General features: G+C 39.4%; 1 protein-coding gene across 1 annotated transcript; it reads right to left on the minus strand.

Moving 5' to 3' along the window:
- Positions 1 to 13,235: 13,235 nt before the first annotated feature.
- On the minus strand, positions 13,236 to 44,921 carry TNFAIP2 (TNF alpha induced protein 2). Its single transcript, XM_074291196.1, has 12 exons — positions 44,813 to 44,921; positions 34,134 to 34,467; positions 31,784 to 32,438; positions 25,400 to 25,514; positions 23,117 to 23,239; positions 21,862 to 21,962; positions 21,541 to 21,636; positions 20,017 to 20,128; positions 18,618 to 18,740; positions 17,682 to 17,837; positions 17,374 to 17,495; positions 13,236 to 14,551 (listed from the first exon to the last, which is right to left on the minus strand). Exons 2-12 carry the CDS (start codon positions 34,453 to 34,455, stop codon positions 14,410 to 14,412), a joined length of 2,067 nt encoding a protein of 688 aa, XP_074147297.1. The 5' UTR covers positions 34,456 to 34,467; positions 44,813 to 44,921; the 3' UTR covers positions 13,236 to 14,409.
- Between the last annotated feature and the right edge of the window lie 27,168 nt (positions 44,922 to 72,089).

Here is a 72,089-nt window from a genome sequence, read left to right on the forward strand (position 1 = left end):
GAGCCAAACCTGCCATTAATCTCATCATCTAACTCCCTGACCACCTGGAACCCTAAGCTCATCATTTGGTAGTCCTAACCCTAATCTCATCATCTTGAAGAAGATGTCTAGTCTAGGAGTTTTAAAAATGCTATACATAGAAGAATTATACATATTTAACATATATTGGATTACTTACTGTCTAGGGGAAGCGGTGGGGGGAGGGCAGGGAGAAAAATTGAGGACAAAGTTTTGCAAGGGTGAATGTTGAAAACTATCTATATATTTTGAAAATAAAAACTATTATTTTAAAAAATGCTATACATACACTCTAGAGATGAATTCCTATTTATGACAGTTTACATTTCTATATCTTTCCCCCCCCATTCTTCTAGCCTATTTGGATTTGATGTTAGGGTTGGACTTTGTGGTACTTTAGGACAGAAAGTCTGGTTTAGTCCTCTTGCTGTTTTCTTGAGACACCGAGTCTTATGTTACCCTAGTATTTTAGGGACAGTCAGTATTCCCAGAGAATTTGAGAGTCCAGCACACATCTCTGTGCCCCTATGTTGAGCTGACCTGGACTTGCTCTGACTTTTTCTGGATTTTCCCATCAAAATTCAATCTAGTACATTTTCCAGATCTGTTTGGAGGAGTTTGGTAGAGAGGAGCTCAGCTCTACTGCTTCTTCGGGCATCTTGGCTCCACCATTTCTGTCCTCCATGACTTTTTAAAAGATTTACTCTTCTGGGGGCAGCTAGGTGGCGCAGTGGATAGAGCACCAGCCTTGAATTCAGGAGGACCCGAGTTCAAATCTGGTCTCAGACACTTAACACTTCCTAGCTGTGTGACCCTGGGCAAGTCACTTAACCCCAATCTCAGGGGGGAAAAAAAAAAGATTTACTCTTCTCATATCACCTTTGATATAGGTAGGACAAGTATTATTTCAGTTTTATAGATGAAAAAACTGAAGTCTTGAAAGCTTAAATGACTTTCTCAATCACATGAATAGTAAGATTGAACTGGACCTCAGAACATAGGGATTATTCAGGTCTTCAGTGTCTCCTTCTTTGGCTATTAGCCATCTACTAGAGGAATATAGGAGGAATCCAGAGTAAGCCTCTGATTCCTGAGCCTTAGTTTCTATATAGGTAAAATGGGGATAATAACTTTCCTCTCAGGAAGGAGAGACAGGACCAGAAAATCCTAAGGAAGGGTGATTGCCATCATTACTCCTGTTGATCTTGCCTGGATCCTGAGCAGGAGAAGTTTTTTTTTTCCTTGATAATAGTTTTTTATTTTCAAAATATATGCAAAGATAGTTTTTAACATTTATCCTTGCAACACTTTGTGTTCCAAATTTTTCTCCGTCCTTTCCCTTCACCCTCTACCCTAGAAAACTAGTAATCTATTGTTAAACATGTGTGATTCTCTTTATATTTCCACATTTATCATTCTGCACAAGAAAAATCAGATCAAAAAGGAAAAAAAAGTGAGAAAGAAAAAAGAGCACCTCGTTGTTGAAAAGAGTCATGTCCATCAAAATGGATCATCACATAATCTTCTTGTTGCTGTGTACAATGTTCTCTTGGTTCTTTTAACTTCACTTAGCATTAGTTCATGTAAGTATCTCCAGGCCTCTCTGAAATCATCCTGCTGATCATTTCTTATAGGACAATAATATTCTCACATTCATATACCATAATTTATTCAGCCATTCCCCAACTGATTGGCATCCACTCAGTTTCCATCCTATAGCCAGGACTGCTACAAACATTTTTGCACATGTGAGTCCCTTTCCCTTTTTAATGATCTCTTTGGGATACAGACCCAGTAGAGACACAGCTGGATCAAAGAGTATGCATAGTTTGATAGTCCTTTGGGCATAATTCCAAATTGTTCTCCAGAATGTTCTTCAGTTCACAATTTCATTAACACATTCCCTTCAACATTTGTCATTATCTTTTTGAGAAAATGTTTTCATAGTAGGAGCCCCTCCAGGCACTGCCTTGGTTTGCATCATATTCCTTTTGAGGGCTCACTCTTAACCTTTTCCATCAAAGCCTAGAGACAGCCTTTCCTTCAATCTCCACAGATTCTAGTTTAATAGTCCTGGTAGGGCTTGGATTGGCTGCCTTGAAATGGGTCATTTCTGATGGCTTCTTAGGTTATTTTCAGCTCTGAGATTCTATGAATCTTTGAAAACCCAATAGCATTTCTCATATATATTTTGACTAGATGACTATAATAACTATGATTTATTTACTGGTCAATATTCCTATCTGGCTGGCTTTTCCCTCAGGGAAATCATCAGTTCAGTTTTGGCCACAAATAACCGAGGAGGAAAATAGGCTGTTGTTGTCACAAAAATATTTGAATAGCATGGAGTAAAATAGGAATCCAGAAAAAAAGAAAAAGAAGTTAATCTTATGTTGTTCAATATCCTGGAAGTTGTATTTCTTCCCATCTTGGGCTTTTTCTTCAGTCCCAGTTTTACATTAGCTTCCTTTCTTTCTAAGTTAGGGAAAAATACAATTCCTAGTATTTTTAGTGCCTTGGTCCATCTTTCAAGGACTATTAGACCAGTTCTCTTAGCTTTTGAAGATTCAGTCCCAGACTTGCCTTCAATGATTGCTTCCCAGAAGGGACAATGTCCCTGTTCTCAGCATTTCCCATATATTTGGGTTTATCTATTTTTATAACTTTTAACAAATTAGTTGTACATCTTTATATCTGTGTTCCATCAAAAGTAATGTACAGGGGCAGCTAGGTGGGGCAGTGGATAGAGCACCAGCCCTGAAGTCAGGACGACCTGAGTTCAAATCCAGCCTCAAACACTTAACACTTCCTAGCGGTGTGATCCTGAGCAAGTCACTTAACCCCAATTGCCTCAGCAAAAAAAAAAAAAAAAAAAAAAAAAAAAAAAAAAAAGGTAATGTACAATCTTTTAATGATTAAGTTAATCCTATCCTAAACTATCAGCACTTGAACTAGATTTTATCCCCAAGAATAATGAGAGAAACTCAGAATTGAAAATGACTCCAAAGGGTTTTCAATTCAATCTATACCTAAATAGGACTGGAAGTTTTTCTTTACAGTGATCCAAAAGCTCCCTGTAATTTACTTTGAATTACCTGGAGACTAAGATAAATCCTTCTTCAGGTATTTTCTCTTCAAGGCTACATATCCTTTAAATGATATTCACATGGCATGGTTACCAAGTCCTTCATCAGAGCATCCTTCCTTGGTCCAGTGTTTCAGTGTCCTTAAAATTTAAAAATGTAAAACTGGACACAGAATTCTAATTGTGTTTTGATTGTCTTAAGTTCTTTTCTTTTCTCTTAATAAAATCTGTTGATAACCACATCAACTCTTATCAGCTCCATATATAGATAAATTAAAGGGAAAATACTGTTCAAAAACAGGGAAGAAAATAGACTGCAAACTAGGCCAGAAGCTTTACTTTCATTCTTGGGAAAATCAGAGAATGAAAGAAAAGGTTTGGCAAACATGTGTATAATTAATCAGAGAAAATAAAGAACTGGAATAATTTCTTCAGAAGCAGGTCATACCAGACTAACTTCATTTCCTTTTTTGACAGAATAAACTTATAGAGAAAGAGAATGCTATGTATCTAGTTCAACTAGATTTTAGCAAAGCATTTGATAAATTACCTTATGCTATTTTTCTGAAGAAAGTAGAGAGATGAGGACTAGATATATTATAAGTAGATCCAGTGGTGATGGCCTCCTGGCTGTTCCATGAACAAGAGACCCATCTCTTGATTCTGGGCTTTTCTCTATCTACCATGCCTAAAATGCGCCTCCCTCCTCATCCCTGCCAACTGTCTCCTTTCAAGCCCCATCTGAAATCCTACTTTCTACAGGAAGGCTTTTTAATCCCTCTTATTTCTAATGACTTCCCTTTTTTACTTATTTCTTATTTATCCTGTATATAACTTCCATGTTTGCTTCTTGTCTTCCCCTAATAGATTGTGAGCACTTTGAGGGAAAGCATTGTCTTTTGCCTCTTTTTTTTTTAAATCTCCAGTTTTTAACATAGTAGACACTTTTATTTATTCACTGAAATCCATTTAAAACTGATTCAGTGTCAATGGATTCAGGGGGTCTCTAACGGAGTCTAGGATTTGTTGGTTTTGCCTGTGTTTACTTTTTTTTTTTTCTGAGGCACTTGGGGTTAAGTGACTTACCCAGGGTCACAGAGTTAGAAAGTTTTAAGTGTCTTGAGACCAGATTTGAACTCAGATCCTCCTGACTTCAGGGCTGGTGCTCTGTCCACTGTGCCTCCTAGCTGCCCCTGTTTAACATTTTTATCAATGATTTGTATGAAGACTTAGTGTGCTCATCCAATTTTGTAGCTCATAGAAAACTGGGCAAGATAGCCAACTTTACAAAAATGATTCCAAGGATCTTGATAGGCTAGGGAATTGGACTGACTCTAATGAGGAAATTAAGACGTGGTTAGATATTAGTTGTTCTGAAGAAGATAGAGGGTTTAATGGGCTGAGATAAGCAGTATGTTAAAGCAGCAAAAAGAGCCATTATGATCTTGGGTTGCTTTAAGAGGACATAGCTTCCAGGAATAGGGAGGCAATAATCCTACTGTACTCTGCCCTCCTCAGACCTAGCCCTAACCCTAGCCACCATAGATTAAGAAAGATATTGGTAAGCTAGAGACTCGTTGGGAGGACCAGATTGATGAAAAGCCTTAAACCCACGGACTATGAGGAGTGGATGAAATAACTAATTGTGTTTAGCTCAAAGAAGAGAAGATGCAGGGCAAACCTTATTGTGTCCTGCTTTCTAGAGCCCCCAGGCTGGGGTGATTAAAATATACCTTCCTAGTGGAGAAGTGATGAGGTGAGACTCAAGAGGACGATGGAAAAATGGAGTTCCTTTATTTCAAGGGCTTTCCCTTTTACATATTGTAACAAAAACAACACTGTGCACATGGGACCACATAAACAACTTGCTATTGTATGTAATTTGCCACCTGCTATCACTCTGCTTCAATCACAATACACATGGTCACTGCCCCCTGACTTCTCTGGAAGGCTGAGAGCCCTTAGGGCAGATGGGGAGCTGAACCAGACGTTGTCAGCAGGTTCCCTCTGGGCTGATGGGTCTTATTCTTCACCCAGAGTTTCCCCACTCACTGTGACCCTCTACAAAACCTAATAGGTATTTTCAAGCATTTGACAGGCTGTCAGGTAGAAGTATTTTCTTTGGACCCAGAAGACTGAACCAGAAACGATGAGTGAGAGTTGTAAAGATTTAGCCTTGATATCAGAGAAAACTTTCCAGCAATTAGAGCTGTCCAAAAGTGAGATTGAAATGATAGGGTTCCTGCTTTGCATGCCTTCAATCAGAGTCTGGATGACTATTTGTTATACGTGGAATCCCTTTTATGTATGGGTTGAACTAGGGACCAATTCCAATGTTGAACTTTGGTGATTCAACAATTCCTTTATCAATAGATGTCAATTATGTCACTCACTTTAATTCTAGTCCAATATCAATTTTTTTCCTGAGTTCCAATCCAATATATATTCTTATTGGATATTTCCAACTGGATGTTCTTTAGCTATCTCAGATTTAACATGTCAAAAAATAGAACCCAGTATCTTTTTCCTCCCTGTTTCTGAAATTTCCTATTTCCGTAGATGTAATGTTCTTTTCTAAATTGTAATGTTCTCTGGGAGCAAGTTTCTTGGGGGCTTCTGGAGGCAGCCTTCCTTTCAGTTCAGTTCAATAATCACCCCAAATGCAGCCAGGAGCTAAAAGTTCAGATCCTTTATTTTCTCCTTCAAAATAGCCTGGTTAGCTTTCTTAGACGCCTAGCTCTCTCCTTGGTTCCAAGAGTTCTTGCCGCTAGTCCTTTGTCTCTTCCAGCTTCTGCCTCCAGCTCCCTCCGAATCCAAAGTCTCAGCCAGCACAAAGGTGGAAGATGGAATGAATCTGACTCCGCCTCCGAGAGTGGGCTTGTGCGTCTGGCCCTGAGAGCTTCTCCCTTACATGCCCCACACTGAGAATGTTATACCAGTCATTTCATCCCTAGGAAACCATTATTTGTTGTAGGATTAAATTAATGCTAAATTAGATCTAACCACTGTTTCCTCAATTCTACTCAGTACCTTGTTTCAAGTTCTGGCCCATAGCATCTCCTTGTAGGATCAGATCAATCATACTGAACCATGCTAAATTAGATAACTGTTGTCCCTATCAATTCCACTCACTGTCTTAGTACCTTGTAAGCATCATAACTCATGGATGGCACCACTGAACTTCCAGTCACTCAGGTTGAGAAAACTTGCTCACAGTCAGAGACAATTAGTAGTAGAATTGAGATTAGAATCAAAGTCCTTGAAATTTTATCGTCATGGAGACTGATTCAACTTTGATACTTAATATTTCCTCAGAAACTACTCCTCTGTGCCTGGAGGGTCCAAAGGGAGAGCAATAAATTCCTCCCAGCTCTTTTTTTATAGAGGGCTCAGAATTCTCCGGCTCCTCTTTCCCATAAGCAGTGATACTTGGTTTTGACTCTACAATATCATTTCCCTACACCTCCTTTTTCAGTCTCCTTTTGTGTGTTGTCTCAGATTGTGTGAGCTCCTTGAGGGCAGGAACTCTTTTTTTCTTATTTGTCTCCCCAGCACTTAGCACGGAGTCTGGTACACAGTAGGTGCTTAATAAATGTTTATTGACTATTGTTCTTTCTATTCCACTCCAGTGTTTCAGTATCTGTTCTTTCTGTGTGTTTTCCTATCAAAATAGATATGGCCCAAGCTGATGAAGCAGTGGCAGCTGTCATATTTTCCTTCTGGTTCCATTGTTGTCGTGTCCAACTCTTCATGACCCTCTGGACCACACTATCCATGGGGTTTTCTTGGCAAAGATAATGGAGTGGTTTCTCATTTCCTCCCACAGTGGATTAAGGCAAACCAAGGTTAAATGATACTACTAAGTGTTCAAGGCTGGGTTTGACCTCAGGTCTTTCTGACTCAGGTCCACTACTCTATCCATTGAACCATTTAGCTGCAATTGGTCAGCCCTGTTATGACAGCAAAGGATACTCAGTAGCCGGCCCAAGGTGGGAGCCTGGCACCACACCTGAGTCTCTTTTCCTTTTCCTGTGGCAGAGACAAATGGTCTTCCTTTCCCTCTGCCCCCTTGCCTTACTCTGCAGCCCAACAGTGTACAATGGCTTGTTGGTTGAAACTTTCCATTAATTACTTCATTCCGGTGGATTTTCTTCCTGCTGTGACTTGGTAGTAGAAGCTCTTCTGTATATGGCCCTGGATTCCCAACCCCAGTAATGGGAAAGAATCCTTACAGGTTATCTCTATAGGTCGGGTATTGAACCAGGCCCTGAAGTAGACTATTGAGGAAATAGGTGAGGTTTGTCTTCATCTCCTTTCTAGTTCCCCTTCATGATCTATGTTATAAAAGAGTCTCAAGGTTAATGCAAATAGGGACATGTTAGATATAGGCAGTGGTGATGCTGGTAAAGATCTAATAACTAAAAAAGATCTACCTCCCCCCCAAAAAAATAAGTATATAGGACTCTTAAGTTTAATCTTTATCACTAACATTTTATTCATCACTTTCTAAATCAACAAAACAAAATCTTGAATCCTGATTTGTAGCTTTTGTTGATTTCTGAAATGTAAATGATCACTATGACAAACATGCTTGGATATAAGTGACAGACAGGTGGAGGAGTCCATTGAATGTCAGAACTGAAAGGGACTTTTTCAATCATCTGTTTCAATCCTGTTTTACAGATGGAGAAACTATAAGGCGGTAATTTGTTCCAGGTCACACAGAAGATCAATGGTAGAGCCTAGATAACTGAGTAAATGGTGGCAGAATAGAATGAAAAGCCTGAAAAATGAATAGCCTGAAAAGCAGCAGGGGCTTGGGGATTTGGAGGTTTGGATCACTATATGATCTTGGGTAAATGTTTCTCTTCTCAGATCTCCCATTTTGTTCTCTGTAAAAACCATTAGGGTGGACTTGGTGATCTTACAGCTGCTGTCCAAGTCTGACAATCACTCTAAGTGGTCTAGGGAGGGATGGAATAGGAGAAGTATCAGACAATTATAGTTCTACAGGCTGGAGTAGTTAAGTCTGGAAGATGGTACCTGAGTTCAGATAGCTGACATCCTACAACTTTTAAGACTTTTCCTTAGGAAAAGTTTCTTCATTCCTTCTCTCTTTCATTTCTTGGGGACTCCATTTGCTGTGCTATTCAGGGCTTCTGGACACAAGCTATCCTGGATGCTTTGGAGAAATGGCTCTTTTCTCTCTCCCCAAAACCTTCCTTTGGCTGAGGGGGACTGTTTCCTTGGCATATTTCACACCTCACAGAAGAGCCAGGACTTAAACCTCATCCTGAGACTCGATTCCAGGTAGGACCTATCTGGGTTCTAGTTGGAGCCTCCAAAATGTTACCCAAGTGAAGACTGACCACTGAACACAGTTATAGAGGAATTCTGATCTTGACCCTGGTGCTAATTTCAGTTCTGGACTGAACCAAGCCAAGACTGATATGACTTAGCTAGACTAGGCCTAGGATAGAAGTTAAAACTGAATTTGCACATTAATCCCCAAATGAACTCTGACTTTAATCTGAGATGTCAAGGTAACCGGTTGGAGCAGCGAATAGAATTCTGGGCCTGGAGTCAGGAAGACGAAGTTTTAAGTTTGGCCACAGACAAGTATTATCTGTGTAACCTTAGACAAATCACTCTGCCTTAGTTTCCCCACTTGTAAATGAGGATAATAACAATACTATCTCTTAGGGTTATTGTGAAGATAAAATAATATTTGTAAAACAGCAAGTGCCTAGCACATAATAGTTGTTTAGTAAATGTTATGGGCCAGAACTCTGAAACAAGGATTCTTACAAGGTGCTAAATCAGTGGAATTGATGAGACAATGGTTATCTAGTTTAGCATGGTGATTAATAGTTCTCTAGTTCAGCACATGTACTTAGTGCTTAATATAGTTCGACAAGATTCACACCTATAATAATGTAATTATAATAGAGTATATAACAGCCAGCACAGACTCAGAGACAGACAGATTCATCCCATCTCACACCACCTTGGTGGCAGGCTTTCCTCCTTCACTTCTCCCCAGGACTCCGGAAGGCCTCCAGAAAACTAACTGACCCCCAAGTGAAGGAGATAGAACTTTGAACAAGACAATAAAGGATTTGGACTTTAACACTCGGCTGTACTCGTGGTGATTACTGAACTGAAACAAAGGCTGGTCCAGAGACCTTTAGAAAACCAACCAGAACACTACACATAAATGATTGTTTCTTCCAAAACTGAGCCTTGACCCTGATTTAGACTGACATGTAATCTGTAACTGATCTGTCACAGAGGAGCCCAAGGTCATAGGCCTGCAGGAAAACACCAAAAACTAACCTTAAACAGACTGTTAACAAAGAAAGAGCCTTGAATGCAACTCTAGTCTGAGACCTCATCCTGACAACTGACAGAATCTTGACCCCAGGCCCTAATCAAAGCTCCAGATTTTACTCCCCCCATCCCAGCTTTACAAAGATTCCTTTTTTTTTTTTTTTTTTTGGCTGAGGCAACTGGGGTTAAGTGTCTTGCCCAGGGTCACACAGCTAGGAAGTGTTAAGTGTCTGAGACCAGATTTGAACTCGGGTCCTCCTGACTTCAGGGCTGGTGCTCTAACCATTGCACCACCTAGCTACCCCAAAGATTCCTCTTTTAATGTATTGCTTTATTATATCTTTTTTTTTTTTTTTGGGTCAATGATAATGCTTATCTTTTTCTCTTTTCTGCTTTAAAAAAAATGGAAGAAAAACAAAACCTTTGCATCAAAAATGGAGGATCAAGCAAAATAAATTTCCACATTGACCATGACTAACAAGGTATGTCTCAGGCTATCACTTCTCTGTCAGAAGGAGGGTATCACACTTCCTCATTTGTCCTCTAGAATCATGGCTGATTATTACATTACAGAGTTCTTAGGTTTTTCAAAGTTGTATATCTTTACACTGTTGTTATTATGTGAATTATTCCCCTGGTTCTGCTCACTTCACTTAGCAAAAGATTGTATAGTGTTCCTAGGTTTCTCTGAAACACACTCTCATCATTTCTTATATCATCCTAATCACTTGTTATATTAAAATACAATGATTATTCAGCTAATATCCAATGTATGAGTACCCCATAGTTTCCAGTTCTTTGCAACTACAAAAAGACCTGCTACAAATATTTTTGTATATATGGGTTCTTTTTCCTTTTTCTTTGCTCTCTTTAGGGTATGAGTGCATTAGTGTTATCTCCACTTCTCACTTAGAACTCTGATACTCTTAAAATTATCGAAGACCCCAAAGAACTTTTTTATGTCAATTATCAATTGATTTTTATTGTTTTTGTTTATGTGGGTTATCAATTAATGTGTTTGAAATTAAAACTGTTGGAGCAGCTAGGTGGTGCAGTGGGCCCTGAAGTCAGGAGGACCCAAGTTCAAATCTGGTTTCAGACACTTAACACTTCTTAGCTGTGTGACCCCGGGCAAGTCACTTAACTCCATTTACCTTGGCAAAAAAAAAAAAAAAAAAGAAAGAAAGAAAGAAAGAAATTAAAGCTGTTAAAATTTTTAAAATATTAATTCATTAAAATAACAATAATAAATCATATGCTAACATAAATAAAATATTTTAATGAAAACAACTGTTTTCCCTCAAAGCTTAGTCAGTGATATTGTTTTATATATTTTGGAAAATCTTTTAGTGCTTAGATTAATAAAAGACAGCTGGATCCTCATCTCTACTGCATTCCATCTGTTTTTGTTTTGTTTGAAGAACATGAAAAAAATTTGGCCTTACATAGTTAGTTTAAAAAGGGAAGAATATTTTAATAGAAGAATAATGACTTAGTATTATTATGAAAGTAGTTTTGATCTTACAAACTCCTCAATAAATTCTTGGGGAACTCCAGGGGTCCAAGGACCACACTTGTTGCTCTAGGACAAAAAGGATATACACAATTTGGTGGCTTTTGGAGCATACTTTCAAATTACTTTCCAGAATAACTAGATCAATTCCTAATTCTATCAACAATGCATTAATATGCTTATTTTCTTACAGCCCCTCTAATATTTTTCATTTTCCCTCTTATCTTTGCCAGTCTGAGAGGTATGAGATAGACTCTCAGAGCTGCATTTCTATAATTGTGATTTGGATTTTTTTTTTTTTTTTGCTGAGGCAATTGGATCACACCGCTAGAAGTGTTAAGTGTTAAGTTAAGACCAGATTTGAACTCAGGGTCCTGCTTGTGCTCTGTCCACTGCACCATCTAGCTGCCCCCTGGAGTATTTTTTTTTTAACAAGGATGTTGACATAACAAGTATTTCCTCCTTTAAAAACTATCTATTCATATGCTTTGACAAGTTATCAGATGAGAAATTAGGGAATGGATTTTTATTCTTATAAATTTCAATCAGCTCCTTATATATATCTTTATCAGAGAAACTTAATACAAACATTTCCTTCTATTTTCCTTCTAATTTTAGCTGTAATCATTCTATTTCTATGAAAACTTTAATTTTATGTCTATAATCAATTTTTATTTTATCTTTTTGATCCTCTCTTCATTTGCTCCACCATGAACTCTTCCTCCTATTCTTAGACCTAATAGAAAATTTTTTACTTGTTTACTGGCTAATTTTTTAGTGATATGATCTTTTATATCTAAATTATTTACCTATGTGGAGTTTATTTTGGAAGATGGTACAAGATGTTTGTCTAAACCTAATTTCTGCCAGCCTGCTTTCCAGTTTTCTAAGCAGTTTTTTGTTGAATAGTTAGTTTTTATTAATCCCAGTAGCTGGTGTAGATACATTCCTGATTCCAGCCATGGCTAAGAGTCCTAGCTCAGGCCCGGATGATGATCCAGTCTTGATTGTAGCTTGAACTCCGAACCCTAATCTCCTTCATTGTTTGAATCCTGACTTCTGGACTGAGACCAGTTCCTGAGCCCAATCACCAACAGAACTTAGACCCAGACTGAGTTCAGACCCACATTCCAGATCAAGCCCCTGTCCTGAGCCCACTTTCTCACCAACATATATGTGCTACAATTTTAGGGAGAGTGTACGTGTTCATGACTCAGTCCCAAGGTCTGGATCTGATTTATGATTCCATTTCCTCACATTGGAAAGGAAAACAAGAAAATTCTGGGGAACTCTTGAGAGAGACTGTTGGCAAGGACAGGGAGTGAGTTGTACTGCTATTTATACAAATCTCAGGGGATAAAACAAGGCTTTCCAGCTACAGGCACAGAGACTGCTTGATGATGTTCCTTATGCTTTTGTATAACTGCCTGGGGGTTAGCTTGTCTATGCTTTGGGCCCAGGACGTTTTTCCATTTCTGGGGAGGCATATGAAGGGTGTTCTGTGGTCAGAGTTGAACATATGTATGCAGACAGGCAAGGCAGTGTGGGAGTTGCAGTTAAGAGTTCCATGTAGGGAATCAGGAGATTGAGACTGTCGGACATCTCTCCTTGGGTCTTGGAAAGTTCCTTCCTCTCTCTGGGATGCTGCAATGTGACTGGATGATCTTTAAGGTTTCTTTCACTTCTGAATCCTATGACCCCAAGTCACTTCCCCTCTCTGACCATATTTCCTCATTTGTATTTTGTTTTATAAATTTTATTATTTATTTATTTTTGACTCCTCTTTCTCCTCCCTTTCCCCTTCTCCCTCTCCTCTTTCTCTTCCCCTTTACCTTTCCCCCCTTGCTCTCCTCCCCTTCTCTCTCCCTTCCCTTTCCTTTCTCTTTCTCCTCCCCCACTTCAACCTCCTCCTTCTCTTTCTCCCTTCAGGACCTCCTTAAAGGACAAGCAATACGATATAAATTATCATTGTGAAATCATGAAAAAAATATCATTTGTAAAGTTGGCTTTCTAAGCACCTTATGCCAGAAATGGAGAGCAGGGAAGTTAGTTGTGGCCAGTTATATGGCATTTGAGTCAGATGATCTGGGGGATCTGGGATGAGCTCTCCCACTTGCTGTGTGACCTTGGCCAAGGCTCGTGGTTTAGATATGGAGATGAGCCTTGTGTCTAAGAAGATTGAATGCTTTCTAAATATTATTTACTCAAATACCAATTTGTTATTTTAGAATAGGAATAATTACTCTGGTGCAGAAATGAAGATGAGATACAGAATGAAGACATTCCACCTGAAATTGTTCAGTGGGACTTTTAATAACAAACTATAAAAACTTAGGTACAAATTTCAGATACAAAGACATACAAACAAAAAGTTCTCTACAATATGCACAATTTACATTAAGCTGGGGCCCCAGCCCAAAAAGGGAGACAGAGCATCCCTGGGCTCATGCTCCAATCATGGTCACTGAGAGATTTTAATCACCGACAGTGGAGGGGAAAGAGAATTCCAAGATGCCTGGTCTAGAACTGCCTCTTAGAGCCAATCCTTCTGGCCTCCCGGAGGGATACGGAAAGGATAGTTATATTTCACATGTGTTCACATTTGTGTCTGTGGAAGTACCTGAAGGCATAACTGTAGAGAAGGGAAAATGAGAACACATATGTTGTTTCCCAGAGATTCAGGTGGAAGTCTAGAGAGAAAAGTCTATACTTCTCCACTACGAGCTCCTTGAACAGGATCTCCCAACATAGGACCTTGAGGGCTTCCATTTCCAGTCCTGACCTTTGGCCTCAGCAGGCTGCTCCCAAGTGTGGGGGAAATCAGAATCAGTACAAGAGGGTCTCGTGCCAACCCTACTGAGGAACATTTCATGGAAGCAAGGAGGGACCTGGAGAGAAGAATGGAGCAGAGAGAGCCCTTCCACAAGAGAGGCTGGCAGCAAGGGCAGAGGGGCAGCTTTCTCCTGGGAGCTTTCCCATCTGACTTTGGGCTCAGTGTTCTGACTGTGGAGAGCCGGGGAGAAAGCCCAAGGTGGGAGGTAAGAGACCTGGATTCTAGACGCAGCTCAGACATGTTCTGGCTGTGAAATCTGGGGAAGACATCTCTCTTCTCTTGGCCTGATCCTCGTACAACTGAAGGCACGCGAGAGGAAGGAGAAAACGTAATTTGTAGAGCTGGCAGGGGTGTAGAGTCACAGACCAGAGAACACAGAGCTGGAATAAGTTCTGAAGTCACAGAACAAGAATATTAGATCTGGAACAAATCTCAACTGAAGGCCAGACCCGAGAAGTGACTTAGAGCCGAGAATGTCAGAACTCAAGGTACCTTAGACATCTTCTAGTTCGAACTACGCGTTAATAGAAGGGGGGAGTGAAGTAAATTCCAGTCTCTCCGTGATTGTCTTGAGTTGTCAGGGCCATGGGTGCAACCAGGAGCCAGGTCAGGCCAGGCTGGGGTTAAAAGCTAACCAACCTTTATATGTGAAAATAAGGACTTGGAGGATCTTGTCAACAAAGTGCTATCGTCCAATATGCTTTTAATGCTTTTGATTTCACTGTTGCTCAAGTTGCCCTTGATGAACAGGATGGATCCCAAGTGTCCTTTGCTGTAACAGAAGACAATGACAAGATGAGGGGAATGCTGCTCCCCAAGTACCTCTCTCTTCTGTCCCTCAATCTCACCTTTCCAACATACAGAGAACGTCAAATCTAGAAGGGGATTCAGGGGTCATTTAGTCCAGCCAACCTCATTCTTACAGAGATGAGAAAACTGAGACCCAGAGAAAAAGGGGACTAGCCCTGGGTGACAGAACTATGAAGATTAAAAAATTCTAAGGCATAATTTTTTTCCTGCTACATCATTGCTAATCTTTAATCTCCACCTTGAGGCACACCTATATCGGAATTGTCTTACCCTACAGACAGACCTATCTTCTCACCTCTACTCATTAGAAGCCCTAATTTCCCTCAAAACCTAACTATGACTTCCTGCATCAGGCCTTCCCTGTTATCCCCAGATGCTATGGCCTTGCTGCTGAACTTATTTACCTTGAATCTACACTTTGTATATATTAGTATATATACATGCTGTGTCTCCCAAAGGACAGGAAAAGAATCTTTTCATTCATTGCATTTGTATTTCCAGTGCCCAGCATCAGTAGGTGCTTAATAAATGCTTACTGATTGATTAATCCAAGCCTTATTATTTTTCCTTAGCATTACTCTGCATACAGTAGATGCTCAATAAATGTTTATTGAATTAGAACATAAAGAGAACCACAGATTATTAATGCTGTACCTAAAGTCATGCAGAGTCAGTGACAGAGCTAAGTCCAGGATTCATGTTGTTTGCTTCCTATCCTGGTCAAGGGTTCTTTCTCCTACCCCATGTACTTCGTCCTTGCTTTATGAACCTGTTACATTATTTTATCTTAGGCTATTACTGTTATGCTATAGTTAATTGCTATTAATTACATAGCATTACATTGCTGCATTTATTGGATAAAAAAGAAATTATGCATTATGGGCTCTCTCCTACTCTAAAGGAATTGTGATACTGTCATGAAGGCCTGAGTTCACGTTCTGGCCAAAACACTCAATATCTCCAAAGGAGTAATATGAAAAAGGTTGGACTCCATGGCCTCCACCTCTAATTCTGTGTTTTCCATCCCTACTCCTAACCTTTCCCCACTTTCTACCGGCTCCTGGAGGATAGGAAAGTCTTCTTTTCCCCCGTGTTGAATTTCTTCTTTCCCACAGAGGGGAGTGCTCATTCCTGCCTCAGAGACTGTGGCAGGAGGGGGGGGAGGGCCCAAGAGAGACATCCTGAAGTGGAATTTCCCGCCCATTTTAAAGAAAGATGGAATAAGAACCCCAGAAAGTTGGTCCTGGGAGAAGCCTTAGAAAACGTGGAATACCAACTTTCAGAGCTAGAAGAGGCTCTGGAGACCATGAGCTCAGCTTCTTCACTTCAGATTTGGTTCAAATCCACAAAGATTTGCTTTAAGAACCTGCTGTCTGAGAAGCCCCATGCTCAGCAGTGAAGATACTAAGATAAAAATGGCACATTCTCTGCCCTTCAGGAGCCCCCACTCACAGAGAGGAAGAACTCATGCACAAATAACTATGATACAAAGGAGCAGTCTGGGTAAAGTTCAATGAGAAATTGGAGAGTAGAGGTTATGTTTGACTGGAGAGGTTGGGGATGGAAGAGGGGTGAAGTTTAAGGAGGAAGTGGTGCCTTGAAGGAAAAAAAAGACTGCAAGAGGCAGTGATAGAAGACTTGCCTTTCAGGTTGGGGGACAGCTTGCTTTGAGTCACAGGGAGAGACGACTTAGCAGGAAGAGATGGGGAACAGTAAGAAAAAAGCCAGGGAGGCGTATGTTGCAGCTGGAGGATCAGAGGCCTGGAATGCCAGGAAATGACTCAGAAGGGAGAAGTGATACAATCCCTGGCCTATACCTTCTCAGAGCTGGTGGGAGGATGTGAGATTATGGGAGCAAAAGTTCCTTTAAAAAGTATAAAATGGCATATGAATGTCAGACTATGATAATTATCTAAATGTTACTTCTTAGTCTTTTTCTTCAAGAGTAAGATTCTCAAGGACAGAGAGCCTCCTTATTCACTGGCCTCTACCCCAGTACCTGAATATTGGTTCTCATGAACAAAGAGCAGTAGTAGTACTCCCCCCAAAAGAGCTCATGACATCAGAAACTATTCCCTTTTCTTTTGGAGGTAATTGAAGTAAAGTGACTTGTCCAATGGCACATAGATCTTAAGTGTCTGAGACCAGATTTGAACTCAGGTGCTCCTGACTTCAGGGCTGGTATTCTATCTCCTGCAGCACCTAGCTGCCCTCCAGATACTATTCCTCAAACAAAGCACTCTGTCTCCAGATTTGGTACATTTCTGCTGGTTGTCCCCAGATCTGGAATTTTTCTCATCTCTACTTCATGGATTCCCCCAGGAAATCCTGGCTAAAATCCTAACTCTTTGGCAAGCCTAAGGTCGCTGATTGATTCTCTGACTTCAGAAATCCCATTTCTAGTGGGAAGGACTGGTGGATAGAATGGAGCTAAGGTTCCCAGGCGCTGGTAGCAATGAAAAGCACCTGGAGAAAAAGGAAGTCAAAATGTCACTTTAACCTCTTTCCTCCTAACATTTTTTTTTAAGATAGTTTAGAAGATATGGTTTTTGGAAATAGCTAAAAAATCTGAGATAAGGAGTGATCTGAGTTCAGATTCCACTTCCGAAATTGTCTGTGTGAACTTTTTGTGAGTCTCTGGGTCTAAATTTCTTTATCTGTAAGATGAAAAGATGACATCTAAGAGTTTTTCCAGCTTCAAATCTATGACCCTCAATTTCCTCATCTGTGTAATGAGTATAAGACCTGGGGTGAATTTTAATTCCCTTGCTCTCTTCTACTCACCTGAAGTCTGGAAACCTACTAGCAAAAGTTGCCACCTCAATCTTGATGGCGCTAGTATCCTGGAGACGAATGATTTCTGCCAGGGTAGGGAGGGCTGGCTCTAGCCAAGCTGCAGGAGATCCCTAAAGGGGGAAAAATCTGGTCAGTTGTGTCCTATTGCGTTCCACTCCATATTGGGGCAAATTACCGTGGCCTGAATGAACCCCTTAACTAGATCATTGAGGACCCATAGAAGATGATGAAATTGTCTTCTTTTCCCCTCAGAATTTCTCAGTCTACTTTCATTTTATAAAAGGCTGTCCCCTTACATTCTCAGCACAGAAGCTCTGGATGTTCTTAGCATCCATGAAGATCCACTTGGCCAAGTTTTGCTGAAGGTCAGCGGTTTTCAGCACTAACCGCTTCTTGCAGAGACGAATGATGTACTCCTTCACGAGGTATAGATGGATGGCTTCCATGATGTCCTAAAAAAGGGGGGGGCAAAACAGCTGGGTCAGCACAGGGGCAGCAGTTATGGGACTGGAAGGATGTATAAATATGGGGCACTGAGTTGGTAAAAGTGCTGAGGGGTTAGAAAAGAAGGAAGGGGGACATCTGGATCATGACTTATCTGGGATGATGCTCAGATACTAGTTGGACTAGAAGCCTTGAGATTTTGTGATTCTATATTATCTAATCTGATATAATCAAAGGCAGAAAGTTATTCATTTTTCTTTGGAGCAGGTTTTCCCTTAGATTACAGATTAGATCAGAGGCAATAAGATAGAATAGTAGATAGAATACTGGCCCTGGAATAAGGAAAGACCTGAGTTCAAATAAGGCCTTTTTACTCTTATTAGCTGTAGGACCCTGGGCAAGTCACATAACCTCTGCTGCCTCAGCTTCTTCATCTGTAAGAGGTTTGTAAAGACAAAATGAGATTAAAATTTTAAAGTGCTTTTAAAACTTTAAAGCTATATAAATGCTAACTATTATTAGATTGAACTAAATAAAATCTATCTCCTTGTAACATCTCCTGTGAGATGAGACAGGTGTATGTTGAGGAGAAGCTAATACTAGAAATTCCTAGGGTGAAAGGTCATAAAGAACTCCTTGGGTTCATTCCTTCCTTCTCCCGATGGACATGGACTGTTCCCACAAACCAAATGGGCTGAGTGAAGGTGGAGAAGGGCCAGACTATCAGGCAGACTTCCTGTTATTAGGGACTGAAGTGACACTTCCTGGCCCAGCTACATCCTCCTTACCTCTTGGTACCGTTTTCTTAGGGCCTTGAATTCTGGCAGATAGCCACTGGTGATCTTAATGATTTCTGCCACAGTTTCCTCATGAGTGGTCCAGCGGGTCTGTGTCAGCTTCTTGAACAGATTCTAGAAAGGGAATGATTTTGTTTATGTTGAAGCACAGCCCTGGTATGTGTGCACTCGCGTATGCATGTGCACACACACATGCAAAAGCACAGCCCACAAATAGGGGCTGGGGGAGGGCTGTCAATCAGTTACTACGTGGTGACCTCCATTTCCAGGTTCACATTCCTATCACAATCTGGAGGAACTAGATTTTCAGTCCTTCCCTCTTTACCTTCCCCCACTCTTCTGCCTCTTTCCTTATTCCCTGACTCTGTCACAAATGCTTCAAACAGAGGTCAAGAAACTCTTTATGTTTTGTGTGAAGAGATTGGGGAGAGTTCTCCAGGGAGATTCCAGCTCCTTCTTTGGGACAGTGAAGATGTCTTTCAGCCAAACCTGGAACAGCTGTTGGAGTGTTGCATTTTTAAACTGATGTTTCTCAAAGTCTGATTCAAGGAATCCCTAGTAGTCCCTGAGACCCTTTCAAGCGTCATCAAGATCAAAACCATTTTGGAATAAGATATCACAATTTCTAAGATGGCAAAATCGATAGAAGGGCATCCAACTGACACAGAAATAAGAGTGCTGGGCCCGAAGTCAGGAAAACCTAAGTTCAAATCTGACCTCAGATACTAGCTTGTGTGACCCTGGGCAAATCACTTAACCCTGTTTGCCTCAGTTTCCTTATCTGTAAAATGCGCTGGAAAAGGAAATTGCCAAGAAAGCCCCCTCAAAAGGAGTCTCGATGGGAAAGAAAGGGCTGAAAAAATGACTGAACCCCAACATATTAATAGTTACAACCCACATATGCAAAAGCTCTCATGTGGGGAGACAAGTTCTCAATAATCAGGACACCGAGACCCAAAATATGAGAACTGTTGCTCTGAACTAAGGGTTCATTACCCAATACAGGCTTTTGCCTGTTCCAGGGCAAGTTGTAAAGCAAACACTATTGGGGAGCAGGGAGCAGAGGATGGGATTTTCATCATTTTTCGGAAACAAAGATAGATAGGATGTATCTGGGCCCTGAAATTGGATGAGGGGTGGGGCACTGCAGAACTGAGTACCGGAAATACAGAGGCTGGGAAAGTGGCAACTTGGGGAAGTCTGGAGGCTGGGAAGGACACGGGGGAGAAGGAAACAAGCTGGTCGGCCAGGATTTTCCCAGCCTCCTGGCTCTCTGTGGTCTCATTTGTGCCTCCTCAGAGAGGGACGAGCGCACACAGGGCACTTGACCATTCCCCCTTTCTCCCGTTCTCCGCCACTCGCCCCTTCTTCCCCCAAGAGTTCTATTTACCTTTAGTTCCAGGAACAGGTCTTGGAGGAGAATGTTGAAACCACTTTGCTCAATTTCACTCAGGGGGTAGAAGATGTAGCTGGGAACCTCTGAATCCTTGTCAGTGGAGGTCCTAAAAAGGAGAAAAGAAAGGCTGCTCTAACTACTGATCCAAGCCCAAAACAGACTACAAAACCCCCTGGCTTTATTTTACTTATTATGCTAATATTTTAACATTTTTATTTTATCTTTAAAAAACATGCAATTTCATAATGATAAAATAAAAAAAAAGATGATTGCACATGAAACTGCAAATCTATTACATAGTATTGCTATTCCTTGTAAATATATAATAAAGTTACTCTAAAAGACCATAGCTCTTGAAACATTTTATTTCTTATTTTATAAAGGATCAAAAAGGAGACCCAGAGAAGTAAAGGGATTTATTCAAGATCACACAGGCAGTCAGTGAGCAGCAACCCAGACTTGAACCCTGGTCTTCTGTCCAGTTCAGTGTTTTATTTTTTTCTATGCATTGATTCTTGTAAACCTACAGCAAAAAGCTGAGAACAAGTTTTCAGGGGAACTCTCCTCGTGGGACCTAAAGTCCAATATCTTTACCCTGGTATCTGTCCATGATTTCATACCAGTCTATGTTTCCATAGACGAGGGGCTGCTCATTTTCCTACCCTCCCTTTGTGGAAACTCTCTTCTTAGGCCAGGTGAGCCCACCAGCAAATGCCCTATGCCTTTGTTTAAGCCTCCTCTTCTCAAAATATCCATTCTCATTCTTCAAGGATCAATTCAAATCCTTTCTTTTTTCAAGGAGCCTTCTCTGACTACTTCAGTGCATACTGATCCTTCTCTTTCCCTAACAGGAAAAGACAGAGTACTCTGATGACCAGTGAGATGAGCTTTCTGGATGAGTCATTATCACTTCTTGGTGGATGTTACGATGCAAAATAAAACTTATATAACATCTGGCTTCTTTATAGCACTGATCCCATTTACAGGGCTTCTTCCCTTTGTGAATTTTAGATAGATACTTCACTGATTTGCTGAATTCTCTTCCATACCATACTTAGCAACTTTAGGGCTCTCTGCATCCCATTAGATTGTAAATTCCTTGGGAGCAGAGATTGACTTTGGCACAAAATAGGCACTTAATAAATATATTTTGATTGATTGATCACTTCAGACCTACAGCTGGCACTCACTCTGCCATTATGTATGACTTTAAGTAAGTCACATTTTCTCCCTGAGCCTCAGTTTCTTTTTCTGTAAAATGAAGTAACCGAACTAGATTGCATCTGAGATCCTGACCAGTGGTGAAATTCTGTACTCCATCTTTTTTTGCACTTCTCCAATGAAACAGGGAATTTCCTGAGGCTAGAGCCCTAGTGTGCTCCTCCCAGCAACTGAACCAAGCCCAGAGCAGGGCATATGAGGTGAGGAAACAAGAGGAAGATCAAGAAATTCAGCTTCAATGACAGACTGCTAATTCCCCCAAAGTGCTAATTCCACCCTCCCATTCCTTGGACTTACCTGAATGTCAGGCAGTTGTTGATGTTGGCCATAATGATGGCTCTGTAATGCTTCTGTTTGTTTTTCTCCGTGAAGTCTGTAAAGGCTTGCTGGTAGCTGTGGGTTAAATTCCCTAATCTTAGAAATGGAGAAACTGGGGCCCAAAGAGTAAAGAAACTGATCCCCAAATTACAAAGTGAATGACTGACAAAGGCTAGAATTTCAGTATCATAGGGATTCAGGCCCTGAGTCCTTCTCCCTTTCCTTCTCCCTCAAAAATTGGGCAGAGACGGGGTAAGCCCAGCCCCATAACTCCCAGTGACCCATCCCTGAAGGACATACCTTTTCAAGAAGGAAGAGAGTTTAGCCATCAGCAGAGGTTTTATTTGTTTACCCAGAGCCGCTGTGATGTTCTCAGCCTTGATTTGTGCCCCAGAGATCATCTATAAGAAGAAGGTGGTTAAAAGAAGAGGGCTAAGAGTAAAGGTCTAGATCTTAGCCGATCCAGATAGAGAGCTTTGCTCCAGGGAGTCTAGCTGGCAGGAAAAGGGGGTGATGGGAATACATGCTAGCCTTTCCAGCCTGGAGAGGGGGAAAGCTGTTGGGACCATGGAGAAGGGGGGTCTCAACCCTCAAACCCCACCTCTTTTTTGCTCAAAGGAACATGAATATCTGAATATATGTGTGAAAATTTATGTATATACACAGGGTGTGTGCAGTTAAGCAAAGTTTGCTAATCAATGAGTGTGAGGAGGAAGCAATTATTTGTGTTTTGAGGGAGGAGAATATATGTGCATATATATATTTTTTAAATTACAGGATTTAGAGTTAGGAGTGACTTTAGACATCCTCCAAGTGTGGCTTTCTTATTTTACAGAGGAAGAATGAGTCCGAGAGAAGAGAAGGATGTAGTTGCTCAATCACACAATTACTAAATAGCAGAGACAGATTTAGAACTTGGGTTTTCTGAATGCAAAGCTAGCTCTCTGGCTACTACAAGTGTGGCTGCATGTCTGGGTTTTTTCTTTTTGGGGGGGCAGGAAGGAGGAGCAAGAGAGAGAATAAGAACCAGTAATATAGACACTGCTGTGTACATGGATAAGATGGTATGTGAGAGTGAGTGTGTGTGAGGAGTGAGCAGCCCAGCCGTTGGGCCCAGTGTGGTATGTGACATACATACATATGCTTAGATACATCAGGGTATCTGTGGATATGTTGGGGAAGAGCCACAGCAGCATATTCTTACACACATCTTGCCTTTGACAGCCAGGGCTGTTTATTCAGGTGCTGAGCATGCCTGTAGATGGGTACTTGAATGTGAATTATGTCTGTGCTTCTTGTTTCAGGGAAGAGGGAGGGGTATAAGGAGGAAGGAATAGAATTTGAAATTTAAAACTATTTTTAAAAAGTTTTAAACATTGTTTTAAAATGTATTAAAATATTATGTAAAAATTTTTAAAAATGTATCTGTATTTTGGGAGGCTGAATTCACTTATCCTGGATGTACATGCATTTATGTTCTATATGCATGTTTGTTATGTCTTTGTGTTGTGGGGAAAGTGGGGAAGAGAAAGGGACAAAAAGGCTGTTCCAGTACCTGGATGATGTCAATTGGGAGTTCACTGTGGAAGCACCCTTCTAGTTTCATGGGCTCCTTGTCTTCTGACCATCTCTTCACTTCTAGCCCCAGCCCCCGCATCATCAATTCCTGGATGGTTGCCTGGGTAATAGGGGAAGGGATCCAAGTGATCTTGGGAACTAGTTGGATCCAGCCTGAGGACAAGGGTTGCTGGCTACCCCCATTCCTAGCCTGTGCTGGCCCTGAGATCCCAGTGGGGGCACGCTGAGGGAAAGGATAGAGAAAAGTGTACTGGATGACCTGGGAGTCAGGAGACTTAAATTTTTGTTTGGGCTTCACCACCAACTTGTAGTCTGACCTTGAGAAAGTATTGATCTTATCTGTACAATGAAGCTAAATGATCTCTAAAGTATTTTCTGACTCTAACATTGTCTCTAGTGGTCCTCAAACTTTTAAAATAGGGGCCCAGTTCACTGCCCCTCAGACTGTCGGAGGGCCGGACTATAGTAAAAACAGAAACTCACACTCTGTCTCTGCCCCTCAACCCATTTGCCATAACCCGGCGGGCGCATAAACATCCTCAGCGGCGGCATCTGGTCCGCGGGCCATAGTTTGAGAACCCCTGGACTCTAACCCTGTGATTTTCTCTGAGCCTTAATAGTATTTTTTAGGTCAAATACCAACACTATCAGGGCTTTTGCAAGGAAGGTGTTTAGAGATATAGCACTATAGTTAAATGAATTAAATAGTTAAATCATCATCATTAGCCATTCATGGGTAGTCCTGAATCCTCATGGTAAAAGAAGAAAAATGTTCAATTTAGAGTCAGAGCTTTAGGACTGAATTCCCAGCTCTGACACTAACTACCTACTAACTCTGGTTACTTCCTTCCCAACTTACTATGTATGATGTTACACCAAGTTAAAAAACAAAACAAAAACTTCTATCTTCTGAGCCTCAGTTTCCTCATCTGTAAAATGAGGGAATCAAACTAAATAGTCTCTAAATTCCTTCTAACTGTATATATAATTAGAGGCCCACTTTGATGGGGGAAAGCCCAAAGGGTAAGATAGACAGGTATTCTTTTCTTGTCACTGACTCCTGTGGCTCATATTCTGCTGGGAAGTCTCTCTTTCTCCTTTGAAAATCAATTGGTGCTTTCTTGACAAGGAAGTATGTCTATAGACAGGAAAGCTTTTGGTTTATATGACTTACATCACAACCATCATGATGAAATAGCTCCATACATTTGTGAGTCACTGAAATTTTTTAGTCAAAATACTATTATTTATTTACATTTATTTTATTATTTATTTACATCTTTTACCCACTCAATTCAGGGATCATTATTTTTATTTTTCAGATGGGGAAACCTCAGGTCATGGAGGGGAAGGTATGTGCCCAAGATCACAGGGCAAATTAGTGGCATAGGTAAGACTCTAATCCTGGGTTCTGATTTAGGGTGGGAGTGTCTTTCAAAATTCTTCCCCTCCCCTCCCACTGACCTCTCAGCTGGCCTCTACTCTTCTCCTTTGTCCTTACACAGCTCTCCCTCCAATCCTCTTTTCAGACCTCCAGGCTTCTTACTAATTTCTAGCCTAAAATCATACTAAGACCTTCCCAAACGACCTTTTAGAGAGCCAGGACTGGAACTCACATGTACACGAACACTTGATGACTTACGTTCAAAGACCCCCGCTATCTGTGCATCTAGCTCCTACTTTCTTTATCTCTGTCTCTGTCTTTCTGTCTCTTTCTCTCTTTTTTTCTCTACCCAGGGTCTCAAAGCTAGTGTTTGAAGTTGAATATGACTCCAGGACTGGTGCACTATCCACTGAGCAACCTATTTTTCCTCACTACACATCTGTTTCCTTTACCAAAGGAGAATGTCAAAGTACTCTGAGAAATGTAACTGGAGCTTTTTTGATTTGATTTCTCTTGATCTCCATCTCTCCCCCCCCAGTTCTATTTTTGTCTCCTCTACCATCTTTTCATCTTCATTCTCTTTTCTTTTCTCTCCCCTTCTCTTGCTCTTTCCCTCCCTCCAATTTTTTCCTGCTTCCCTTCTCTTCCCTCCTAGTTCTTTTCCATTTGGGGTTGAAAAAAATGGTTTGGGAGCGTGTCTTTATGAATTAAAGCCAGTTACTTGTTCTCCCTTTCCCAGTGGGCTAAGATTAGGAGATCAGCTACTTCAATTCCTGTCCTTAACTAGGATGGGACGGGAGGGCAGAGAGAAGAGAAGTAACTGTGAAGAAGGGTTAGGGAAAGAGGGTCCGAAGCACATCAGACAGAACCACTCACCATCTCATTAGATAGGTAGGTGACCTCCAGTTTGTGGATCTCTTTGGGTGGCAGGAGGCTCCCTAAGTCAGCTCCTTGAAATTCCTTTGATAGCTTTGGATTATTGATGATTTCACTGATAGTAAAAACAAAGGGAAACCCAGAAATGAAGGGACTGTGAGCAAAGAAGGCTTCCGAGGTTGGGTACCCCCCTCCCATCCCCTCTAATTTAGCCATGTGGCTGTTCTCAACAGAAGAGAAGGAGATCCAGACCCTGTACTCAGTGAGTTCATAGAATCATGGAATCTCAGAAGCCATCTCCCATTACAACACATGAGACAAGTGATAATGAGTTTGTGTTTGAAGTGAGAAGGGATCCATTACCTCCCAAAATGTCCCATTCCACTTTGGGACAAATCTAATCATTAGGAAGAATTTCCTGATAGCAAAGCCCATTGCTCCTGATTCTGTCCTTTGGGATCTTCCAGGACTTTTAAATACTACAAGGCAGGGATCATATTCCCCAGAGTCTTTCTCCAGGGTAAATATCTCAGTTTCATCCTACAAATTCCCATTATGGTATGGACTTGAAACTTCTTCTTTGTAAATGTAATATCCAGACGGTCTGATTATAGAATAGGGGAGGGTGAGAGAAGAGCAGACCTGTGTCCTACCTTTTAAGGAAGCTCATAGCCTAGGGGTGACAGAAAAGAAAAGGAAAGGGAAGAAAAAAAAAAAAAAAGCATTTTTAAGGGCCAATTAAGCCTGCCACTGTGCTAAATGCTTTACAAATATTTCCATTTCACCTCACAAAAAAACTGGGAAATATTATTATTCCCATTTTACATATGAATAAAAAGTGAGGCAGAGATGTAAATAAATGACTTGCCTAAGTCACACAGCCAGGTAAGTAACTGAGGGCACATTTAAACTCAGGTCTTCCTAATTTTTATGCAGGCCTACCCAGCCATCTGGATGTCTCTAGGCCTGATTTCTGCTCTCAGAGAGCCTACAATCTGATTTAGGAGATAGCCTGCAATTAGACAGGTTAGAGAATAAGATGAGATACAATGTAAACTAAGAGACCAGCCGCTCTCACTCCAAGTTCAGAGAGCTCAGAGGAGGCAGAAATCAGGATTGACAAAAGCTCCTACTTTTGTGGCACTTTAAGGTTTATGAAATGTTTTCCTCATGGTTGGAGGAAAAATACCCTTAGGCTTGCCCTCAAGTAACTCAGGTATTCAGACTATGATTACTTTCCTTAATCTTTCTCTAATGTTAGCAAAACATTTTTTTTTTTCTCAACTACCTTGTGGGTATTATGCCCATTTACATTATGCCTGGAAATCAGTGAGGTTAGCTGACTTGTATTCCATAGTCACAGAGCTAGTAAGTGCTGCAATTGTCATTTGAACTCAAGCTTCCTGACCAATTCCCACACTGTCTCCATTATTCTATGCTTCTTCTTCATTTCTCCAGAGAGATTTCTCCTCCATTATCATTTTTTAATTCTCATGAGACAGATCAGCCAGCATTAAGATCTCTATTTAATAGACTGGGAAACTGAGGAAACTCAGCTGCCCAAGGTCATGCAGCAGAGCTGAAGCTAAGAGCTAAGACTCATATATCCTCTGCTCTGTCTTCCAGAGCCTGATGGCCCTAGATGGCCTGATGCTTAGGGGACTGGGAACATAAAGATGGTCGCCCCTTAAACACAGACAGCAGAGCAACTATGACCAGCAGTGACCAGACTGCTGCTTCCCATCTCCACTCCCCATCCCAGGAGGCATTAGGCCTGACCCTGTCAATCATTATCATCCTATCTTGGGCACATTGTGGCTTCAGCCAGTGCAGGATGCTGCTTGGCCCCGATTAAGGGTGGAACAAGTCTGCTGTTCCAAATTATCAGTCTCTGCTCTCTTCCTCTCCCAGCCCAGGCTCCACCAGCTTTCTGGAAAGCTGGCAGAAGTAACTATCTTTAGAGTCCCAGGGGATACCTCAGTAAGAATGTCAGGGACAGCATTTGGGCTGGAATCCCAGAGGGTGGAGCATCAGAGATCAGGCTCCCCTGGGCCTCAGCCAAACAGGTCCCTCTCTTCCTGACATCTTCCTTCCTCATCTCCATCTTTTTGGCCACTCCACTCCCTGTTTTCTCCAGATCCTTATAACTCTGGAAGTTGTATGGATGGGAAATTGTAGCCAGTAAGGGAGCTGTCTGCTCTCAGTCTGTAAACTGATGGATCTATGGATACCCCAAAACTGGGAGATGTGACTGTGGATCATAACCCTGGAACCTCAGAGCCAAAAGAAATTAGAGGTCGTCTCATCCAATACCACCATTTTACAGATGAGGAAACGGAGGCCCAGGGAGGGCAGGGGAAGAATTGCCCAAGGTCATACAGCAGTGATGAAACTAAGATTAAAACCTAGTTATCTTATGTACTAACAATGAGAGCTGTCTAGGAATCTGTTCTTCATTTGCATTTATTTAAATTAAATGATATTTGAAAGTCAAATTCCCCATCCATGTAATGGGACGCTGCTGGAAGATTGGGAGGGATGTGTACGAGGAGGAATGGTGGACTTGCCTGGATTCAAATCCCTTCTCTTCCACTTACTACTTGTGTGACATTGGGCCAGTGATTTGATTTTTCTGGACATCTGTAGGGATTGAACTAGGGAGTCTCTAAGATCCCTAGGGCAACTGGATGGCACCATAGTGCATAGTGCCTGTCCTATAGTCCCAAAGATTCATCTTCCCGAGTTCAAATCTAGCCTTAGATGCTACCTGGGTGGGTGACCGTAGGCAAGTCACTTAACTCTGTTTGACTCAATTTCATCATTTGTAAAATGAGTTGAGAAGAAAATGTTGAGCCACTCCAGTAGCTTTGCCAACAAAACAAAACAAAGCAAAACCCAAAAACAAACCCACAACAAAAACAAAAACAATAGCAACCCAAACCCCAAACCCAGCCCAGCACAATAAGGAGTCATGAAGAGTGGGATATGACTAAAAAGCATCTCATCAAAAGATCCCTGTCTAGCTTGTAACCTATGGTTTTATTCAGGATGCCAGATTGCTGTGTTATCCAGAGTTCCTAACTCTCCTCATGATCCTGGGAGGTTTTTTTGGGCTCTCAGCCAAGGAATAGCCTTGAGGAGGAAGTGAACAGCTACAAGTTGCACAGTCAGGGACCTGAATTCTCATTTTAGTTCTGCTCCTGTCTTGTGTGACCCTGAGTAAATCACTTCCCTTCTGAATCTGTGCTTCCTCTTCTGTCCCAAAGGGGAAAACATCAGCCCAGCCCTACACCTTCCTACCAATGCTGGGGTGGGGATCAAAGGGAGAGTGAGAGGCTCTGAGCCAGGGCTGATCATAAGCATTTGCCAGAAAGTGGGGGATAATGTTTATCAGAGCTCTATGAGTGGGGGAGTTGGTTACCTTCCCAAGAGGCATTAAGAGAGTCCTTTAGAATAAACACAGCTGTCTGGAAGACATTCCATCCTCCTCCCTATTTCAGGCTAATTTCTGTACAAATAGGTGACCCCCACAGCTATTCTTCCTTCACTGGGCAGCCAGCCTCTAGTCCCAGATCTCATAAAAGTTCCAGCAATAAGGGGCCAGAGTTTCCATTTAGTATTTTTGAGTTGGAAAGGACCTGAGAGACTATCTAGTCCAACTGCTCTGTTTTATGAAAGAGGAAGTTGAGGATTGGATTTGGGGAAGGGACTTGTCCAAAATGACACTGAAAGGACAACTGGGATTTCAGATCAGATTTTTCAAATCCAAGCTCAAAGATCCAATTCCATTCAAAGAAGATAGAAGGAATAAATAGAGAGGAATACTCCTCTCCCACACTTCTGCTTCCTTGGACCATCCAAAATGTCTCCCAGAGCAGCTAGGTGGTGCAGTGGGTAGAGCACCAGCCCTGAATTCAGGAGGACCCGAGTTCAAATCTGGTCTCAGACACTTAACACTTCCTAGCTGTGTGACCCCGGGAAAGTCACTTAACCCCAATTGCCTTAACCCCCAATTCTGCCCAGCAGAAAAAAATTGTCTCCCAAACCTCTCCCATACTATGTAAAAGGGCAACTATCTTAGTATCTCAGAACTACATTGAGACTCTCTTTGGGACTCTGGGAGTTAGGAAACCTGAGTTCTAATCCTGGTTCTGACACCTATTTGCTATGTAACATTGGGCAATTTCCCTTCCCTGTCCTCACCTCAGTCTCCTTATATGTAAATTAAGATTTCTAAGGTTCCTTCTAGATGTGACATTCTATGAGACCGTTTTTTGTCTGGCCAGCCTCCTTGCCTCCCCATCTCCACTTTCTCAACCCTCAGGACTGTTCTGAGGCTAAGATAATGAGAAACATTTTGGAAAAGTAAGCAGCTCTATTACAGATATGAAGGTATTGTGAACTCCATTAAAGTAGAGGGAAAACCACATTTAAATTGTATATTTCCCCCAATGACTAGGAATAGGGTTTTATACAGAATTGGTGCTTTAAAAATATGTGGTATTCTTCTGATCTGATTTTTCTTTTCGCATGATAAATATGTTTTGTGGATAAATATGTTCGCATGTGGAAATATGTTTAGAAAAATTGCATATATTTAACTTAGATTACTTGCTATCTAGGGGAGAGGGATGGTGGGAAGAGGAGAAAAATTTGGAACACAAGATTTGCAAGGATGGATGCTGAAAACTATCTTTGCATGTATTTTTCCCTCCCCCTCAGGCTGGGGTTAAGTGACTTGCCCAGGGTCACACAGCTAGGAAGTGTTAAGTGTCTGAGACCAGATTTGAACTCGGGTCCTCTTGAGTTCAAGGCTGGTGCTCTATCCACTGTGCCACCTAGCTGCCCCCCTGCATGTAGTTTGAAAAACAAAAAGCTATTACTATAAAAAATTAATTGTACTGTCCTTGTGGCAAAAAAAAAAAAAAAAAAAAAAAAAAAGTGGTATTCCTTGAAACTGTCAGGATAAATTAAGGAGGCCTACTTTATACCAGAACCAGGTTATAGGAGGGAGAAGAAAGAGAGAGATGGAGGAGGCAGCAGAGGAGAAGGATAAGATTGAATTTTAGGCTCTAAAAAAACTAAAAGAGATCTGCATCTTTTTCCCATGCATGGACTTCCACAATGATCTTTATCTCCTACTACCTCACTTCCTGCGCTTCCTCCTCCATTTCGTTTTTGTTCAGTCATTTTCCATTATGTCCAGTTCTTCCTGACCCCATTTAGGTTTTTGTTTTTTTGGCCATAGATACCTGAGTGGTTTATCATTTTCTTCTCCAACTTATTTTATAGATGAGGTAAACAGGGGATCACACATCTAGTGCGAGGCTAGGTTTGAACTCAGGAAGATGAGTTTTCTGTATTTCAGGCCTGGCATTCTATCCATGGCCCCTCTTTCTCCGTGCTGACCATCAAACCTGAATGGGAGGAAGAGGCTCACCTTTCACTCACCTATACCCTGCAGGGTCCCCTAAAACTGTGTTCATCACTCCTGAAGAGAGGTCAGGGAGGAGAAGCTGAGAAAATAGGGTCATGGGAGACAAGCAGGCTATATAAGGATGAGCAGATATCACTATTCCAGGTAGAAGGTTCCTATCACTTGAGGAAAACCAGAGTTACTCTAGCCTGACCTAAACCCAGGTCTCTATTTCCCAAAAGAAATGAACCCAGGAGCTCCACCTTTTTTTAGAAATTAGTGGACCTGGGTTCTATACTCACTGTTACCAAATCAGTGTAATGTACATACATACATATATATATATATATAATTATAATTTGTGTGTAATATATAATAGTATGTATACATATAAGAGGAGAGAGGGAGACAGATTCAGAGAGACAGAGACAGAAAAAGAAAGAGAGACAGAGACACACATAGATTAAAACAGAGAAAAAGAGAGAGAGACAAAGGGAGATAGAAAGAGAACTAGAAAAAGAGAGAAACAAAAAGACAGAAACACAGAGAAATACAGAGGACATTGAAATAGAGGGAAAAAAAGAGAAAGAGACAGAGAGACACACAGAGTCAGAGACAGAGAAACAAAGAGAAAGACATAGAGAATCAGGACAGAGTCTTAGGGGATGTGGTTATTGAATTTCAGTTGCAGAAGAAACCTTTGGAAACATGGGATTTAACTTTCTTACATGGAAATCACAGATAACAGCACATCAGAACTAGAAGGGCTAATTGAAATTATCACCTTGTAATTCAGTTGTGTTATAAATGAGCAACCTGAGGTTTAGGAAATGATTTATCTAAGTCACAAAGGTTGCAGTAAATGGCCACGTTGAGATTTGAACCCAGGTCCTCCAGCTCTAGAGCTAGAGTTCTTTCCGGGACAACAGACAGAGGCACACATACCCACATTCTGGGCCTTCACTTACTTTGGGTAGAGGTTCTGCACCCAGACGAGCAGCAGGGCGGTGTCTTGCTCATTAAGCTCAAACTGAACCATGGAGTTGAGCTGGTCTGAGAAATAGTTGTGATAGTGCTGGGCGTAGGTGCGGAACACATCAAACTCAGCTGGATAGAGGGGCTGCAGGCGCTGGGCCACGATCAGGAGGTCTTCCTTCATGGTCTTGCCCATGTGCAGGAAGCTCTGGGCAGCCTCCGAGCTGGCCTCCGTGCCTCTGGGCCTGGGCGCATCCAGGGTTGTGGAGGGGGACCAATTCATCCGCTCCTCCACTGAGCGTCTCACACCTTCTTGCCACAGCTTGAGCCAGCGCCGGGGCCGAGTGGTCGCCAGAGCAGAGGGCCCCTTTGCCTCAGCCATCACCCGCTGGTCTTCTTGCTCCTGCTCGAGGATGATCTTCAGGGCCTGGTGCAGAAGCCCAGGCTCATTCTCCAGAGGCCGGTGAACTACGGACATCACAGCTACCCGCAGCAGGGTGTACAAGGCTTCCACCTTGCTTTGCTGGCGGATCAGATCCTCCTCCTCGTTCATCCCAGCTGCATCCCGTACCAATGCCCGCTCCAGCATCAGAAGGTGAGGTGCCATATCCAGCCGCCCTTGCTCTAGGGCCGAGTAGAGCTCCTCCACTGTCCCCAAAGGAAAGAGGGACTTAGTTATTATGCTTGGGATTCCTGTGGCTCCTAATAAACGACATGGTTCTAACATCCTCTTGGACTGGGGGCATTCACTGAAGGAGATTACTCAGATCATAGTGGTGGAATCTTATCTGCTGCCCCAGCCCCAATATCTTGCCTCTGCAAAAGGACCTTTTACTTTTTCCCATGAATATCTAGCTTGCACAATTCCAATACCCTTTTACTAGAACAAAGGGATTTTTTTAATGCATATTCTGTCGGAGATATATCCAATCACAGGGACTTGTCTCATGGACATTTTTTCTAAGGTTGTCCAGATGTATCTGAGGTTGCCCAATTTCCCTGTTTTGGCCAATTCTGTTCTTTCTCATTTCCCTTCTCCATACAGTCCCTTGCCTCACTCTGATGGGCTGCCCCTCTCCCTTAAAGAGGAGCCCCCAGGGTGTGTGACCCCAGAAAATTTTCCATGCCTGAATGCTTTCAGAGATGATACCACAACACATGCCTAGTACTCCAACATTTTTGGCGTAGCCAATTAAGGGATTTTAGCCTGTTGGATGCTGTTGGGAGAAGGCGAGTGAGGGCCAGCAAGGGGAAGTGATTTGTGCAAACTTAGTCAATATGTAGCAAGGCTGGATTTGGAACCAGATCCTATGACTTCAAAGTTAGTATTTGTCCTACTTTACTACACGGCCTGCCTGAGGTTTCCTTGGATATTTTCCTTTCTTGATTGGAAGGAAAAGTGGCAGCATGATGAGTGATATTCTCAGTGCCCTCATAAATAAACTGGGATGAGAGGGATTGGGGAAGAAGGAAATAAGGTCCAGAAAAGGACCCATCTCAGAACTGAGGCAGAGTCAGAAGAAAGGTTATTAAAGCTCAGGGATGGCAGACCCCGAACCTAGGGACCAAGGAAGGTCAGGGAGCCTGGGTTTTAAGGTAGAGCTTTGGTTTAGTAAAACATGAAAAAAAGACCTCCCATCTGGCTACTTGAAGATATTAAACTGGTGCCCTCTTAAGCCAATGTGAGTCAGCCACATGTATTTCACATGTATTTAGGACACTCTTGTTCACAGGGTCTTCCTTCCATCTGTTCTCTTATCACTTTAAGACCATACATTTAGATCTGGAAGGGACCTAGTACAACTTCTCATTTTATAGGCAAGGAAACTGAAGCTCAGCATAGGTAAGTAGCTTGCTTATGTCAAGTGACACAGCTTACAGGTGCCAAAGGTGCAATTTGAATCCAGGTTCTCCAACTCCAGGTCCAGAATTTTAGCCATTCTACCATGTTGCCTCTCATAATAGCTTACATTTACATAGGAAGGAAGGAAGGTAGGAAGGGAGGGAGGAAGAGAGGGAGGAAGGGGTGTGAGATGTATCTTGAAAAACCAAACCAAATAGAGTCAGAGAACATTTGTCTCAAAGAACTTCAGAAAAGACTCTGCAAGATACTGTTCTTGATCTTGCTATGTGACTTTGACCAAGTTACTTCCCCTGTTTTATACTGTATTGTCAGTGACTTTGGAGAGAATGATGGATCTTCCAACTACCCCCAGCCTGTATATCTCTCTAAGGTAGATTAATTTAATGAGTGAAATTAATTTAAAAGCTCTTCTGTCACTGGGCACTGCGTCAAACTTCCTCACCTCTCACTTTGATGGATTCCTCTTTCCTATAACCTACCTGTGGGGGGCGGGGCGTCAGGCTTAACTTCAGTCTGGGGAACTTCAGCAATGGGTTCTGAATGACTCTTTCTTCTTATCCCTTTGGAAAACACATCAAGCATCTTTATGATTCCTTTCTTCTTTTTCTTCTTCTTCTCTTCTTTGTATGGGATTGAGCCCCCCTCCTTATGGGGAGAGAGATCCTCAGAGGAGGCCAGGGAAGTCGAGTCAGACTCCGTCTCTGACACTGCAGAGGGCTTTCTGCCAACAGGGCTGGTTCCAGACTCATATTGGGGAGACATTGAGGGGTTTGTTTCAGAGAAAGTCATCATCTTCATCATTTCAGCTCAGCCCTGTGCGGAAAGGAAGGAAGAGACTGTCAGATACAGAGTCCTGTTCAAATAAGCCTCCGTAAACTCATTTCTTTTCTGACAGTTGAGGAGAAAGAGAAAGATGGCTATATGGGTCTGAGAATATCTGTACCAAAGGACTTAGTAAAAAGCTTATCAAAGCCCTTCTCTTACACTGGCTACATGACTTTGTATCCTATATTGTGTCACTTTCTACAGAAAGTGTAATGAGTCCTCTACTCATTCCTGCCTTTCTTTTGAAACTGTTTGGTTTGGTTTTTCGAGGTACAGCATAAAACCCCACTCTCTCTCTCTTCCTCTCTTTTCCTTCCTTCCTTCCTTCCTTCCTTCCTTCCTTCCTTCCTTCCTTCCTTCCTTCCTTCCTTCCTTCCTTCCTTCCTTCCTTCCTTCCTTCCTTCCTTCCTTCCTTCCTTCCTTCCTTCCTTCCTTCCTTCCTTCCTTTCTTCCTTCCTTCCTTCCTTCCCTCCTTCCCTCCCTTCTTTCCTTCCTTCCCTCCCTTTCTTATTTATATTTAACATTCATCTTTAAATTTTAAGTTCCCCAGTAATGCATTGTTGGTGGAGATGTGAAATGATCTAGCCATTTTGGGAGAGCAATTTAGAACTCTACCCAAAGGCCTATAATACTGTGCATAGCTTTTGATACAGCAGTGTCTATACTAGGTCTATATCCCAAAGAGGTTATAAAAGAGAGAAAAGGACCCAAATGTGCAAAAATGTTTGTAGCAATCTTTTTGTGGTGGTAAGGAATTGGAAATTGAATGGATGCCCATCGATTATGAATGGCTGAATAAGTTATGGTATATGAATGTAATGGAATATTATTAATAGTTCTATAAAAAATGATGATTAGTGCGATTTCAAAAAAAGCCTGGAAAGACTTACATGAACTGATGCTGAGCGAAGGGAGCAGAATCAAAAGAACATTGTACACAGTAACAGCAATATTGTATGATCATCAACTATGAGAGACTTAACTCTTCTCAGCAATACAGTGATCTAAGACAATTCCAATAGACCCAGGATGGAAAAAGCATTCACATCTAGAGAGAGAGCTGTGGAGATTGAATGCAGATTGAGGCATATTATTTATTTTCATCTTTTTCTTTACTGCTTTTTTTCTCATGGTTTTTTCCTTTTGTTCTGATTTTTCCTTTTACAACATGACTAATGTGAAAATATGTTTAAAATAACTGTACATAATAATCCAGATCATATTGCTTGCTGTTTTGGGGAGGGGAGAGATAAAGGAAGGAGAAAAAAATTTGGAACTCAAAATCTTACAAAAAATGAAAGTTGAAAATGATTTTCACATGTAATTAGAAAAAATAAAATATAAAAATATTAAAATTTGAGAAATAAATTTTAAGTTCCAAATCCTTTTCCTTCCTCCAACCTCTCCCCCACCCATTGAGAAAGTAAACAATGCGATATATGTGAAGTCATGCAAAACATATTTCCCTATGAGTCATCTTGCAAAAAAAAAATTAGCCAAAAAATTTAAGAGAGTGAAAAAGATATGCTTCAATGTCCATTCAGAATTCATCAGTCTTCTAAGGAGGTAGATAGCATTTTTCTATCATGAGTAGAATGATTTGAATTGAATTCCATACAGTTTCAAAAAATTGTAAATCTCAATTTATGTAAAGTCTTCATAAGTCTTTATTTAATAGTCTTGAACCTCTTCCCTCCTCCTCTCTCCTTTCTCTAAACTCCTAAAACAGACCTTTTTTTTTCACCAAGAGTCAGAGGATTTGAGAATTGGACTAGATTTCTAAAGTTTTTTTTCTAAACCCCTTATTTATTAAAGAGGGAAACTGTCTCAAGGACAAACATGGGATATAGATAGATGACAGAGCTAGGTTTTGACTTCAAGTCTAGTATTGTGTCATTGGGAATTCAGCTATATAGAAGGGTGGATTTGAAACTATTCTGTTTGATTTTGGTGCCTTGACTAGGTAGAACTTTAATTGCTTTCATGAAACAATCAGAGGTAAGTTTGAAAAGGGCTTGTATACCTATACCTACCTGAGTCATAGCCATCCTGTGAGAGAATGGGTCATGATCTAAGCAATTTGTATAAAAAGGACAATCTAGTTCAGAACCAGGGGAAAATATTCCAAGCATCTTGTCTGGAATTGATAGATTAGAAAAAGCTTGGGATTTCCATTACATCTTTGAGAGGCAAAGAGAAGATTGAGTTGTGACAGAAATGGGAGATATTGCGGGGAGTCTCTGATTTGGCAGGCATCTCAAAAGGGAGAACCCAGATTAAGGAAAATTCCAAGAAAAAGTCAGCTCTTCCAAATCCTTTCAAAGCTTGTCTATACCCAGACACTATAATGTAATCATTTGCTTTCATTAACCACATGCTTCCAGTGCATTGAATTTTGTACAGCTATAAAGAGACCAAGGGTCAGGATAGACATAAATGTAAGGTTAGGCACAAAGTCTAACCCTTTGCTTAGGTGTTAGAAATTTTGGGGAGTTTTTGGGAAATTTTAGGTGTTGGGAGCTTGGAATGACTGGGGGAACTTGGAACTTCACTTAAAATAAACTTCTTAAAGCCAAAGTGAAGAAACCAAGAGACTTTAGGGGCTATTAAAATGATGCCTAACTTAAAATAAGCTAATTATTATAGCAGTCCTACAAATATGTCATCCTAACTGTTCCATGGGAATGAGTTCCTTCCCTCCAATCAGACTGAAATTACTGAGGGCAGAATTATCTGGGCAGGAGAAAGGAAGACAGGGATAATTGGACTGACTTTTCTCCAAGTTAAAAGGGACCATTCATTTATAATAGGAAGAAACCTCAGAGGTCATTGAGTCTATCTCTCTTATTTTTATAGATGTGGAAGCTGAGGCCCACAGAAGTAAGGTGACTTTCCAGGCTTTCATTGCTAATAAATGTCTAAGGTAGAATTTGACCCCATCTCCTGAATCCAAGTCTGGCACTCTATCCACTGCTCCCTCTGTAAATCATTTAGTTCCTGTTTCCTATGAAAATAGTTGACTAAGAGCTCTGAGGGGGGAACCTTTGACTTGGCCAAGATCACATGACAAATTAGTGGTATAGCTTGAATGAAAAACCCATATTTCCTAATTCCCATGCTGCTCCCTAATTCAGCACACTTGCCTAAAATCAGTCATAATGAAAGCTCTATCTTCCACTGGTTCCCCAGCCATTCCCAATAAACCTTCAAAGGCCAAGAATCAGTCTGATCAAACATGAATTCTAGAGTCTGAGGAAGAAATGGGCAGACTATTATTAGGAGATTGATAAGTAATTTATTAGCTAACTGTTCCACAAACCAGACACTCTATCTCCAGCTCTAAGGCATTTTCTTTGGCTCTTTCCCATGCCTGGAATGCTCTCTCTCTTCAGCAATAAATACTGACTTTTCTGGCATTTTTAAAGTGTCAACTAAAATCCCATGTTCTACAGGAAGTCTTTCCCAGCCCTACTTGATTCTATTATTACCTTCTTCAATCCAGTGGTTAATTATCTTCAATTTATCCTCTATATAGCTTGCTTTGTATATATCTATTTGCATATTGTCTCCCTCATTAGATGTTAAGCTCCTATGGAGGCACTGAGTATAGATAGCCTTCCTTAAGTTAAACCACAAAAGGTTCCATAGCAAATGGGTATGGACAGGGAAAAATGTTTTTTGTGGATTGGGGAGATATGGGCATGTTTATAGGGAGCAGGGAAGCAACCAGTAGACAAGAGGTGAGTGGAGATAAGTGAGAGAATGAGGATGATGGAGACAGTAGTTTGCTAGAGAAGTCAGGAAAGAATGGGATGACTTGTACTTGTGGATGGGGAGCATGGGTCATATCACTACCTTTCTCAAGAAGCTCTTTTTCCTCCAAAAAAAAAATACAAATGGCTTTACTTTGAAAGTTCCTTGCCTGCTTCAACATTCAGGCTTCCACTTGTATATTGTGCCTGATTTTTAAAGCCCAGTCAGCTAAACTCCTTGCTGTTGTTTGTAAATGACATTTCATCTCTCAACTCCATAACTTCCATATCTAAAATGTAACCCTTTTCCCCGATTTTTGCTCCTTAGAATACCTAGATCTCTTAAAGGCTCAGCTCCCTATACATAAGCATTTCCTGATCCCCTTAGTTTGTTACAGCCTTCTCTCCAATATTACTTTGTATTTCCTTTATATATGTTTTGTATTCAGTGGGATGTAAGCTCCTTGAGGGTCAATTTTACCTTTTTATATCAGCACTTAGCATAGTACCTAGCATTTAGTAGGCATTAATAAAGGCTTGTTAGATTATCAAATTAGGAAGCTCTTTTTTATCTCTGTCTCTCTCTTTCTCTCTGTCTGTCTCTCCCCCTCTCCCCACTTCTCTGCTTAAAGAGACTCTCCCAGACTAAACAGATGATTTCTGGGGCCAAATAGAATAAGGATAAAGTGGAAGCAGTCAGAGGTTCTTTACAGGTAAGATTCCATGGCCTAAAATCCTGTGAAATCAGTTCAGAAAAGATGGGAAACTCTTAAGAATTAAATTCCAAAGATACAAAGAGGAACAATTCTGATGTAGAAGTAAAGAAAAAGTTGTCTAAAGAGAACAATGTGGATACACAGGGAACTCACCAACAGAAGTCAATTTTTAAAAGACATACAGAAAGTGAATCCTCCCAGAACAGGTAACAGAGGATGAATACAAAAGTGTATGGCACAGTTCTGTCACCAACATTAAAATTTGATTTGAGCTAAGGCTATTGAGCCTTAAAGAATCCTGCACAGTCAGTCAAAAGACATTAAAATATTTAAAGCAACCGCTGTATATCAGGCACATGCTAAATGCAGAGGATCCAAAGGACAAAAACATATTTCCTGACCTTAAAGGAATTTATATTCTAATAGAGGAGATAAAATCCAAACTGTATACATAGAAATACAGATGTGTAAATAGACCAAGAAAGAGAATTCCAGGTATGGGATATAGTCAGTGAAAACATCTGGAAGAGGAAAATGGAGGTCTTGAGAAAAGAACAATAAAAACACTAATACCACTGGATTGAAGAAGGGAACCAAGATATTCAAGTGCAAAAAATAGTTCACCATGGTTTAGCAGTGGGTTGAAATAGGGAGGATGAAAGGAAGTGGAATGAAATAGAGTTAGGGATGATAGGATGACACAGACTACCAAGAAAAGGTAGGGTTGCTCTTGTTTTCTCTAACAAAGAAAATATTCTTTAGACAGGAAAGGATCACACAAAGAGGATAAATAGAGAGTTAATACTTAAGACAAGAAAAGAGACAATAGATCAGTTCTTTAATGTACACAAAGCCAGCAAGTCTAGATAAATAAAATGAAGTATCCTAACACTTAGGACTGCTGTGATACTGGCAGTGATCAGAGAAAGTAGCAAGATCTGAAAGAGAGAATGACTCAAGAACTGCAGAAAGGCAACCATTTTTCTGATGTTTAAAAGAAGGGAAGAACCTGCAAATTCTGACTTTTAAAATTCTAATGTTTATTAATTAAAGAAAGACATCCAGGTGGCCCAGTGCATCAAATGCTGGGTGTGAAGTCAGAAAGACCTGTGTTCAAATTTGGCCTCAGACATTTACTAGTTTTGTGAGCCTGGACAAGTCACTTTACCCTATTTGCCTCAGTTTCCTCATCTGTAAAATGAGCCGGAAGAGGCAAACCCTTCTAGTATCTTTGCCAAGAAAACCCCACAAGGAGATGTGAAGAATAGGGTACAACTGAAATGACTGAATAACAACATATTAAAATAAATTAAGGGTTGGTTGGAAAAGGAAGTAGGGCTAATATAGTTGATTTATCAAGGCAGATCAATCTCATTTCTTTTATTACAGGATTACTAGACAGGTAGATCAGGGAATGCTTAAAGTATAAATGTGAGAGCTTAGACTTGAAGCCTTGAAGATATGGGTTCAAGTCCTGTCTCACACATAACAGCTATGCGACACTGAACAAATGTTGCATTTAACTGTTACAGTGCTCTAGATCAGAAGTGTCAAAGGGCCCAAGATTTGCAGTGTCACCCGCAACATTCCCAGTGCTTCCTATACCAGATTAAAATATAATTGGAAAATATTTAACAAAATAAATAAAAATACAGTAGACCACAGATAATGTAAATATGTGGTTTCTCTAAGTCACTATGTGTCCCTCAGGTTTAGTGGTCCTGTTTCTTTTTGAGTATGACACCACTGGGCAGCAGAGAAAGTGCTAATGCATTGATAGAGGGGATTTCCTCATCTGGGAGTGCTCATGTAAATGAAACCACAGGTTTAGTCCTTTCTGTTTATCCATATTTTGTTAGAACAGCACTGGACAAAGTCTTTCATACTATTTTTATAGAAAGATGGAGAAATATGATTGCATAATTAAGTGGATTTAGAATTGATTGAAAAGCCAGATTTGAAGTTATTGTTGTTCAGTCATTTCCATCATATCTGACTTTTTTTTCTTTTTCTTTTTTTTTTTTTTACCCTATTTGGGGTTTTCTTGCAGATACTGAAGTAGATTGTCCCTCCCAGTAGTAGGCACAACTCCAGTCTCCCATCTACCAACATACTAGTTATGGTGTTGTCTTGGTTGTTTAGTCTAACCCTCCTATCTCCTTCTTCATCCCCAATCTCATTTCTCCCATAGATTCACCTATAGAGCAATGACCAGAGGATCAAGAATCCCTAATTCAGATCTGTCCTCGGATACTTATTAGCTATGTCACTTAACTTCTGTCTGACTCAGTTCTTCATCTATAAAATGAGAATAACAAACATCATTCCCAGGATTGTTGAGAAGCACAAATGAGAGAATATCTTCAAACCGCTTTGCAAACTTTAAAGCGACATATAAATAAGAAGCCAGAACAGATTAGGAACAATCAAGAAAACTATTTTCCAAGACATCTAGAACCAAGAGAGTCATGCAATAATGATGAAGAAAAAAGAGAAAAGAAGCTTACATTTGTATGGCATTTTCCTAACAAAAGCCTTGGAAAGCTTCTCTGTGAAGCAGAGATATTCTTCCTCTTTTAAAGGGTAGAAAATGGAAGGTTAGCACTCTACTCTCTTCACCATTTTGCAGATGAAAATCTCAAAATGGGACTTTACAGCTTATCTTTATAAAGCCACTTCATTTTACAGAAGAAAGAGAGGGCAAGGACCACACATTAGGGGAATCTCAGAACATGGCTCCAGAGGGACTGATTTTTGGCTTTGTCTTTTTCCCATTGTACAAAGTAGTAAAAGATCAAAGATTCTTTTCTATTCAGTCTCCTACTTCAGACCACTCAGGGTGGAGGTTGGGGGACATGCAAGATAGACCACAAGTGTTAAAACCATTGTTTCCTACCTCACTTCTTATTCAAGTTATTAGCAAATCTGGTTTCTGTGTGGAGTATTTACTAGAATATATCTTCCTCTGATATCAATCAGCCAGCCTCTCCTAAGGCTGGAACTGGTTTGTTGAATGTATAGTATTTGTCAAACAAGACCTATTCCCTCCATCATGGGCGGGTCTTGAAAAGCCAGGAAAATCTAATCTGACATGTACAAGCCAGAACTTCTCTCTCCCAAACAGGCCAAAAAAAAAAAAAAAAAAAGGGGGGGGGGGGCACGGCTACATGGCTCAGTGGATAGAGCACCAGCTCTGAAGTCAGGAAGACCTGAGTTCAAATCTGGTCTCAGATACTTAACACTTCCTAGCTGTGTGATCCTGGGCAAGTCACTTAACCCCAGCCTCAGGGAAAAAAATAAAAAATAAAAAATCATGGGATTCTTGGATCAGGTCTCCTCCAAAGCGAATGATGCAAATTTCCTAATCCCCTACAATATATCCCTGCCTTTAGAATAATCTTTAACAGTTGGAAGGGACCTCTGAGATCATCTGACCCAACCTGAGTAAGAATCTGCTCTTAAAATAACTGCCTATTGATCTACTCAAAACGTCACTGAATAAAGATTCTTTATCTCCAACTCCACTCTTTCCAACCTCAAATATATCCTTCAGATGATGAATTTTCTTAGTGCTTATATCTGCTCCGGGATTTTAAGTAGCTCTTCAAAAACTCCTCTACCTGGAATCCTTAATCTAACCCCACTCTTAAACTGCAGCTATATTAGAAGACTCTCTGTCCTCTGAATATACCGCTCCTTTATTATATCTGTAAGCTCTAACATTGGAGTCTTTGTTGTCATTTCCTTCTCCAATGTGTCCCCATTTTACAGATGAGAAACTGAGACAAATCAGAAACTGAGGGTTAAGTGACTTTCCTGGGGTCACATAGCTAGTAAGTGTCTGAGCTTGGATCTGAACTCAGAAAAATGAGTATTATTGACTTTAGACTTTGAATCTATTCACTGTACCTCCTAGCTGTATTATCCAACTTAAATACCTCCTCCTACAGGAAGCTTTCAGGAAGTTCTTCCAATCGGAGGATATATACAACGTTTCATATAACACTTGGTTTATAGATCTCACATGTACTTAAAATGTACTAGTGTGTATTCTTACAGTTACCTGTGTAGGTGTCTTATTCCCCCTAGAAGGTGAGCTCTATCAGGGGAGAACTAGTACTTAGCTAAACTATACACACACACACAGGTATGTATAGTTTAGGATCATAAGTTTAAAAGTGGAAGGGACCTTAGAGTTCATCTAGCTCAATGCCTTCTTTTGACAGTCAAGGAAACTGAGGCTCAGAGAAGTTAAGCAATTTTCTCAAGATAGAACTGAAATAGTATAAGTGGCAGAATTAGAATTTGAATTCATGTCCCTCCACCTCCAAATCCTGGACTTTTCTCCATTATACCACATTACCAGAGCTCTTCAGCATATCCTTTATTAAATAAAGCTTGGTTGAAATGAATACCTGTAGTCCTATTTATTTATTTTCTGCCTGCCTCAAATCCTATTCAGCCTGCAATACAGATCATGCCTTTCCTTCTCTGCTGAAAGCTTTCCTTAATCAATCTACATTGCTATCTCCATTCTCAAGCTTTTGTCAAAACCTTTTTATTTTAGAAGGAAACTTGGAAATTTTAAATCCTTTCCTCTGATCTCCCAGGCAAGAATTTCCTTTATAGATTCCCCGATTATAGGTGACTCAGAATTTGGGTTATCCCGCCCTTATCCCCCTACTTCTACCTCCACCTCCCCCCTAGGAACCTCTAGTAATAGGAAACTACCCTAGGAGGTAGCTGGATCCACTGCTGGACAGCTCTGATTGTCAATTCTTTCGTTATTGATTCAATGTCTCTCTCTGTTCCCTAAGATTTGCTAATTGCTCTGCACTGCTCTCTGCTCACCTCCCCTGGTAGCTCTGGCTTCCTAATGCTGTTGGCATCTGTTCTGGAAGGAGGAAAAAAACGTCCCCGTACTAGACTTGATAGCCTTGGGGATTGGAGATTTCCCCTACAATAGTGAACGCTAATTTAGAGCCAAGGGACCTGGGTTCAAATTTTAACTATGCTACTTATTAGCTGTGTAATTTGGTACGTCATTTACCTGCTATGTGCCTTAGTCTCCTCCTCTCTAAATCGAACAGATTATACTATATAATCTCTAAAATCCTATGGAATGAATTCTTTCAGAAGCCGGCTTAGAAGGTACCTGGACATAGCTTACCCCCGCACCCCCAAGCACGATCTCCTAAATTCGGCAAGTGGCTCTGAGATCCAAAAAGCCCGAAGGACAGGGGCACTAGTTTCCTGTAACTCCGGGTTCCTCACCCCTCCTCCTCATTTTCAGCTGAGTCAAAGTATGTCTTTTTTTCCCCCAGAAGTTTTTAAAGGGTTTTGTAAACAATATATTGCCGTCCTGTGGCAGGAGACAGAGTAAAAAAGATTATCTGGGGACAGAAAGAACTCCAGTTTCATTCTCCTTCATGTCTATAATGACGAAGGAAACCTCTCTCAGAAGAAATGGGCTTTGCTTAAGTCCACCCAGGGATTTTCAGACCCGTTTAAAGTGCCTTACCCTTCTCCCTAGTCACCCCAGCAGGAACTCATCTCCCCCCCTCTTTTGAAGTAAAGTAAAGTAAGTGTAGTAAAGGTAGAAGTGAAGCCTGACTTGTAGGACACTGACTTGTAACTTGTAATCAAGCAGAAATGGGATTTTTAAAGCCGAGACTCCCTATGCCCAGCGTGGGACTCTTCTTCCTGCCCTGAGGAATCTTTCACTTGCTCCCGGAATGGGGACTCAGAAAGAGGTAGTTCTTTGGCCTAGAGGAAGAATCTCAGTGACCAACCAGGTGTTAGATCTGACCGCTGCCACAAATGATGAAAGGGGAACCAGCTGCGCGTAAGGGAAGGGGCACTCACTGTGTCTGCGCGTCTTCTCCTGGTCTGGGGAGCGGGAGGTGTGAGGCTTGTCTGCCTCTGCTCCGGTCGTTTGTGAAGAGGTCAGCTCCCTGCGGTCCTACTTATAGGGAGCTCGCTGGGCCCCGGCCTTGGGGCTCCCGCCCCCGGCCCCACCCCTTGGCTGCAACCGCGGAAAATCCGCCGGGCGTGACCTTAATGTACTTGGTTGGCTTGGGTGAGCCCCCACTGGGAAGAAATTGCCTCCCCCTTGTGGAAGCGTGGAGGCGGACCCCAGCCTAGCCTCCACATTCCCTGAGGCCGCCAGCCACCTCCCATGGTCAAGGACAAGACCTCTGGAGAATACCCAGAAATGCCGGGGCTCGGTTCTGTTTTTGTGACATCATAGCTCTGGTCTCATTTTATTCTTTTTTGTTTTGGGATTTTTTTCTCCTCAAGCTGGAAAAAAATCCTCGAGTGATCCAATCACGTTTTCCAGTGTGTAGAAATACGGGAAGTCTTTAAATTAGAACCTAAGATTTAGAGACGGAACCCATCCAGTGCCGCCCCTCTCATTTTTCAAATGAGGCAAGTGCAGAGGGAAAGATACTTGGATCTCGGGTCGGGACACTTAAAAGGCTCAAGTTCAAATCCTTGCTTTGCTACTTACTGTGTGACTTCTCAAAGTCCTCTCTGCTCTTTGGGTCTCAGTTCTCTCAGCAGCAAAAAAGAAAACGGCTTGGGTCGGAGGGGGAAGGGGAAGTGAGGCTGTAGAAAAAGTTGTAATAGTCATGTGTGAAATTGAGACTTAAAGAGGTGACCAAATTCATAGTAGTAAGTGATGCTGAGATTTGACATGAAGTCCATCTCGATCTCCAAATCCAGTGCTCTTATTTGCTCATTCTCTACTCATTGGAAGGGATGGGGAAAGCTCACTATATTAGGCTCTGTTATGGCGAGGACAAGTGGAGGACATCATTGGAAAAACTTTATTTTGTAGGGGAGGAGAGGGAGAGATGATGGGATCGAGGGAAGAGAGGTTGGTCTAGAGGGAATGGGAAGACCTGGGTTCTTCTAGTACAGGCTCTGCTCTCTCACTCTGAGACTCCTCGGGATTTCAATTTCTCATCTGCAGAATAAATGAGCTAGGTTTTTTTTTTTTTTTTTTTTTTTTTTTTTAACTCTCTAAAGTCCCTTTCAACTCGTCATCTGTGTTTGAATCTATGCAGGCATGATTCATCCACAGGAAAAGAGAATAATACCCAAGTCCTGTGTTTGTTTCAATTAGAGAGGCAGTTAAGGATTATCGGAGTAGTTTAAGCGTATATAAGAGGGGGTTGTCCCACCTCCTTCTCAACTTTCTGTTACTCATGTGACTGCAGATATCGACCTACTCGCACTCGCAATAAATATGGACTACCTTCAGGAAGAAGCAGGATCACCTGAGCAAGGATTCAACTACACCAAAGACCGCTGAGAGCCCAGGACAAAGAGAGGCAGGTAGCTCAGGCAGAAACCAAGGTAGAAGCAAAAGGCAGAGCCCAAGTTTCAAGGCAACAGCATCACTTGGTTTTCCAGTTGATAATTGACAGGAGCTCCTTGTTGGCTCTAGGGGTTTTGTAATAAGGACAATTGAGTAAGTCATGGACAAGTGCATGAGTAAGTATCAAAGCAGAAGGAAATCAACACAGAGCAAGATGTGATGGGAATATGTAATTAGTTGGTATCACCAGCACTCAAATAAAATGGACTAAATTGATCTCAAGAGAGAATACAGCTGCTCTCAGAGGAAGGAAAGACATTTCATATTTTGCCCTGAATTTTTCCATCTCACTAGCTTTCTTTTTATTCAAATTCTTTTTCAATTTCAAGAAATGTCTCAATGCCCCACTCTGTGCTGAGGATGCAAAGACATATCTCACCAAGACTATGTTCCTGGTAAATGAAGTAACCAACCTTGATCCCAAAGGATGAAGAATGTTGTCTACCTTTTGACAGAAGTGGGGGGCTAATATGAACAATGAAAAGTTTTGGACCATAACTGAAGTGGGGATTTTGCCCAATTAGGGAAACTGTTTTTCCCCTTCCTTTTCTGAGGGGGTAAGGTGGAGGTGGGTGGTAGAAATAAGAGAATTTTGTTCATTGAAAAAATAAAATGAAATCTATTTTTGAAAATGCCTTTGTGACCTTGGGCAAGTAACTTACTCTCTTCAGGCGTGGAGTTTTCTCATTTATAAAATGAGGTTGAGTCACTTCTGGCTTTAAAGCTATGTCAGAATATTAGAAGATACCTTATTTTCCAATGCAACTAAACTGTTTCCTGAACTTGACATAACAGTAATCTTTTGCATTCACCTTTTGGATGATCTCAGCCACAGAAAAATCCCAGAATTATTTCTGGTCATGAAGCCCTCCTTTGAATTAAACTTGACATATTGTTGCTGTTACCCCTCATTGTCAGGGCTCAATTATAGCAATTGGTATAAGTATTGAGATCTCCCTACACTTAATTGGGTCCCTCCCTAATTATCCAACCTACACACACACACACATACACACACACACACACACACATACACGATAAATGGGACTCTGGCGCATGTTTGCAAGCCATTTGCCTTGCTTAGAATTTAAACTTCTGTTTGATTCCTGGATCTCCTGTCTTTAACTTGCTTTGTTGTTCCAGCCATCCATAGGTTAGAGGCCAGCTCTATCCAGTTGATAGCTATAATTTTATTCTAATGTTAGGGCTGTTCATCTATCCAAAAGAAAGAATCCTAACCTCAGTCTCACTACTTCAAACAGATAGGAAGGCCAGAAGGGCCTCTGAGATGGAGATAGTAGTTAAGGAAAGGATATGCACTGAGCAAGAACATTTCTTCCTCCTAGGCTTCCAATATTAGATAAGAAACAAGCACCAAGAAAGTCCTAGATTGGATTATTGAGGGCTGTGGTTGTGATGGAAAACCAGGGGAACAGGGTTTGGCATTGGTAGTTTAACTGGTATACTCCGGAGTCTAGTGACTAAAAAATATCAGAGAAGGAAGAGATGGCCATAAATGGGGTGCTGCCAGAGGTCTTTGAGAAAAGTGGAGACTGGAGCTTATAGGACCAGTAGGAGGGAATGGGTTTGCCCAAGATCACACAAATTATTCTCCTGTTCCTCCTTATCAAAGTTGACCTGACCATAAACTAGTCTATTCTTTGTTCCTTAAACATAAGTCCTTGCTTCTAAATCTTTGCACACAATGTTTTCTGGAATGTCTTACCTCCTCTTTACTCACTAAATTTCTAAAAAACTAGTGCAAATGCTTCCCATTCCAGAAAGCCTTCCTGATTCTCCTAATGGGTAATGCTCTTCCCTCTAGACCTCAAATAGCTTTTTATTTATATGTCTATAATTCTATTCAATTGAACCCAAATCTGTTAAGTTCCTACTGTCCAAAAGGAAGAAAGGAGTGAAGAAAAGATAGAAAGGAAAAAAGAAAAGAAGAAAATACGACAAAGAGAAGAAAGAAAAGAAAAGGAAAAGGAAGGAAGAGAAAAAAAGGAAAGGGAGGAAGAAAGACAAAGGAAAAGAGAAAAAAAGAAAGAAAAAGGAAAAAGGAAAGGAGAAGAAACCAAAGAAAGGAAGAAAGGAATTCTTTGTGATTAGAGTTGTTTGAAAGTAGAATGGACTCCTTTACTAAAGAGCAGTGTCCTCTCTCAATGGAGAGGTTTAAGTAGAGGTTGGATGGTCACTTGTCTGTGATATTGTAGAAGGGATTGCTGGATGGGAATGGGTTGGACTAGATGGTCATCTGGGCTTCCTTCCAGCTAATCTATCCTAATGCATACTTATATGTTAAAATGTTACCTGTTGCCAGGTAGCAGAACTCTTGGAGAGATTCCCTGCATTTCTTACAGCCCCAAATCATCATGACTCAATAGTAGCAGGAATTTTGAGTACAGTAACTAGATGCTTGGATCAGAGCAGAAAATTACCAGGAAAGGAGAGATAAATATTACTTATACAATATTATGTAATATTACAATTACAATAATCACAATATTATGTAATAAAAGAAGCAGTGCAGGAGTCAGGAGACTAACTTAGTGTAGGAGCCTGGGTAATCACTTTAAATCTCTGAGCTTCTTTTTCTTATTTATAAGGGGTTAGATTAGAAAGTCTCTGGGATGCTTTCCACCTTTTAATTCTATTATCATCGTCATAACAATAACAATAATAGTTAACATTAAAAAAAATAGAAAGAGCACTTACTATGCTCTAGGCCCTGTGCTAAGCATTTTACAATTATTATTATTTGATCCTCACAACAGCTCTCTGAGGTAGATATTATTTACAATACTAATTTTACAGTTGAGGCAGAAAGTGTTAATAAAATGATTTTCTGGGTGGAGCCAACATAGTGGAGAACAGACAGGACTTTCTGTGACTCCCTTTGATCTTCTCTAGAACCAATAGCAGATTAAGCCTATAAACTGGATTTGGAGTCAAAGAATCCACAAATATTTGGAGTACAATACATTCCCCAGAGAAGATACATTGAAAGAACTTAAGAACAAGTCTGTTTCAAATGGGCAGGGGGACAGTCTGCCGAGCTCAGACCACAGCATGGGAAAATTGGGGCAGGGAGTCAGAGAGCTGCAGCTTCCATGCACTTGGCAATCTTCTGTGAGCTTCTTGGGCTACTTTGTCCTGGTTGCAAGCAGGAGGTTTGGCAGATATGCTACAAAAGAAAAATTGTAAAACCAAATGCCGGACCTAGCTAGGGTTATCCAGCACTGGAAATCAATCAGGTGCCACTCCTTTGCACTGAGCAGACTTCAAGCCTTAAAAAAAATGAATAACCTCCCCCCAAAAAAAACCCTTCTAACCATAGACAACTTTTATATATAGAGAGATGAACAGACCTCAAATTCCGAGGTTCCTAAAGGCAAAGCAACTCCAGGTGAAGCCCCAAAGGGAGACATGAGCTGGTCCCCATTTCACAACTTTCTTGGAAGATTGCATAAAGGTTCTTAAAAGAGAGTTAGAAGAAAAATGGGGAAATCAAATGAGAGCATTGCAAGAAGGAATGGAAAAGGCATATAATGTCCTACAAAAGACACCAATTTACTGAAAAACAAAATTTATGAAATGGAAAAAGAATGCAATGAACAAAAAAAATTCAATTGGCCAATTACAAAAGGAGCTAAAAAAAGTAATTGAAGAAAATAATACACTAAAAATTAAAATTGAACAAATGGAAGTAAATGACTCAAGAATCAGTTAAACAAAAACAGAAAAAATGAAAAAAATAGAAGAAAATATTAAATATCTCTTAGGAAAAACAACTGACCTGGAAATATAGATCTAGGAGAGACAATCTAAGAATTATTGAACTTCCTGAAAGCTATGATGAAAAAAAGATCTTCTACATTATCTTACAGGAAATCAAAAAAGAAAACTGCCCTGATATTTTAGAATCAGAAGGTAAAATAACCATTGAAAGAATCCACCGATCACCTCCTGAAAGAGACTCCAAAAGTAAATACCCAAGGAATATTGTGGCTAAATTTCGGAACTATCACACCAAGGAAAAGATATTGCAAGCAGCTAGAAAGAAACAATTTAAATACAAGGAGCCACAATTAGGATTACCCAGGACCTAGCAGCTTCCACCTTAAAGGATGAAAGGGATCAAAGGAATTTTTTGAATCTGATATTTCAAAAGGCAAAGGAACTTGGATTCTCTGCCAAGAATAAACTATCTAACTAAAGTGAGCATTATCTTTCAGGGAAGAAGATGGACATTCAATGATATAGGTGAATTTCACCTAATTCTAATGAAAGGGCCAGAACTGTACAAAAAAATTTGATCTCCAAACACAGAACTCAAGAGAAGCATAAAAAGGTAAAAAGAAAAGAACTCTTGAGAACTATGTTCTGTAGAGAATGTGGATATAATTTAATTTTATTATGAAAATATGAAAAAGAAACAAGGTGCAAAGGGGATTGTACTGGAAGAAGAGGGAAAAGGAGGTAAAATAAGGAAAATTACATCTCATTAAAAGGCAAAGAAAACCTATTATAATTGAGGGAAAGAAGGGAGGAGACTGAACATTGTGTGAATTTTACTTTCATCAGATCTGGCTCTGAGAGAGAATGTCAGACATATTTGGTTTCACTTGTCTCACTTTTAAGGAAAGTGGGAGGGAAAGGGGGAAAAGAAAGGGAAACACAAATAGAAGGAAAAACATAAATATTAGAGGAAAGGTGTAAAAAAGGGGGACTCTAAAGGGGGGACTGTTTGAGGGAGATGGTGATCAAAAGCAAAATTTAGGGGAAAGAAAAGAGAAAAGCATAACTTAGGATAAATAAGATGGCAGGAAATACAAAATTAGTTATTTTAACTGTAAGTGTGAATGGGATGAACTCTCCCATAAAATGGAAGCATATAGCAGACTGGATTGAAAGCCAGAATCCTACAATATGTTGTTTACAAGAAACACATTTAAAGTATAGTGATACATAGAGAGTGAAGGTAAAGGGCTGGAGCAGAATCTATTATGTTTCAAGTGAAGCCTGAAAAAGCAGGGGTAGCCTGATCTCAGATTAAGTAAAAGCAAAAATAAATCTAATTAAAAGAGATAAGGAAGAAAACTTTATTTTACTAAAGGGTACCATGGATAATGAAGCAATATCAATACTAAACATATGTGCACCAAGTGATATAGCATCCAAATTCCTAGAAAAGAAATTAAGAGAGATGCAAGAAGAAATAGACAGCAAAACTATACTAGTAGGGAATCTCAACCTTGCTCTCTCAGAACTAGATAAATTGAACCACAGAATAAATAAGAAAGAAATTAAGAAGGTAAACAAAATGTTAGAAAAGCTAGGTATTGTAGATCTTTGGAGAAAATTGAATGGAGACAGAAAAGAATATACTTTTTTTCTCAGTGGTTCATAGAATCTATACAAAAATTAACTATGTGTAAGGGTATAAATGCCTCAAAATCAAATGCAGAAAGACAGAAATAGTAAATGCATTTTTTTCAGATCATGACGCAATAAAAATCACATGCAATATAAGGCCATGAGAAAATAGACTAAAAGTTAATTGGAAATTAAATAATCTAATCATAAAGAATGAATGGATAAAACAGAAAATCATAGACACAATCAGTAATTTCATCCAAGAGAATGACAATAATGAGACAACACACTAAATTTGTGGGATAAAGCCAAAGCAATTATAATGGGAAATTTTATATCTCAAGATGCTTACTTGCATAAAATAAAGAGAAGATCAATTAATTGGATTTGCAAGTAAAAAAGAACAAATTAAAAACCCTTAATTAAATACCAAATTTGACATCCTGAAAATAAAAGGGGAGATTAATAAAATTGAAAATAAGAAGACTATTGAATTAATACATAAAAATTAAGAGTCGGTTTATGGCAAAAGCAACAAAATAGATAAACCTGTAGTTAATTTGATTAGAAAAAGGAAAGAAAATCTAATTGTTAATCTCAAAAATGAAAAGGGAGAATTTTCCACCAATGAAGAAGAAATTAGAGCAATAATTTTAAGAGTTATTTTGCCCAACTATATGCCAATAAATTTCATAGTCTAAATGAAATGGAGGAATATCTACAAAAATATAGACTGCCCAGGTTAACAGAAGAGGAAATAAATTATTTAAATAGTCTCATTTTAGAAAAAGAAATAGAACAAGCTATTAATCAACACCCTAAGAAAAAAATCTTCAGGGCCAGATGGATTTACATGTGAATTCTATTAAACATTCAAAAAACAATTAATTCCAATACTATATAAACTATTTGAAAAAATAGGGAAAGAAAGAGACCTTAGCAAATTCCTTTTATGTCACAGATATGGTGCTGATAGCTAAACCAGGTGGGGTGAAAACAGAGAAAGAAAATTATAGACCAATTTCCCAAAAGAATATTGATGCAAACATTTTAAATAAAATATTAACAATGAGATTACAGAAAGTCATTCCCAGTGTTAGGATTCTTACAAGGTGCTAAGTCACTGGAATGAATAGAGACAATAATTATCTAATTTAGCATGGTTCAGTATGATTGATCTGACCCTACAAAGAGATGTTATGGATCAGAACTTGAAACAAAGTACTGAGTGGAATTGAGGAGACAATGATTAAATCTAATTTAGCATTGATTTAATCCTACAACAAATAATGGTTTCCTCATGATATAATGATTGATGTATACTCAGTGTGGGACATAGTGAGAAGCTCTCAGGACTTTGAGAGAACTTCAGAGAACTTCAAGAGAGGACCAAGGAAGCTCAAGAAAATTCAGAGTCAAGATTCATTCCTACGTCCACCTTTGTGCTGGCTGGAGACATTAGGACAAGAGCTCTCAGGAACTAAGGAGAGAGGAAGCCTTCCAGAAAACTAGCTGAGCCCCAAGTGAAGGAGATAAGATTTGGAAAGAGACAGTAAAGGATTTGGACTTTAACCCCTGGTTGCATTTGGGATTATTGAACTGAACTGAAGCTAAGGCTGCTTCCAGAAGTTCCCCAAGAAACCTGCTCCAAGAGAATGATTATAATTTAGAGAAAAGACCCTTACACCTAGAATAACACACTATGACCAAGTAATGCAGGGCTGGTTCAATATTAGGAAAATTATCATCATAATCAACTATATCAATAACCAAACCAACAAAAATAATATAATTATCTCAATAAATGAAGAAAAAGCATTTGATAAAATCCAACATCCATTCCTATTAAAAACACTAGAGAGTATAAGAATAAATGGACTTTTCCTTAAAAAAGTCAGTAGCATCTATTTAAAACCATCAGCAAGCATCATATGTAATGGGGACAAACTAGAACCAATCCCAATAAGATCAGGAGTTAAACAAGGCTGCCCACTATCACTATTACTATTCAGTATTGTATTAGAAATGTTAGCTATGGCAGTAAGAGAAGAAAAAAAGATTAAAGGAATTAGAGTAGGTCAGGAGGAAACCAAATCATCACTCTTTGCAGATGATATGATGGTATACTTAGAGAATCCTAGAGAATCAACTAAAAAACTACTAGAAACAATTCACAACTTTAGCCAAGTTGCAGGATACAAAATAAATCCACATAAATCATCAGTATTTTTACATATTACCAACAAAGTCCAGCAGCAAGAGATACAAAAAAAAATCCATTCAAAATAACTGTTGATAGTATAAAATATTTGGGAATCTATCTGCCAAGGGAAAGTCAGAAGCTATACAAACACAACTATAAAACACTTTCCACACAAATAAAGTCAGATCTAATTAGTTGGAAAAATATCGAGTGCTCATGGGTAAGCTGAGCGAATATAATAAAAATGACAATACTACCTAAATTAATCTACTTATTTAGTGCCATGCCAATCAAACTCCCAAGAAATTATTTCACAGATCTAGAAGAAAATAGTAACAAAGTTCATATGGAAGAACACAAGGTCAAGGATTTCAAGGGAATTAATGAAAAAAAAATGTTAATGAAGGTGCCCTAGCTGTGCCAGACTTAAAACTATATTATAAAGTAGTGGTCATCAAAACTATTTGGTACTGGCTAAGAAATAAAGTAGATGATCAGTAGAATAGGTTAGGATCACAGGACAAAGTAGGCAATAACTATAGCAATCTAGTGTTTGACAAACCCAAAGACCCCAGCTTTTGGGATAAGAATTCATTATTTGACAAAAACTGCTGGGAAAATTAGAAACTATTATGGAAGAAATTAGGGCTCAACCCACACTTAATGCCACATATCAAGATAAGATCTAAATGGGTTCATGATTTAGACATAAAAAGTGATACTATAAGCAAATTAGAGGAATATAGGATAGTTTGCCTCTTAGATTTGTGGAGAAGGTAGGAATTTGTATCCAAAGAAGAACTGGAACTCATAATTGAATACCAGATAATTTTGATTATATTAAGTTAAAAAGTTTTTATACAAACAAAACGAATGCAGACAAGATCAGAAGGGAAGCAATAAACTGGGAAAACATTTTTTATATTCAAAAGGTTCTGATAAAGGCCTCATTTCCAAAATATATAGAGAATTGACACACCTCTCATATTGGCAGAGATCACAGGAAAAGACAAGGACAAATTTTGGAGGAGATATGGGAAAACTAGGACAATAATACATTACTGGTGGAGTTATGAATGAATCCAGCCATTCTGGAGAGCAATTTGGAACCATGTCCAAAAAGTTATCAAACTGTGCATACCCTTTGACCCAGCAATGTTTCTGTCAGGCCTATATCCCAGATAGATTTTTAAAGGAAGGAAAGGGACCTAAATGTACAAAAATGTTTGTATAGCCCTTTTTGTTGTAGCAAGAAACTGGAAACTGAATGGATGCCCATCAGTTGGAGATTGACTGAATTAGTTATGGTATATGAATGTCATGGAATATTATTGTTCTTTAAGAAATGATCAGGGGAATGATTTTAGAAAGGCCCGAGAGACTTACATGAACTAAGTGAAATGAGGAGAACCAGGAGATCATTGTACATTTCAACAACAATACTATATCAGGATCAAATCTGATGGAAGTGGCTGTCTTCAACAATGTGATGATTGATGCCAGTTCCAATGATCTTTTGATGAAGAAAGCCATTTGCACCCAGAGAGAGGACTGCAGGAGCTGAGTGTGGATCACAATATAACATTCTCACTCTTTGTTGTTGTTCACTTGCATTTTGTTTTCAATACTAATTTTCTTTCTTTGTTTCTTCCTTCCTTCCTTCCTTCCTTCCTTCCTTCCTTCCTTCCTTCCTTCCTTCCTTCCTTCCTTCCTTCCTTCCTTCCTTCCTTCCTTCCTTCCTTCCTTCCTTCCTTCTTTCCTTCTTTCCTTCCTTTCTTTTTTATCTGATTTCTCTTCTGCAGCAAGAGAAATTTTATAAATATGTTTATGCATATTGGATCTAACATATATTTTAACATGTTTAACATATATTGAATTGCTTGCCATTTTGGAGAGGAAATGGGTGGGGGGGAAGGAGAAGAAAGTCTGAAACACAAGGCAATGCAAGGGTCAATGCTGTCAAATTATTCATGCATATGTTTTGAAAATAAAAAATTCCTCCTTCTCCTTCTTCTCCTTGCTTCCTCCTTGTGTCTTTCTCTGTGTTTCTCTCTGGCTTTGTCCCTCTGTTAGTCTCTCTCTTCTGTCTTTTGCCTTGCTAAATACTGGAAATGCAAAGAAAGGCAAAAGACAGTCATAATTCTAACATCCTCATTCATCCATTTCCCTATTGTAGAGGGCCAGAACTTTGGAGAAGTATACATGAACTAAGATGTTTACTCAGTGGAAATGATGAGATGATGGTTCTCTAGTTCGCATATATACTTAATATTTAGAATGGTGATGAAATGGATCTCTAGTTCACACATATTCAGTATGCTGTAGTGATGTAATTGTACTAAGATATATAAGGGCTGAGAAGGACTGGAAATGAGGCATTTCAGTTTTGACCATCCTCCTAATAGCTCTCCTGCCTCCTGCACTCCTTCACTAAGATCAAGGCTGATCATGAGATCCTCCAGAGAGCTAGCCTGAATACTACATCCTATCTGAAAAATGAGGATAATTAAAACAACTACATTTCAGGGTTATTGTGAGGATCAAATGAGATAATATTTGTAAGTGCTTTGAAAATAAAAATACTATATTGTATTTAATTTATACTTTAACATATTGAACATGTATGTATTGGTCAACCTGCCATCTGCAGCGGGGGGGGAAGGAGGGGAAAAATTAGAACAAAAGGTTTGTCAATTGTCAATGTTGTAAAATTACCCATGCATATATCTGGTAAATAAAAACTATTAAAATAATAATAATAAAAAAATAAAATAAAAATACTAGCTCTTTCAGGATGACATTTCTCTGAAGGCCCTTCTCCTTAATTTCCATATTTCTTCAAAGATCATAGATGCTAGTTCTAGTCATGTCTACTAATACTTTCCTCATCCAAATCACAAAATCTCAATTGGAAGGGCCTTTTCACTGGAACAAACAACAATCAAATACAGCTTGTTTGGAGAGACAGAAAAGAGAGGGGGGGAGAGAGAGAGAGAGAGAGAGAGAGAGAGAGAGAGAGAGAGAGAGAGAGAGAGAGAGAGAGAGAGAGAGAGAGAGAGGGAGAGAGACAGACAGACACACACCCCCAAAAAACTTTTTCATTCTTTGCATTGTTGATTTGAGGAAGGAAGGAGATCGATGATCTCATGACTAGACCTCAGGTTTCCAGACTCTCAGTTCAGGGCTCTTTCTAGTAGCCTAAACCAAGATTGTTATGGGGGAGGTCAATGAAGAGGAAAACAATAGTTGTAATGGATGCCTGAGTTGCAGAAGATAGGCTTGGCTACCTGGGGACAATCCTTAAATGCCATGCACAAGGCTCAGTAGGGGAAGCAGAAGATGAGCAGATAAAGCTACTTACAATTTTTTTCTTTTGGATATTAATAGAGTCCCAGTACTCTCTTACTAAGTTGGTTGTGGTTATGCCTGGCTTTCTCCCCAAATGGGCTCAGAAGTCTTGAGCAGTTCCCCCTGAGAAATGACTTGCATTTCTTTTTCTCCCCTGCCCCCTATCCCATGAACTTCTCTTCTTTCTTTTGTTTTGATTAAGTTCTTTGCCATAATCAACAAAGCTCTGAATTTTGAATCAAGAGCATGTGGGTAAAGTCTTGGCTTTTTTACTTACTATGGAATCTTAGACAAGTTATTCTTTCTCTCAGCTTCAGTTTTATCATCCATGAAATAAATGGCCACACTAAATGATTTCTAAATCATGATCTTAAATCATCCCATCTCAATTTCTTCATCTGCAAAGTGAGGATGATAACACTATCTTTCTAAAATGATTCTTAGGTTGTTGTGTTGTTGTTGTTTTTTTTAAATAAAGCTTTTATTTTTTCCATGTTCATTTCAGCCACATTTCTTCTCCTGGCTTATTATCAGTAATAGTACAATATGTCACTATGTATATACATACTATGTTTGAATCATCTCTATTATATTTATTCATATATAATGTGTTTCTATATTTATGTATGTATGTACTTATATATATATCTATATATAGGGGCAGCAGTGGCAGTGGTTTTTTGTGTATATTTAGAATTGTGACTTCATCACAGGGAAATCCAGGTGAAGAATTCCTCTCTCTTCTCCTTCAAAGCTCAGTTTAAGAGGCATCTTCTTCATGGAGCCGCCTTTGACTCTTGCCCACCGTCCTCAAATGAAAGCAATCTCTCTTCTTTGCCCTCAGCTCATTTTCCTATGTATTATAGACAACAATTATTTGTGTACTCCCCCACATTTTAATAATGTGAGCTCTTTTGCATCAGGGCCTTTGCAGAGTCTCGCTTTACATCCTTAGCAACCACGCAGGATTATGTACATAGGTGTAAGGATTAGACCTATAATTTCATTGGTAGAGAGATCTTAGGTAGAGAAATTTCCTCTACTAATATAGGTTGTTACCTTTTTTCTTTTCTTTTTTGCAATTTATAACTTAAAGAGTTCCTAAAACTCAGTTTCTTAAACTGTGGGTCATGACCCCATTGCATAACTGAGGGTGGGGGTTACAAAATTATGATTTGTTATCAGTAAATGTTTGATTTGATTTACAAGCCTATTTTATATGCCTATTTTATATTTTATAAATCCAGAATCATGTAAAAACTTCTTGGGTGAAAAGGGGTCACAAATGGAAAAAAGAATTTAAGAAACCCTGGCCTAAAGCATGGAGTTCAGTGCCTTTTCTAGGGTTATATAGTCAATATAAGTCAAAGCAGGATTTGAACACTCCAAAGTCAGTCCTCTATCCATAAGCTAAACTACCTCTTATTGAAGAGGATTGAATTGAATTCTGATGCCCTGTGTTCCTCTTGCTTCTTCTTATGAGTTCAGCCTCAAAAATAATCTCTGAGTTCCAGCAAGGAGAATGAATAGCAAATCTTAATATTATATTCCTGTTCCTTTCCCCCTCCCTCCCCCCAATTTTTCTAGTTGTCAGTAGCCTCCCACTTCAATTTTCTTCCTGTTGTAGGAACTCCTTCTATAGCTTCTCCCACTAGGAAATCATTCAGCTTCCATTTGGATATCTCTTATGATGAAAGGTCCATATCTTCTTAAATAACTCCCTCTTTGTGAGACAGCTCAACAATGAATGAGTTTTTCTTTCATTAAAGTGAAGCTTGCATCTTTGGAATTTTTCTCCATTGTCCTTAGTTCTTCTCTTTGGGTGAACCAGAGCAAGTCTATGGGTACCTAAGGATAATAATTGTTGTTTTCTATCCCCAGCCACATTTTTTTCTCTTGGATGTAATATCTCATACTATTAAACCTCTACTAATCTACTAGAGAACAATCTCTAGTTCTTTCACCATTCCAATGTCCTTCTGGACTCATTGCAGTTTATAGACTGAATTTCATATATCTCCCTCCTGTCTGCATGAGATGACAGAGAGATTTTTATTGATTGTCTTAGTTTCTTACATCATCATAGTTATCCAAAATATCCTACCATCTTAGCCTTCCAGAGAGTCATTCCTTATAAGAAATAGCATTTTTTTAAAGAAGAAAAAAATCAATATGACTGATAATGTTCAAAACCATGTACATATTGTACATTGTTACATATTGTAATATGTAACTTTTATCAACCTCCATGAAGGGTTTGATTGGGACAGTCTTCTCATATCTCTTCATTTAAAATGCTAGATCTTTATCATTTTGTTAGTCACTTTTTGTTGTTGTTGTTGTGTGGTTTTTTCCATTTACATTTTTGCAGTTATTGTGTATATATATATGTATATATATTATATATATTTTTTCTTGACTGCTTACTTTAGTTTACATCAATTCATATAACTCTTACTATGCTTGTTAATATTTATTTATATATTTTATATTCACATCATTTCTATAGCATAGTAATATTATATTACATTTACATCCCGTAATTTGTTTAGCCTTTCCCTAATTGCTATCTTTATGATGCTTTGTTTCCAATTTTTTGCTGGCACAAAAAAATGTTTCTCTAAATATTTTAGGGTATGTGGGGCTTTTCTTCTTCTTTATAGTTTACTTGAGGTATAAGCCCAGCAATAAAATCTCCAGAATAACAACTTCTTAAAACAACATCAGCTATAGAGAGGTTCATGAGTAGAACAGAATAGGTACATGCCATCCAGAAACAAACAAATGGAGAAGTATGATGTTTGATAAACCCCAAACCCCTACTAACTTGGAAAAGGACTTTAATGAAACTTCTTGGAAAACTAGAAATCAACCTGGTAGTAATTACAGACAGACTTAACATTTCACACCATATACCAAGATAAGCTCTAAAAGGATACATAATTTAGAGATTAAAAGGTCACATCCAAAACAAATTAGAGGAACAAGGAAGGAAATACCTTTCACAATTAGAGAGAAAGGAAGAGCTTATGACCAAACAAGTTAACACAGAAGAAAAATAGTTTTGATTAAATGAAATATAAAAGGTTTTACACAAACAAAGCAAATGCAGTTAAAATGGGAAGGGAACATATTTTCGAAGAACGTCTGAGAAAAATCTTATATGCAAGATTTGTTAGGAACTGATTCAAATTTGTAAAACACAAGCCATTGTCCAATAGATAAATGGTCACAGGATATGGTTTTCAAAGGAAGAAATCCAAGTTATCAAAATATAAAAGGCTCCAAATTATACATTAAAGTGGTTCTGAGATTATATCACACACCATCAAATCAACAAAGATGACAAAAATGAAAAAAGGCAATTATTGAAGGGGTTGTGAGAAAGCAGGAGTATTATTGCTGAGAATTGATCCAACTATTTTGAAAAGCATTTTGTAACTATGTCCCAAAATAAATGGTGTATACTCTTTGACCTAGAAAAACTGCTACTGTACTTCAAAGACATCAAAGGAAGAAGACCTGTAAGTCAAGAAAATTTGTAGCAGCTCTTTTTTTTTTTTTTTTTTTTTAGTGACCAAGAGCAGAAAACCAAGGAGACACCTATCAACTTGAGAATGACTGAACAAATTATGGTATGCAAATGAATGCAAATAATGAAAGATTATTCACTACTGTGAGAAATAATGGAAAGGACAGTTTCAGAGAAATCTGGAAAACTATATTGTGAAATGGTACAGAATAAAGAAAGAACAAAGAAAACAATTTATGCAATGACCAGAACGTAAAGAAAAACAACTGTGAAAGACATAAGAATTCTGATCAATACAATGATCAATGGCAATTCCATAGAAATGGTGAAAAAAGTATGGTACTTCCATCCTGAAAGAGGCAGATCTTGGACTTACAATGTAGAATGAGACATACATTTTTGGACGTGGTCAGTGTGGGAATTTGTTTGCTTAACTATGTAGATTTGTTACAACAATTTTGCTTTTTCTTTTTTTCTTTTGTGTTGAGAGTAGAATAGAGGGTTGGAATAGGATTGCTAAAAATAAGAAAAAGAAAAAAGGCATTGAAAAACCTTTTTAAATAAAATGTAGAGAAGAGAACAGAATCATAGAGAAATAGGACAGTTCAAATATCTTTTTCTTTTTTTAAAAAGAAAAGCACTTTCTACATAATAGAGACTTGCAAATTCAAGTACAATCTTTTATACATATATATGTATACACACATATATACACATACATACATATATTTAGTCAAAATAAAAAAAAACAAAAGTATTGAGAAAGATTTTTGAATTCTACTTAATGCAGTGATGAATTATGGCAGAGAACTAACAATGGAGTTTGCTGCCTTCTTCTTTACAGAGGTGGTAGATTGCTGGGGCAGAATGAAACATTCATTGTCCATTGTTGATTTGTTTTGGTTCATTTTAACAAAGGAGGGTTTTGGGAGAGGTGGAGAGTCATAGGGAAGTGGCAGCAATATTTTTAAAAGAGTATTGAGAAAATACTTATTTAAAAAAAACACTAGCATCTTAGGAGAGTCCTAAATTTGAAACCTGATTCCAGTATTTACTAACTTTGGTCTTTGTCTTTCTTTATAGGTCTAGAGCTTAGCACAGTTCCTGGCACACAGTAGGAGCTTAATAAATGCTTATTGACTGACTGAATTTGTGACATTAAGTTATCTTTTCTGAGCCTCAGTTTTCTCATCTATAATGTGAGAATAATTCTTATACTATGTATCTCACAGGGTTGTTTTAAGGAAAATTTATGGTAAATTGTAAAAGGTTTTCCAAATATAATCTGAGTTCCAAAGTCCATTGGTATGGAACTCTCTCCTTTAGGACTTGGGGGTATATAAATATAAACCCTTATCATTATGAAATCTAACTGAAATTTTTCCACCTTGCAATTCTGGTATCTTGAAGCAATTTTTACCCTCTCCCAGCTTTCCCCATATGGTTTCCCAACCTACTCCCAAATTGCAATTAAAAGAATAGAAAAAAATTACTGTTTGGATTACTATATGCCATTCAATATGATTAATATTTGTTTAGTGACAAATTTTTTTTAGAGCTCTGTGTCATTGTTGCAACCACCTAATTATACCATCTTTTGTGGAAGACAAAGAAGGCCCAGCCTTGTCCTTGGAGAGGCTACAGTCTGAAGCAGACAAAAGAGCAGGTAGAGTCCTGTCTTTTGCTGAAGACAGACCCAGGACCTTGAGCAGACACTGGGAGAAAGGACGCTGAGTTATTAGAGGCCCAAAGGGAAGAATAATCTCCCTGGAGAGGACAAATATTTACTTCTGTACTATGCCAAACTGAGGAAGTATGGTATCACCAGGCTTCTGTTTATTTTGGATTTTACATCTCTCTAAGGATTTCCCAATCCAAGAATGGATTTGGTCCTTATGATAATCCTGTGATGTAGGGCCAGGGTCATTAATTCATTATCTAATGGAGAGATAGGTAGTGATTTGTGCAAGATCACACATCTGGTTAGTCTAGAACTGGATCTAGAACCTAGATCTTTTTACTCCTAACCCAGGACTCTTTCCCCTTTACAATCCTTTCCTTGTACAAGACTAAGAACATGGACATCTCCCAGCATTTAATAAAGGTTTTTATTTTCAAAACACATGTATGGATAATTTTCATCATTCAGTCTTGCAAAACCTCATGTTCCAAATTTTTTCCCTCTCTTCCCTCCTTCCCCTCCCCTCGATGGCTCCAATATATGTTAAACTTGTGTAACTTTTCTATACATAGTTCCACAATTATCTTGCTGCACAAGAAAAATCAGATCAAGAAGGAAAAAAATGAGAAAGAAAACAAAATGCAAGCAAATAACAAAAAGAGTGAAAATAATATGTTGTGATCCAGCTCTCATAGTCCTCTCTCCAAGTGCAAATGGCTCTCTTCATCACAAGACCATTGGAACTGACCTGAACCAGTTAAATAATTTTAACATCATCTTAAGACTCACCTCATTCACTTCTCCCTCAAAATAATTTTAACATCATCTTAAGACTCACCTCATTCACTTCTCCCTCATCTCCATATCTATATCTGAACCTTTCCATCTTTCCTTCTCTTGAGATTTGCCTTTGACTTTTCCTCCCATTTACACATCCACCACCCAAAGTTAGACCATCATTACATGTCCCGGTCTAATAGAATTACCTCTTTTCAATCCTTGTTCAATCATTCCTCTGCTCAGCTGCCTAAACAATTTTTCTAAGACACAGTTCTGAAACATATTATCTTCTTATTTCCAAATCTTCAGTGACTAAATTATATTTCTTTCCTTCATGGTCTCTTACATTCCAGTCTAATCAGACCCTTTGGTCATCCTCCATTCAGTGAATCAAGCATTTCCCTTTGCATTCCAGGCACACTTGAAGGTTTGAGTTCTTATTTCCTTCAGGATTCAGAGCAGGTACCACCTCATCCATGAAATTTTCCCTTATGACTCTCCCCCTACCTCAAGACATTAATGTTCTTGCCATCCTCAAATTATACTGTTTTAATTTATTGGAAAATAAGTTGTAACCTTTGTAATAATAGGGATTATTTCATTTTTAAAATTAAAGTCCTAATACCTAGCATGATGCCTGCTTTTAGAAACTTAATGAATATTAAGTTAAATTATAGACTTAGCTAATACAGAGAAGTAGGAAGGGTAAGAGTAGGGGAAAATTCTGGGATTTGTGTGTTTAAACAGAGTGGGAAGGGGGATAGATACCACCTATCTCAGGCTCAAGCCATGAATATATCTTCTTGGTCATTAGAAAGAAGGCTCCTTGTCTTGCACAGTTAGTTGGTCATGCACAGTTAGTTGGTCATGCACATAAAAGATTTAAATCTGGAAGCATTCTTAGAAATAATCTAATTCACTTGCTCATTGATCAATGTCAGATATCTAATACATGAGGAAATGACAAATATATAAGATGAAGAGTTAGTCCCCAATGATTATTCTATCAATGATATATACAAACAATTCTTAAAACATGTAAACTATTAACAGCCATAGGAAAGATTATATGAAATATCACTAATACTAAGAAAAATGTAAATCAAAACAAGGAAATTTTACATTGTCCAGCAAATTGGCAAAGATGGCAAAAGATTGTAACAGTTAATGTGGAAGGGCATGGAAAAAGACAGGAATGCTATATAGTGTTGATGAAGCTGTGAATTGATCCAATCAGTCTGGAAATGGTTGGGAATTATGCTAAGAATGTGACCAAAATAACTCAAGATCCCAACTCTAAGCAAGTACCTCCAAGAGACCTAAGATAGAAGGAAAAGTCCCATATACACCAAAATATTATAATAATATTTTTTGTAGTAATAAAGAACTGGAAACAAAGTAAATTATGGTATGTGAATGTAGTGAGATGTTATTGCTCCATAAGAAACAATGAATATAAAGAATTCAGAAAAATAGGTTAAACTTTTGTGAACTGATGTAGGAAGAAGTAAGGAGAACAGGAAAACAATGTATACACAATGAATACAACATTGTTGGCAGAAAGAACAAAAACTCCAAACTGAACAAAAATAGATTTACATTCTTTTTTTTTTTTTTTTTTTTTTGCTGAGTAAAGGACTAAGGTTGTGGAATATTGCACTGTCAGGAAAGATGGCTCTTTTGGTTGTTTTTGATGAACCACTTTTCTTCCTCTTTCTTTCTAATATTTTTATTAGAAATAATAAACTGGTGGGTGGTTTGTTAGGTAGGAGTAACAGGAGGATTAGAGTTAGAATTAAGGCTAAGAATATATTCAGAATTGAAAGTTATGTACAAATAGAATGTATCAAGTTTGCAGTAGGAGGATTTTGATTTTTAATTTAGTTTTGCTGTTTTGTTATAAACAAGTTACTTCAATACTTTGGGTTTCAGTTTTGTTATCTATAAAGTGATGACCTCTAATGGGTCTTTCAACTCTAAATTTATGAATTTAGGAGTGTCAAACACATTTTGTCTCCAGTAGCATAAGTTTTCAAGAACTAATAAGGAAACTCCCTAGGAATGAGGATTGCCTATCCTATTTGTTAGCAATTTGGGTCAAGAGGAGATGAGTACCTGGCAGGCCATATAGACAGCCCTATCCTCAGGTAGTAGCATCATTCTGTGAAACTGTAGGAGGGGATATAATAGTCATACTATTAGCATTTGTTGATTAAGAAAATGCATGAGGAAAACACTTTAAAAAACCCATTTAAAAAAGACAGCATGTTGTTTGCCTCGGGAATCAAGAAGATGCCGGATCAAGTCCCCTGACAGATACTGTGATTCTGAGCAAACATTTAATTTCTGAGTACTTCTCAGGTAGTTCTCTAAGACTAAACTTTGAAAAGTGGCAAAGGATGTTCTTTCTCTGAAACTTTCTATACAAATTGAGACAAAAAAAAATCAAAATACTAATTTCCCCTCAAAATATGTTAAAATGAATATTTTATTAATCACAATATCTACATGTATTTGAACACTAGTAATACATATATGTGCTGACATATTAGCAATTCAGTCAATAAACATTTATTAAGTACCTACTATGTACCAGGTACTATGCTAGACTCTAAGGCTAAGCACTAGGGATTTTTTTTTAAAGAAGGCTCTTGCTATCAAGGATTTTACAATCTAATGGGGAGACAGCAAGCAAATAAATTTATACAATTAAGCTATATGCAGAATAAATAGGAAACAAGGAATTATTATTGTTATTAAGGATAAATAGGAAATAATTAAGAGAGAGAAAATTAAGAGGAATTGAAAAAGATTTCCTGTAGAAGATATTTTAATTGGGACTTAAAAGAAAGCCAGGAGGCAGAGATAAAGGAAAATATTCTAGGCATGGGAGTTGGTGTGTTTTTATCCTTCATTCTTGAAAAGGATCGAAATTACATCATTATGTTGGAGTCAAGGTAAAATGTGTCTGACTGTGGCTGATCAGATCAATAGGAACTTGGAATCTCTACCAGAAGTTGGGCATAAATACTCCATGTGAACATTTGCAGTATAAATGTCTTTAAATTTGTGTCTTATGAATCTTTAGAGTTACTGCAATTCTACCGTGTTTCCCCGATAATAAGACACTGTCTTATTATTTTTTTGGGACTAAAAAACACCAGAGGGCTTATTTTCAGGGGAGGGCTTATTTTATCCTCCATCATGCCCCTTTTATCCTCCATCATGCCCATTTTAGCCTCCATCATGCCCCTTTTAGCCTCCATCATGCCCCCTGAGTGCTTATTTTATTCTCCATCGCTTACTGAACTTACCGAGTTTTTAGATGGTCCTGTCTCAGCTCTACTCCGCGGCGCTGCTCTCAGTAGCGCCAGCAAGCAAATCACCAGGGAAGAAGAGGATGACGCGCTCACTGCTGCAGCTCTGATTGGATGCAGCTCGGAGCGCGACGTGCGTTTCACCCGGGAGGGGAGGGCGGCGCTGCTTACTGAAGGTACCGCTACGCAGCATATAGCGCAGGGGATCACCATGATGACCGTTTTCATAGTAAGTTCGATAGGGCTTATTTTCGGGGGAGGGCTTATTTTAGCGGAATATTAAAGAGTATGTGGGTGTCTTATTTTCAGGATAGGTCTTATTATCGGGGAAACACGGTATTTCCCTTGTAGAGCACAGAGCTTTCTTTGATGAGGACACACAAGCTGGGTAACTCTTTGCCAGCATCATCCATGTCAAGCAAAATTCTTCAGAGAGACCTCAAGAGTGTCCTTGTTATCACCGACTATCTTGTGAACATCTTCCTTGTGTGATTTCTTTGTAAAATATTATTTTAGGAAAATGTATATTTGGCATTCAAACACCATGACCAGCATGGCAGATGGCAAGAGAAGATGACTAGAGCCAAGGGATAGAGTGTCTTGTTTGTGGAAGAGTCAGGAGACCATCGTCCCTGGATCAAGAAGTATGAGGAGAGTGGGTGGAGAGAGGGAGAACATTGTAAGAAGGTTGAAATAGGGCTGGATTATAAAAGTCTTTGAATGTTAAACCAAGGGGGTGAAAGGAAGCCATGGGCGTTTATTGAGTAGGAGGTGACATGATTGGCTTTAGAAAAATCACTTAGACAGCTGATTGGAGGGTTAACTACAATGGAGAGAAGCTTGGGCCAGACAGACTCACCAGTAGGCTATGGCAATACTCCAGGTATGAGGTGATTAGAGCCTACATCGGAGTGATGATAATGTTAGAGAAAAGAAAGAGGACTCTTGGGAGAGATGTTGCAAAGATGAAATCAACAGGCCTTGGCAACAGCTTGGATACAGAGGATGAGAACTAGTGAGGAGTCCAGGATGATTCCTAAGTTGTGAGCCTGAGGAAATGGAAGGATGGTGTTGCCCTCTACAGTAAGAAGGAAGGAAGGAGCTGGGTAAGGAGAGATCACTTTCTTGTTGGAAGGGAACTGAAGGAAGAGAGAAGCAAGGGCAAGTTTCATAAAGAAAATGACTTTTGGATTGGGGTTTGAAAGAGCAAAACTTCAACATAAAGAACAGATGGAAATTAGTATTGATTAGATGGAGCCATTCTAGCTTTTGCATTATGTGGGGACAGAGTCTAATACTTTAATACTTTAAGATCCCTGATTTTAATAGCTGAATAGTTCTTTTTCTATCTCCTTCATACTTCAGGGATTTTCCCAAAACCAGAGTCTCATATGAAGAAAAATCAAGTTCATAAGACAGTAAAGCAGTCCAACAGTATAGAAGAGAGATTGTCACAATATGAAGGACAGTCGGGGAAAATGATGAAAGCAGGTCAAATCCATTAGGGCTTTGGTTAGAAGTAGGCATCCTACTGGAACCCTGGAGAGAATGGGACATCTTTCTTCAAAACAGTAAACTCTGGTGGATTTTTATAAGCTATTTATCTGGGTCTAGCAGAACTAGCCATTGGAGGAAGGGAGCAAGGAGTTTGGACCTAGACCCTGGTACTGATTCTTAATAGTAGGGGGAGGAGACTATGGGGGGATGGGTAGCTGGTTGATATTCAAACTTCCTGCTGTTTAGAAAGGGGCTTTGGACCTTTACTGCTGGTCTTACTGGGACAGAATAACTCAGGATTTTCTAAACTTCCCTGAGGATTCTTTGTTTAATAGTTAGAAACTATAAAAGTCATTATACCTAAGTAGTCAGTTTGGTAATTTTCTGTGGCTAGAAACATTCATATCCTGTTGGTCTGGCTGGTCCTTAGATAACATACACACTATTTCATGACTATTATAGTATAATAGTATATAGTATATAGTCTTTCTATAGTATAAAATACTTAAAAAAAACTTAGGTTCTTCTGGGAATTCCTTAGTAATTTCCATACCACAATGAGGTATAATAGAAGGGTATAAGATGAGGAATCTGTAAATTTAAAGTTTTTTGCCACATCTTCACTGTAGCTGTGTGAGGCAAGAAGTACAAACTTGGAAAACAAAGGCTCAGATCTAGGAAACTGTCCTTTCCAAAGATTAACTTGAAAGATTAAAATATAGCTAATCCAGGACATGAACCAAGTCTTCAGACCTCATAGTTATAGGACACTTCTTTTAACATGGGTGCTTCCCCTGGTCTCAACACAGCCAGAACTTTCACAACTTCTGGGGTTAAAAATAGTTTCATTTTTTAAAAAACGCTACTTAATCCCATTGGGCAGGGCCTTAAAAAATTCTATATTACATCAGGGAATTTCCACTAAAAGATTTTTTGGATTTCTTCTTCAATTCTTGGAAACCAAAACTGGCTTCTCTCTGTGAAAGTATCTGAGCAAGTAGAACACAAGTCCCTGTCAGGAATAGTGGGAGAGAATTCCTGCTTCGGGGAAAACATTGAATTAAAGACATTTTGGAAGCCTTTCCTGACTCATAGATTCTGGAATTTCAGACCCAAGAGCCCCTCTTCTTCACTAAAATTCTACCATTAGGAGCTCATTCTTTTGATTTAAGCTTTGCTTTTTAAATTTTTTTTTTTGGATTTTTTTTTTTTTTTGGAAGGAAGGAAGAAAGGAAGGAAAGAAGGAAGAAAAAAAATCATGTGAAGAATTCACAATGACCATTTTCTTTGGCAAAAGGTAAATTTATTTAGGGAAATAGGCTACAGACAAAATTTAGGGACACAATAAGCACCGGGAATGGTAAATATGAAATAGAGTTGGGAGAACATATAAAAGACAAGTTCCTCAGTGGAACACACAATTTCTTAATAGAAAGAGAGATCCCCATGAGGTGAGAGTATGCCCTTAGATGGCAGGCTAAATCCCGAAAGGGACTTAGCACTTTAAAAGAGATAGTTATTTGTAAGAAGTGGCATTGAAAAGCATAGTAGAGTTAGGGAAGATAACATGTGGCATGGGGGGGTTAGGGAGAAAGATACTACAAAGCAGATACCACCACCATGGTGGGCTGATCCAAAGGAAGGTAGCAGCCATGGGATAGCCCATAAGTAGATTTAATAGGGAAAATTTAACCTCAAAGACATGACTAGGATTCTTTACAAGGCATGGCAAGGTGAGACTGCTGGAAACCTGTATAGAGAGTATGCCTCAGGAGTTTGACACAACTTGGATTTCAGATTGGACCACCTCCCTAAAGGGTGGGATCATGGAGCTAAACTGATCTCTATCGGAGCCTTCTGCCTGCTGGCCCAGGGATCAATTCCTCTATTAACTACACCTAACATTGAAGACCTTATCATTTCTCTTCAACAAATTGTTAAGGGTCCCAAAACAGAAAGGGGCCTATCAGGAAAAGGCTGAAATTTTAGGGGCCAAATCCTGGGACACTTGTTATGTAGTATCCAGAACCTGGGGGTGGGGGGGAGGGTTCTGTTCTAACAATGTCAATAAATCCTAAATCTTCTGGTTTTGGAGTCTGCTTCAGGGAGTTCCCAAACTTCCAAATTAGGAATCACAATCTATCTGATTCTGAATAGACAATACCTCAATTCATTGCTGATAATCTTGTCAGTGACAATTTGGTCAGTAAGAACTAAATTCCAGAAACCACTCCTCTCCTATCTCTGGGTCACAGAATTAATATGTCAGTGATAGAAAGCTGGATAACTGTGCTTCTTTTCCTTTGCTAATTTGCTTCTGTTTCCTTGCTAATTTCTTTTGGAGTTAGCCCTGTTTGTAATGGTGTTACAATTACAATAAGACTTTGCCCCTTGACTAGGAAATGGGTTCAAGCATGCAGATTTTTTTGAGACACCTTGTGACACCAGTCTGTTACCCCAAACTTTTGGAAGTAGAGCTGATTTGGAGGGATGGGTCAGGAAGTGACTGAAATGAAAATCCAGAGAGGTTTTGAGTCAGATCCCTGAAGCTGGTCATTACAGTTGTCAAGTACTGGCCATTTGAAGGTGACCAAAGCCTAAAACAAACCTAAAAAGCAGAGATTAATAGGGTTGCCAACAGCAAAGGGGTCACTTGGATGGCCAAGTATAAAGGGCTAAAACTCTGAGTAGGTGCACTTGAACAACAAAGCACTTAAGGCTAATTACTCATTGGCCAAATACTCTATTAGAATATGCTTGGAAAATGACCCTTCCCACTATTCTGTGCTGGCTCAATAGTTTGGTGCATACAGAGAATTGTAGGAGGGACTAGGGGGTAGAGTAAGATGAGCCAGAGCCACTTTTGGTGGTAGACAAAGAGAAGGAAGGTCATGGAGATCCTGTGTCCATCTAATTCACTTCTATGCCTAAAGACCAAGAAAAAAGGCCAAGGCCTTTTGCTTATCATGACTCTGGCTAATTCTAAGGTATCCAAGATTCTAATTCAGTCTTCACAACGTGTGGACCAAGGACCCTACTTTCACTGAAGAAGTCCCCAGTGACCAGAAAATAGGGTGAGTATTTTAATAGACAAACAGGGAACTTACTTTGTTAAGGGCTAAACTAGTAACCTTTTCTAGCTGAAATGGGGCAGATATTAGGAAAAGATTCTCCCCCATCCCCACCCCCACCTTTGCCCTGACAGGGCACTATAGAAAGCATACTTAAGTTGATCAAGAGACAAGGCTTAATTGTAACTTGGGAGCATATTGCTAGACTCTTGGGTACCTTAGAACGCAGGTCCCCTTGGTTCTTAAAGGAAGAAGATATAAGGCCAGATAATTGGAAACTTGTAGGAAATCAACTATATGAATACTACAATGATAAAGGTCCTCATTCAATTTCCAAGGAAACTTTCTATATATACAACATAATACAGTTGGCCTTAAAGAATCCTGCAAGTTATAGAAAAAAGAAAAGTTTTAAGAACAGCCGGATGAGGAAGTGAGAGGAAAAAGAGGAAGACAAAGAACAGATTAATGGCAATATCACCAGAGGGCATGACAAGTTAAGTGAGGTTCAAGGGCTTAGTGATTTTCAATCTCACAATGCAGTTTCAACCCTGCCTAAACTGGAGCAGATCCTTGACATAAACTCCACCTTCCAGGATGGAGGGAGGAGGAGTAGTGGGAGGGGCATCTATATCACCAGCACCATCTCCCCCTCTAGCAATCACTCCCTCCTATGAATATATATATATAAATCCTCAAAGGCCTGAAAAAGGCTTGCACTCTTTATGGGGCTACATCAGCTTATGTTAAGATGTTATTACAGAATTTGGCTTATGAAGTCTTAACCCCTAGGAACTGGAAATCTATAGCAAGGACATGCTTAGAACCTGGACAAAACTTATTGTGGCTTTCTGAATATAGTGAGCTCTGTAAGATACAAGCCCCCAAAAATCGTCAAAGTGGAGTTAATCCTCCAATCACCTGTGACCTACTAACAGGTGTAGGTTCTT

This window comes from Sminthopsis crassicaudata, chromosome 2, assembly GCF_048593235.1.
Source record: "Sminthopsis crassicaudata isolate SCR6 chromosome 2, ASM4859323v1, whole genome shotgun sequence".
NCBI classification, from domain to species: Eukaryota; Metazoa; Chordata; class Mammalia; order Dasyuromorphia; family Dasyuridae; genus Sminthopsis; species Sminthopsis crassicaudata.

Bases quoted from the DNA above. Each gene is read 5' to 3' on its own strand.
- TNFAIP2 (XM_074291196.1), bottom strand. From the start codon at position 34,455: ATGATGAAGATGATGACTTTCTCTGAAACAAACCCCTCAATGTCTCCC. The intron at 32,439-34,133 runs GTAGGTTATAGG...CTTTGGGGACAG, and splicing joins TGACGCCCCGCCCCCCACAG to TGGAGGAGCTCTACTCGGCC. The intron at 17,496-17,681 runs GTAAGGGGACAG...TTCCCCCTTTAG, and splicing joins AGAGCTTCTGTGCTGAGAAT to GGATCTCCTGCAGCTTGGCT.